We start from the raw sequence: 71,862 nt of genomic DNA, 5'->3' as shown, positions 1-71,862 counted from the left end.
TGAGCGCTTTTCGGGGTCCAATTGAGGCCCTTGTGAACTCTAACACACTAGGTCTAGGTTCTAGTTATTTCCTCAACCTCCAAAACTGTCCATAATACTCTACTTCCCTATCATGTATTGTGTTCTATACCGGTTGTTCCAAGTGGTGCAACACTTGGTGTTGTGGTTCACTAAAAGGGGTTTGGACTTCCCTAGGGCCTGTGATCGTGTGATTCGTTGTTGAAGGCTTAAGTATACTATGTTAGAAGTATTGAAGGCCCAACAAGGATGGGTATTTAGTCATTTTATTTGGGGCTTGCTATAGGCTTGTTTATTGTCATGTAATATTACTACTTTACTTATTAACTTGGGTCTGTAATAATATCTTAGTACAAACAATTGGGGTGCTAGTAAAAGGGAATGTGGTAGATTATAATATTAATATGCAAGGGTAGAAAACATGCTCATAGGATTCATGTGATTTACTTGACTTGATGTATATGTTGTTTAACTTCCACTAGTAGAAACCATATCTTCAGGAAACTCACACACACACACATAAATTGTCCACCATCAAGGCACGGGTGTAAACACTCTATTTATTCTACTGCTATGTGTTACTAGAAAACATGCAGGAAATAAATGCCAATGAAGTTTCCTTGACTAATCAGTCCGGTTTACATTGACAGTCTTGGATAGAATACTCTTGATCTCCTTGTTGGAGACTTCAACATGTCCACTTGCTTGGGGGTAATAAGGGGTTGACACCTTGTGAGTGACACCATACTTGGAGAGTAAAGTGTCGAAAGCTTTATTGCAAGAATGAGAACCCCCATCACTAATGATGGCCCTTGGAGTGTTGAACCTTGTGAATATGTTTTTCTTCAAGAAAGCCACCACACTCCATGCTTCATTGTTGGGCAAAGCCACAGATTCAACCCATTTAGAAACGTAATCCACAGCAAAACGAATATAGGTGTTCCTACATAAACTCACAAATGCACCCATAAAGTCGATGCCCCACACATCAAAAATATCAATCATAAGGATGGTGGTGAGAGGCATCTCATTCTTCTTGGAAATCCCACCGGCCCTTTGGCAATCATCACAACGCTTAATGAGCTCGCTAGCGTCTTTGTACAAGGTAGGCCAATAAAATCCACAATGTAGGACCTTTGTAGCAGTTCTCATCCCACCATGGTGACCACCATAGGGCGAGTAATGACAAGCTTCAAAAATACCCAATTGCTCTTCTACTGGAACACATCTCCAGATAACACCATCAATGCAAATTTTGAAAAGATATGGCTCGTCTCAATAATAATCCAAGCGGTCCCGTTTGAGCTTCTTCCTTTGGTTTGAAGAGAACTCATTCAGGACAATTCTGCTCACAAGATAGTTATCCACATCGGCGAACCAAGGCATCCTGGTCAAAGACACGCAAAGGAATTGTTCATCCGGAAAAGAATCATTAGTAGACCGGATGGAATATCTTGTTGATTCTTTGCCCCAATACCGCTCATACCGCAATATTGCTAGCATCGCACATGAGCTCAAATGGTAAGCTCCAATTTGGTGTGATAATGATGGGAATGGTAGTCAACATATACTTGCGTAGCTCAAATGCCTTCGTACAATCATCATTGAACACAAATTTGGCATCTTTTTTGTCACGACCCAAACAGATGGGCCGCGAGACCGGCACCCGGTACCTTACTCAACCGAGTACCAACATAGCGTATCTTTCTTATTACATCATTATATACACATGACATACGGGCCTAGTAGGCCAATATAATCATTTATAAACTCAAACATAGGCTGACAAGGCCATACAATCTTTCACGTATACGACATATGTCTACAAGCCTCTAAGAATACATATATGTCATAGAGGTCGGGATGGAGTCCCGCCATACTAAACAATACACGTCTAAATCATACTAACCAAACAAGCAACTCCGAAGCAAATGGAGCGCACCAACATCTTCCGCTGAGCTGATAGCCTACTTGGAGGCCTCTCGACCTGTCTATCGGGACCTGTGGGCATGAAAAACAGTGTCCCCAGGCAAAAGGGACATGAGTACGAATAATGTACCGAGTATGTAAGGCACATAAGTAAGTACATCAGAGACATGGAAGAAATATAGAGTACATGACTCAACCTGCAAGTATGAATAACTTTGTAAATCATAAATTACTTTTAGCGTCATGCATGTGCGTTTGAATGTCATGTCGTGCATAGGTACCTGTTTCATAACATCATCAGTCTCTGAGGGCATTCCATTATATCATACCGGCCACTGTGGGCAAAATCATCCTCGTATACCAGTTGATCAGGTGGTGGTGCGTATATAACCCCATAACCTTTCCCATATCCCATATACATATATTTACATATATACGTGTATATAACGCTGTTTGAGTACATACATATATATGCGTATATAATGTCGTTTGAATCATATTTCAGCCACTATGGGCAACATCATCATCATATACCAGATGATCAGGTGGTGATGCGTATATAACGCCGTAACCTTTTCCCATATCCCATATACATATATTTACATATATACACGTATATAACGCCATCTAGTCAAGGGTCAATGCATATGAATGCAGTACATAAAAAGTACGTCAATAAAATCATTCAGAATGTCATAAGACCATTTTGCCTCTGAGTAATATTATAAAGTAAACTCTTTTCAACTTTCGTATTTTTCTGAGACCCATGAACAGATGGTAAGATATTATCACACACGGAAATTCAAGAACACAGATATCTCTAATACTTTTATGAATAGAGTCATTCATGGAATTTGTGCATTTGCACGTTCCGTTTGTATCGTATGGATCATGCCAAAAGAAAGAAGGGATAGCCTTAACATACCTATTCCCGGAATTATTTGAATGAAATGAAATTCTGCTTCTATGAAATATGTTGAACGCAACAGGATGAAGCTCCTAGTTCTTTAATTGTTGAACGAAATTGTGCTTAATTTTGTTGAAGCTTGGACGAGAATTGCTTCTAAGGAGTTGAAATGAAATGTTTCTGCTTTTCTCACGTTATTGGTCTTAAAGAATGGGTTCAAACTCAACTGCTTTCCAACGTTTTGAAGATTGGTGGAAGCTTTCAGAATGGGGTTTTGATCTAAAAAAAAACAAATTCCTTTTTAAACTTCAAGACTTATCTTGTAAGGTCACATTAGCCACCTATACCTATGTTTGATGAGTCACCTTCTTCAATTAGTGGCCTTGTGCCACGTTATTGGGCATAAGTAGTTAAATTTTGTCCGCTTATTAGTTAACTGGGTAATGTTCTGTTACCCGGTAATTAATCAATTACCCGTATAATTTAAAAATTGTCTCAATTTAATTAAATACTACTCTCTTTTAACATGCCTTGAATACCTTACTATCATGGCATTGTAGTACTTTGTATGGCACTAGTCCATAAATATCGGGTATTTTAGCTCGTGTTGTATTTTATCCCAAAATGCCAAACTCTGACCAAATTTGTTTTTTCTTAGACTTGCTCCCCCTTTCACCTTCATGAATATACTAATCACTTGTGAAATAGCATAATCCTTATAATCCCCAAATAATCTTTTCCTTGGACTGATGTCAATTACCTTACGACAAATTCAACGTAAAATACTGGAGGGCGCAACATTGTCATAACTTAATACTACAAAGCATAACATCACCGTAATATAATACTGCAGGACGTAATATCGTCAAAATATACTACTGCATAGGGTAACATCATCGTAATATATTATTGTAGAGCATAACGTCAATGTAATACTGCGGGCATAACATTATTCCCCCCTTTGGGACATTCGTCCTTGAATGTTGACTGATGCACTTATCATTTTTATAACTTATATCTTCCGAATACTTTTAGAACTTCCCTTGCCATCTAGGCGATTGTTCTGTGAATAAGTCCAAAGTCCAGGGCATTCCTCCCTTAGGCCTCCTTCTCACACCACAACTTGTAGTCGAAATCCTTTCAATCTCGTAACTGTTGCTACCTTTCATCATGCAGCCTCTATGATACTGACCTTGTAAGTTTGCCTATGCGACTATCCTCTCATTTTTCCTCCGTCTTTTAGCCAATCACTAGGCGTTACTTTGTAAATATATACATGGCTTAATAGGATGCCTCTCCGGGCATCTATAGGTGTATTGAAGTTCTTCGCTCGATACTTTGTAGAACTTGCGAATATGGCCATATATTATTTCATAGATTCGGTTATCTATTTGTATGGCTTTACTGCATCTACATGGGTCACACTATACCATAATAGTATTTTTTATCAATTTATCGTTATTGAGGTATGCTTACCAAACTCCCAGTTACTTTTGTTGCATATCCCTTAGGTATAAATCTCAGTCCTTTAATGCTCCTTCATTACCGTTCATCTTAAGAAGGATGGCGTAATCTCATGTCATACTTTGTAACTTGTATTTGTCCATTGTTGATTCACCTCAATGTTGATCTACGATTCTCCACTTGAAGATTTGAAGCTTCTTACGTAATATATTGCCGCTAGGGCTTAAATTGCATTAGAATATTTGAAGTGATTTCCATAATCGTATTTCATAGTGTCTCAATGTAATTCCCCTTATGGGAGGTATCCTAATCTCATGCCGTCAGTGAAATATTTTCTCCTTTCTTTTTTTTTCAAAATCATTATTCAAACGAAGGTTCAAATGTCATTCTTTATCTACCACAATTACACCCTCATCTCTTTCAAATGATATTAGTCTTAGACTTCTTTGAGTTCATTCAGGCTATACCGAGCTTTCTATGACTTAGGGAAACCATTAGCTCGGTTGTTTTCATGGGTTTAATCTTGAGGACTTATCCATTCTCGTCACCTTCTCACTTGCCCTCTCTTTTAACATGCCTTGAATACCTTACTATCATGGCATTGTAGTATTTTGTATGGCACTAGTCCATAAATATCGGGTATTTTAGCTCGTGTTGTATTTTATCCCAAAATGTCAAACTCTGACCAAATTTGTTTTTCTTAGAATTGCTCCCCCTTTCACCTTCATGAATATACTAATCACTTGTGAAATAGCATAATCCTTATAATTCTCAAATAATCTTTTCCTTGGACTGATGTCAATTACCTTACGACAAATTCAACGTAAAATACTGGAGGGCGCAACATTGTCATAACTTAATACTGCAAAGCATAACATCACCGTAATATAATACTGCAGGACGTAATATCGTCAAAATATACTACTGCATAGGGTAACATCATCGTAATATATTATTGTAGAGCATAACGTCAACGTAATACTGCGGGGCGTAACATTTTTCTAACAACTTACACAAGGGTTTCACCACTTTTGAGAAATCCTTGATGAAGTGACGGTAAAACCCCACGTGACCTAGAAAGCTCCTCACTCCTTTGACGGAAGTAGGAGGAGGAAGTTTTGATATCATTTCAATTTTTGCTTTATCCACTTCAAAACCATTCTTGGAGATCTTGTGGCCGAGGACAATGCCCTCTTCGACCATAAAGTGGCACTTCTCCCAATTAAGCACCAAGTTGGTCTCTTCACAACGTACCAATACCTTATCAAGATTATCCAAATACGCTTCAAAAGAATCCCCCACAATAGAGAAATCATCCATGAAAACCTCAAGGAAGTCCTCTACCATATCCATGAATATTGTCGTCATATATCGCTGAAAAGTAGTCGGTGCATTACATAAACCAAACAGCATCCTTGAGAATGCAAATGTGCCATACAGACAAGTGAAGGTGGTCTTTTCCTGGTCTTCAGGTGCAATAAGAATTTGGTTATATCCGGAATACCCATCCAATAAGCTATAATAAGCACGTCCGACTAGCCTGTCCAACATCTGATCAAGAAATGGAAGCGGAAAATGCTCTTTCCGAGTCACTTTGTTAAGCTTCCTATAATCCATGCATACTCTCCAACCGGTAACAGTTCTTGTGGGGATCAACTCATTTTTATCATTTGTAATCATAGTCATGCCCCCTTCTTTGGGATACATTGTACCGGTGAAGTCCATGAACTATTAGAAATGGGGTAGACAGCCCCAGCATCCAACCACTTGATGATATCTTTCTTGACTACCTCTTTCATGGACTCATTCAACCTTATTTGATGTTCTACTGAGGGTTTGGCATCCCCCTCCAATATTATTTTGTGCAGAAAAAAGGCGGGGCTTATACCCCGAATATCCGCCAATGTCCAACCCATTGCCTTCTTCCTCCTTTGGAGCACCGCAAGAGTAGAATCTACCTGCACGTTAGTGAAGCACAAGGAAAGAATAGCAGGTAAAGTGGAACAAGGGCCTAAGAACTCATATCTGAAGTGTGAAGGCAAGGGCTTCAACTCTAATATGGGAGGCTCCTTGATTGAGGGCTTTGTTGGTGGAGTCTTCCAGTTTTCAAGGTCCAAGGAAAGTTTTCGGGGCTCATATATATATGATCCTATTCCTTGCAAAGCATTGACACATTCTACCAAGCCTTCCTTCTTATCCTCATCATGATTCAATAACACAGCTTCCAATGGGTCTTCAACATTAATCACAACACTTATGTCATCAACAATTACTTCGGTCACAAGATCCACAAATGAACACATTTGCTATTAGTTTGCCTCATTGACTTACAAATATGGAACACAACTTTTTCATCACCCACCCGGAAGGTGAGCTCCCCAGAGTCCACATCAACTAAGGCCTTCCCTGTAGCTAGGAAAGGTCTCCCTAATATGATTGGCACCTTGTAGTCAACCTCACAGTCAAGTATCACAAAATCTGCGGGAAGTATGAACTTGTCGAACCGAACTATCACATCATCAATTATCCTCAATGGCCTCTTCATTGTCCGGTCTGCCATTTGCAACCTCATGGATATGGGTCTTGGTTTTCCTATCCCCAATGTCTTGAACACAGAATAGGGCATCAAGTTAATGCTTGCCCCCAAGTCACATAAAGCTTTGGCGAAATCGGCACTACCAATAGTGCATGGGATTGTAAAGGCACCGGGGTCTCCTAACTTTGGATCCATAAAGTGCACAATGGCACTCACTTGATGTGTCATTTTGATCGTTTCACAGTTCATTGATCTCTTCTTTGTTACCAAGTCCTTCATGAACTTGGCATATCCCGACATTTGTTCTAAAGCTTCAACCAATGGCATATTTATGGACAAACTTTTCATCATATCAATGAATTTCTTGAATTGATTCTCATTGTTTTGCTTTGCAAGCCTTTGAGAATATGGTGGAGGAGGCCTTGGCAAAGGAGCCTTGGCTTTGGGCACTACCGGATCCAGTATGTCTATTACATGTCCCCTAGACGGGTTCACATCATCTTGTGTCTCCTCCACATTTTTATCAATGTCTATCCTCACTTCATCATTTACTTGAACCTCATTGCTTGGCTCATCATCATCTTGCATCACCACATCATCATTCACAATCTTTCTTAAGTTTGAGGTACTGGCAATTCCACCTTTCCCACTTTTTGTAGTCACCGCCATAGCGTGCCACGTATTGTTCCCACCCTTTAAGTTTACTACCGTATCACTTGGTAGTGCCCCCTTAGGACGAGTATTCAAAGCTTGAGCTGGTCAAGTTGTACTTCCAAGTTGCGGATAGAAGTGTTGTGGGAGGCTAATTGGGCATCAGAGTTGGCATTCTTCTCCATCATTTTCTTGAATATGTTTTCAATCCGTCCCATCTCAATATTGGAAGAACTAGGACCTTGTGACAGATATGGAGGCGGGTTGTTTGGTTGTTGATACATCGTGGGTCTTTGAAAGCCTGATCCCCAATTTCCTTGATTATTGTTGTTCCAAACCCCTTGATTGTTATTGCCTCCCCAATTACTATTATTGTTGCCACCCCAATTGCCTTGATTTCCTAGATTGCCCCAATTTTGATTGTTGTTGTTCCCCTAATTGCCTTGGTTGTGTTGTTGCCACTATTCCAATTTTCTTGTTGACCTTGATTTCCCCAATTTCCTTGGTTTCCCTGTGATCTTCACTGTTGTTGATTCGGAGCATTGCTCTGTTGACCTTGATAATTGTTGACATATTGAACCTCTTCACTTTGATCATCATATGAATCATCTTAATTGTACCCACTACCACTTTGCTCAAATTGATCTGGATTGTTTTGAACTTGTTGACCTCGTTGCCTTCTCTTGTTGACTATCATGTTCACTCCTTCCATGGCATTCACTTGTTTTGGTCCTTGAACTTGTTGAAGCTGAGCTTTGGCCAATTGGTTCATGGTAGTTGTCAACTCGGCTATAGTTTGCCCGTGGTCATGTATCTCCTTGTGTAGGTAAATAACATTAGGGTCACCTTGTGGCACATTGGCTCTGCTTTGCTACACCGAAGAGGTATCCGCCATCTCATCAAGTATTTCACAAGCTTCGGCATATGGCGTGTTCATGAAGTTCCCCTCGGTGAGTTGGTTAACCACACATTGGTTTGTTATGTTGATACCCCTGTACAAGGTCTGTTGGATCATGGCCTCAGTCATATCATTGTTCGGGCACTCTTTGACCATTGTTCGGTATCGCTCCTAAATCTCATGCAAGGATCTCATCTCATAGCGTTGTCATATGACCCGGAGAAAAGAACTTTGCGATGAACTTCTCGGCCAACTCATCCCAAGTGTGTATGGAATGGTTGGGTAACCTCTCTAGCCAATCCAAAGCCTTCCCCCTAGAGAAAATAGGAAAAGCCTTAACCTCAATGCGTCCTCGAAAACATTAGTCTGTTTGCTCCCCCAGCATGTGTCAACAAAATCTTTGAGATGCTTATAGGCATTTTAGTGTGGAGCTCCGGTGAAGAAACCCTTATGTTCCAACAGAGCATGACATTGGTTATTTGAAAGTTGCCCGCCCTAATACGGGGCAGGACTATTGCACTTAATTTTGATCGCGGCCGCACCATGGCTTTTGCGGCCGCACAATATTGGTGTGGTCCGCACTTCAGGCTTCTTTATCCAGTCTTTTGTTCAACATTTGACTCCTTTGTGAGTTGGTTTTGATTCCTTTGGCTCATTTTGAACAATTCCTGCATGCAAGCGCATTTCATTAGTTTCCGAGAATACCTTCAAACCTTTTTGGCCTAAAACACAAGTAAAAGAGAGCATATAATAGGTCTAAATCCCTACTTATCACCAGCGACGTTTGAAGTTGAGGTAACCACACCCTTCATTATGATGGTAGCACCTACTCCATCTTACCAGTCTAAAGTTATACCATGGGATTATGTCGCAGAGGAAAGATGGAAAGGAAAAGCGAAAGTGGAAGAAATAGATGCATCACAAGGCATGACTAGAACCGGTAGGGTTTATACACTAGAGCATTTGGGAGGAACAAGCAAAGAAACTGCATCTAAGCCTCTTGTCATTGAGACTATCCCTGACGACCTTTGGAGGAAGGTGTAAGCAAGAGAATACTCTATGGTCAATCATTTGAATAAAACTCCTACCTAGATATCCATCTTATCACTGCTGCAAAACTCCGAGACACAAAGGAATGCCCTGATGAAGGTACTCAGTGAAGCCTATGTACCCACCAACATCATTAGTGGGGAAATGACCAACATGGTCGGATAGGTGTTAGAAAGCCACAAAATCACTTTTCATGAAGATGAGCTGCCACCGGAAGGACTAAGTCACAACAAGGCACTACATATCACAGTGCAATTTGAGGACAAATTCATCGCCAGGGTCCTGATAGATGGGGGTTCAAGTATCAACATATTTCTGCTGACTACTCTTAGGAAGCTGGCTAAAGGTTTGCATAAGATACAAGCAGGAAGTATGAATGTGAAAGTGTTTGACGGATATCAAAGGGCCACGATCGGAGAAATTAATCTCAGCTTATAAATGGGTCTGACTTGGTTCGATGTTGAGTTCCAAGTGTTGGATATATCCGCTACCTACAATCTACTGTTGGGACGACCTTGGATACATGTTGTAGGGGCCTTAGCCTCTACTTTGCATTAGGCTGTGAAGTTTGAATGGAATCATCAGGAAGTGATCATCCATGGAGACGGGAGTAATCCCATCTATACTAATCAGACTGTTCCAGTCATCAAGAACAGGAGGAAGCTGGGTGGAGAAACATATCATCGCATTGAGTGCGTCAATGCAATTGAAAAGGACAAATGGTGGAGCAACAAGATAGAAAGCACATTGCTATGGACAGGGTATGATCCTAGTAAGGGTCTCGGCAAGAATCTCCAAGGGATCACCAAACCGGTACAGCTGAAGCGTCACGGTACCACTTTCGGGCTTGGGTATGAATACACTTGGCAAGAGTATCAGGATTGGTCGCCACCATGGCGTGATCCTTATTATCCACTGGAATAACCAGTACCACATTTGCACCAGACATTTCAACAAGATGACATGATGTGGGGGTCTGAAAAAGATGAAGCTTTAGCTAGCATAAGGGATCTATTTATGGATGATGAAGACATGGACTGCAGTGTGATAGTTGAGGAGGAGGAGGAGGAAGACCTTACTATTTAGATTATGGAAAAAGAAGTTGTTCTTAAGAACTGGACTGCTGCACCATCCCGGGCCAGTCAAGTTCCTGGGTATCCTGGCAATTAGCGTCAATTATTATTTTTTAAAAGCAATTTTATGAGCAACTAAGACACTTTCAGTAATTGTTTTGAACGTATTCTACTTTGAAATAATTGCTCGAGTCATTGAGTCGTACTTGTTTTGATGTTTTCAAGATTTATTTATGCATTGATATTTTTAGTATTTATTATCCTTTACGTTTTTCTGTAAAATGTTATTATTACTTATCCTGATGAACTTATGACTGTGACATATAATGAGACAATGCAACATAAGGATAGTGATTCAGAGGATCTGTAGGATGATGTAATACCTGAGAAAATTGTCAGAGAAGTGGAAATTTTTGAAAACGAGCCTAAGTCTAATTTGGACGAGACCGAGACGGTTAACTTAGGGGATTCCGAAATAGTCAAGGAAACCCGTATAAGCATTCACCTATCACCATCAGAGAAGGAAGAGTACATCATGTTCCTGAAGGAGTATGAAGACATATTTGCATGGTCTTACGATGATATGACTGGTCTGAGCACATCCATAGTGGCTCACAAGTTACCCACCGATCCTATGCGTCCACCAGTGAAATAGAAGCACAGAAAATTCAAGCCAGATATGAGTTTGAAGATAAAAGAGGAAGTCACTAAGAAAATCAAAGCCAAGGTTCTCAGAGTGGTTGAATATCCGACTTGATTAGCCAACATTGTGTCGGTTCCGAAGAAGGATAGAAAAGTCAGAGTATGTGTCGATTATCGGGATCTAAATAGAGCAAGTCCCAAAGATGATTTCTCGTTGCCCAATATACACATACTAATAGACAATTGTGCCAAGAATGAACTCCAATCTTTTGTGGAATGCTTCGCGGGGTATCATCATATTTGGATGGACGAAGAGGATGCTGAAAAGACAGCCTTTATCACACCATGGGGGATGTATTGCTATAAAATGATGTCGTTTGGCCTAAAGAATGCTGGAGCCACTTACATGAGAGCCATGACAACCATTTTTCACGACATAATACACAAGAAAATAGAGGTGTACGTGGATGAAGTCATCATCAAATCCAGAAGAAGTACGGATCATATAGCAGACTTGAGAAAATTCTTTAATCGGCTTCGAAGGTATAATCTGAAACTGAATCCTGCAAAGTGTGCCTTCAGAGTCCCTACCGAAAAATTGCTAGGTTTCATCGTCAGTCGTCGAGGGATTTAATTGGACCCATCAAAGGTCAAAGCTATCTGACTTTCCCTGCCTGACTTTCCACCTCCAAAGAACAAGAAAGATGTGATGAGTTTCTTAGGGCGTCTCAACTATATCAGCCATTTCATAGCACAATCAACTGTGATCTGTGAACCAATTTTCAGAATGTTGAAGAAAGATGCTACAACATATTGGACAGAAGAAGGCCATAAGGCCTTCGACAAAATCAAGGAGTATTTATCTAAACCACCTGTTCTTGTCCCATCGAAACTAAGGACACATTTGCTGCTTTATTTGTGAGTACTAGATGGGGCTTTTGGTTGTGTTTTGGGACAACACGATGAGACAGGAAGAAAGGGGCATGCCATATATTATCTAAGTAAGAAATTCACACCCTATGAAGCACGGTACTCTTTGCTAGAGTGCACCTGTTACGCTTTGACATGGATAGCTCAAAAGTTGAGGCACTACTTCTGTGCCTATACCACATATCTCATATCAAGAATGGACCCGTTAAAATATATCTTCTAGAAACCCATGCCTACCGGAAAGTTGGTGAAATAGAAAATATTGCTGAGTGAGTTCGACATCATCTATGTAACTCAGAAGGAAGTCAAAGGGCAAGCATTGGCAGATCATTTGGCAGAAAATCATGTAGACGGAGAATACGAAGCATTGAAAACGTATTTTCTCGATGAGGAAGTACCATTTGTGGAGAAGACATCACTGAAGCATACGATGGTTAGAGGATGTTCTTCGACAAAGCCGCGAACTTCAAAGGAGTAGGTATTGGAGTTGTCTTAGTATCAAAAACCGGTCAACACTATCCGGTATCCGCAAACTTTAGGTTCCCATGTACCAACAGTATGACAGAATATAAGGCTTACATCTTGGGACTCAGGTTGGCCATTGACATGAACGTAAGATTCTGATCTTTTGGTACATCAAGTTTGAGGAGAATGGGCTACCAAGAACACCAAGATATTACCATGTCTGTACTATGTGCAAGAGTTGATCAAGAGGTTCATGAAGATAGAATTTAAACATGTTCCGAGGATTCAGAATGAGTTCGCAGACGCATTGGCCACTATATCTTCCATGATATAACACCTAGACAAGAATTTCATCGACCCTATCCCAATAGGAATTCATAAGCAACCAACTTATTGTGCTCATGTTGAAAAACAAAGTGATGGAAATCCATGGTTCCATGACATCAAAGAATACCCGGCAAAAGGAGAATATCCGGAGCATGCAACTCATACTCAGAAACGTATACTCTGAAGGTTAGCCAACCACTTCTTTCAAAGCGGAAGAATTCTATATAGAAGGACTCCTAACCTAGGGTTACTACGGTGTGTTGATGCTAAGGAAGCATCTAGGCTGCTCGAGGATATACATGTCGGAACTTGCGGACCGCACATGAATGACTTTGTTTTAGCCAAGAAAATATTAAGAGCAGGATATTTCTGGATGACCATGGAAACAAATTGCATTAAATATGTCCAAAAGTGTCACCAATGCCAGATACATGCTGATATGATACGAGTACAACCCAATAAACTTAATGCAACAAATGCACCATGGCCTTTCTCCGCTTGGGGAATGTATGTCATCGGCTCAGTCGAACCCGCTGTTTCTAATGGACATAAATTCATTTTGGTAGCCATAGACTATTTCACAAAATGGGTTGAAGCCACATCCTACAAGGCTGTAACAAGGCTGTAACTAAGAAGGTCGTTGTAGATTTTGTTCGGGATCGCATTGTTTGTCGGTTCAGGGTTCTAGAGTCAATCATCACCGGCAAAGATGCCAATCTTAATAGTGATTTAATAAAGGCTATGTGTGAAACTTTCAAGATCAAGCATAAGAATTCCACAGGATATAAGCCGCAAATTAATGGAGCCATAGAAGCCGCCAACAAAAACATCAAGAATATACTGAGGAAAATGGTACATAATTACAAACAATGGCACGAGAAGCTACCATTTTCTCTGCTTGGATATCGTACCACAATTCACACATCGACTGGGGCAACTTCTTATTTATTAGTTTACGGTACTAAATTAGTTATCCTGGCTGAAGTAGAAACCCCTTCTCTAAGAATCATACAAGAAGTTGAGCTCAGCAATGCAGAATGGGCACAAAGTCGCTATGAACAACTGGCCCTCATTGATGGAAAGAGAATGAATGCATTATGTCACGGTCAACTCTATCAAAACAGAATGGCAAGAGATTTCAACAAAAAGGTCAGACCAAGGCAATTCACGCCGGGGCAATTGGTACTAAAACGAATCTTCCTGCATCAAGACAAAGCTAAAGGAAAATTTTCACTCAGTTGGCAAGGTCCCTACATGGTTCATCGGGTACTAATAGGAGGAGCGTTTATACTTGTAGAAATGGACGGAGAAATTTGGAAAAAACCTATCAACTCAGACGCAGTCAAGAGATACTATATTTAGGATTGATTACATTTCTTCGTTTGATGTAACTGAACTACGCTTGACCTGATTCCCGTTTAAGAGGGGACACGTAGGAAGCCCTGTGGGTTCGGTCACATCTTAATAAAATCTTCATTTTGCCATGATCAGAAAACTGGGGCAGAATTTTGGGGTGGACCCTCAAAATTCTAGAGCAAGTTCAGCCGACTTAGTCATATACGGAACAACCAAAGTATTGCATTTAAACTGGGGACCCTCAAAATTCTAAGGCAGGGAGGTTGCAATGTCCCCAAAATGTGTCACCATTATCGGTTCATCTAAATTACGCATACTACTACATTTTAAACAACTATATTTATCAAATGCATGCATATGTTTTGAAAATTGTATTTCTATGGCAGCCAGATGTTACCCAGGTTAACTCAAACAGGATCTCAAGATAAGAGCACAGGTAAAGCAGAGGACGAAAGCGCGAACCAACCTTCCCCCATAGAACTCACAATCTTTCTTTGAATGCGGGCACAATAAGACAACGATACTCGCAGATACATCAAGACACTGCCTTCAAGACAACAAATTATCTAGCGCAAACATCTTCAACTAAGAAATACTTTACTCTCCCATTGTCCCCCTAATTGCATAAGGCTAAGCACTGTCTTTCCTTGCATCGAGATTAAGAACTGTCTCATATTCTTTCAATGAGGCTAAGCATTTCCTGCCTAATTGCATAAGGCTAAGCACTTCCTTTCCTTGCATCCAGATTAAGCACTCTCTCGTATTCTTTACATGAGACTAAGCATTGACCCCCTAATTGTATAAGGCTAAGCACTGCCTTTTCTTGCATCAAGAATAAGCATTGTCTCCTCTTTTTGCATGAGGCTAAGCATTGCCTCCTTAATTGCATAAGGCTAAGCATTGCCTTTCCTTGTATTGAGACTAAGCATTGTCTCCTCTTCTTGCATGAGGCTAAGCATTGCCTCCCTAATTGTATAAGGCTAAGCACTGTCTTTCCTTGCATCGAGACTAGGCATTGTCTCCTCTTCTTGTATGAGGCTAAGCATTGCCTCCCTAATTGCATAAGGTTAAGCACTGCCTTTCCTTACATCGAGACTAGGCACTGTCTCATATTCTTTACATAAAGCTAAGCATTGCCTCCCTAATTGCATAAGGCTAAGCACTGTCTTTCCTTGCATTGAGACTAAGCATCGTCTCCTCTTCTACATGAGACTAAGCACTGCCTCCCCAATTGCATAAGGCTAAGCATTGTCTTTCCTTGCATAAGACCAAATGTTATCTCTATTACGCTATTTAAGACCTAGCACTATCCTCTATTGGCCTAGGACTAAAGCAATGCCCTAATCTTACACAAGACTAAGCTTTGTCTTGTTTTATTTCGCATACGATCAAGCATCATATCTTTGCATCTCATGGGCGGAAACATCGTCATTTTGTCCAAAGGCGTCATAGTTCGAAGGCATCATCCTCATAGCCGGAAGACACCATTCTATGGCCTGAGGATCTCTCAATATTACACATCATTATTCAAAGGCATCATCGTCCGGAGGCACCATCCTCATGGACGGAAGAAATCATTTCATGGCTTGTGAATCCCTTATCGCATGATTCATAGCCCGGGACGTCATGGTCCAAGGACATCATCTTCATCGTTCAAAGACAGCTCTCATGGTCCGAAGGGAATTTGTATCATGTTTAAATTCTTGCAATAATCCATATATATCTGCATGCATCGTGTTTTAAGTTTTGCAGGTGATTCAGGAAGTAACCATTTTCCTAACGGTAGCAATCTTTGCTCCGATTTTTGTTCAACGTTCACATCCTGCAATTATTTCAAACGTAGCCAACCACCATGCGATACCCACTTTTACTCGATAATCGTTCAGATACTCGTCCTGAGATACATCCGTAACATTTCAGACTCACACTCACGATTTTGTATAAACTCATTTGATATTGTCCTACCCAAGAAAACCCTTTCCGAAGCATACAACCATTCCTATAACAACTTCATCGGTTCAGTTCATCATTGGATCTAAAACTACACACGGCCTGATTCCCGTAACACCAGGGATATGTAGGCAACTCAGGAACCAGGGTTCGGCCTCCATTTTTCAAATCACCCATTTGGTCAAAATCGGTCATCATTTTCTTTACCCGACAACTCTTTCATCATTCTCAGGTAAAGAGGGGCAATTGTTGATACCCAATTTTGCCCTTATATATTTTTAAAATAATATATATACCTTTCAAAATATCATTTGGCATTATTATTTAATTTACAAAATTTACATAAGCACTTTTTATCATTTTTCATAATTTTAGAGCTTTTAAATTCATTTTCTTACATTAAATTACATAAAAATTCAGTAATTATCCCTTTAAATTATTTGTAATGACTTAATCATCCAATTTACTATTTTTCATACTCATACATGTTTCATAATATTTTTCACTCTATTTCATATAATTATATTTATATTTTTAAGAAATTTATTTAATTTTGCAATAATAGCCTATAGTCATATACAAAGGCTCCTTATTTATATTATTTGTGTCAAAATAGTATTTTATATTTTTACAATGCTAAATAATTATTTTTAATCATTTTAGCGCATAAAAATATTTTTTATTTATTTACTAGTCATTTTTTATAAATTATATCTTAATAAATTATGTGAACTTAAGAGATGGCCCAATTTTTTAAACCAAGTTTTTGGCCAAATGGCCCAATACCTTAACCTAAAACCCCCAACCCAAAGCCACACGACCCTTTATAAAAACCCGGTCGGTACCCATTTAATTAACCCGCCCCAGTCCCTTTTTAAAATCTTGGTCGTTGATCTCTAAGATCAATGACGCACAATTAACCTACCCTTTTTAATTACCTAACCCCAAACCCTAATTCCCCACTCCCTCTAACCTGCCGCCCTGAAACTCTCTCTTTTTTTCTTCTCTAAACTCTAGCCGCCTTCCTTAATCCCTCTCCTAATGGGATTCAACTACTATTTTCTTGCCATATTCGAATCTTTCTGGTACTGGCTGTCTATTGTGGTGTTACCTAAGTGCTTGCCTAACATGGCAAGCAATAATCTCCAAAATCGAACAAAAAGGGGTTCGAATCTTTGATTTTGAGCACTGATTTGTATAAATACATTCAACGCTGTATTATGTGAGTCCGATTTCGTTTGGATTCCTGTGATTTACACTTTCCCTAAAAAATTAGGGTTTATCGAATTTTTCTCCTAAATTGATTTCGAACTGCTTTTGCATGTTTTCTTTCCTTATTTGTTGTTTGATTTATTTCGTTACCTTATGTGTTTGTTCAATTTTCGACTGCTATATAAACCCCCTCATTTCCCTTCTTGGGACGGTTTTTAATCGACATTTTTCTTCACTAAAACTTGGGGTTTCTGTTATTCTCTTGTCCTGTATTCTCAGCTGGCCACTAAAACCTTGTTATTCAACCCAATCTTGGTGCGAGCATTGCCCAGAGTTCATCAAAGCTCTTGGAAACTTTGACGCATTGAGATTCTGGGATTTTGTGAAAGTTTATTCTTTACTGTTCTTCGCTTAACTAGTAAGTTACTGGACTTCGTAGTTTCATTCCTATGTATCTGTGATTTGCATATGTTTTCACTCCTGAAGTTTGTTAGCTTAATGTGCTTTTCTGGGTTATTTTGTGTGCAATTTTGTTTGCTTTACTTCAATTTATAGGTCTCTTTAACTTTTATCTTCATAATGTTGATAGTTTTAAGCATGCCTAAACCTGATTCTATTAAATTAGATATTTTTCAAGCCCGACTAGCCAATATGTTACGAATTACTATTGTTTGGGACCTTTACACTTGTTAGTATCTTTTGGTGCATAAGTTTACCTTAGGCTATCAATTCTATTATTTGAACATGCTTTACCTACATAATTGCCCTCTCTCTTTCATTAGTTAGTCAATTGTATTCAAAACATGAATATTTACACTCATTGTATGGCACAAGTCTATTTTCCTATTATATTCTGTATTTTTGTGGTGATAGCTTGCCTATATAGTATGTTTTGATCATGTTCTCTATCAGTATGCCCTTTAGCATGTTTTGACTCCCCGATTCACCAGTAGTTGTAATCTGCTTTTTATCATGTCTAAATGTTGTTCTGCTACCAAATTAGTATGGCTGTTTCATAACATTAGGACCTATACTTAGCATAATTGGACCTTTCCCTTTATTATGAATCAATGTATTTTCATCAATCTTGCAAACATGTTCTCCCTTTAACTCTACTAATGAATGATTACTTATGCACTACGTGTTGAACTTGTTTTCTGAATCTCTGCTAAGTTTGTTCTTAAAACCTAAAGCATGTTCGATTATCTGCTCTATGTGCTCAACTTGACTATGTTTGTATCCCTCAGTTTTGTCCCTCAACCTTAGTTTACTTTCCTTCACTTGTTACCTGGGCTCTTTTGAGTTCTCATTCTTATCCGGTTGAAAGCAAAGGCTACCTAGGTTCTATCATTGACCTCCCTAGTGTGAGCACTGCTCGGGGTCTAATTGAGACCCTTGTGAACTCTGAGACGCTAGGACTTGGTCCTTAGTCATTCCCTGAATCTCAAACTACTCTCATTCATCCCATTCTATCTTGTTATCTGTTGTATACCTGAATTGGCTTATTTAAATAGTGCAATACTTGGCATTGTGGTCAAATAAATCGACTTTAGGCTCCTTTATGGATTCTAGGGTCGTGTGTTGAATATGGATCCTTATTAGAGGCCTGAGTATGCTTACTGAAGGCCCAGACAGTGCTGGTTATTTTATTTAGGCATGCAGAAGGCTTATTGTTATCCTTTTGTAAAATACTTTGATTTTATTCATTATTGGGCCTGTAATAACTTTTGTATAAATGATTGGGGTGCTAGTAAAAGGAGAAATGGGTAGAATTTAATATTTGCATGCGAAAAATTGGTAGATGATATGTCTATAGGACTTGATAATTTATTTGCTATATGTGTTGTTCAATTACTATCTACACAATAGAAACCATGCTATTACAGAAAGCGCACACACACATACTGTCTGCTAGCAAACACAAGTAGAAAATGCTGCAATTATGTTTGCTGCTATGTGTTATTAGAAAACCTGCCTATAAGAATTAGTTATCACTAATGTTTCTTGCAAATCGCAACGTTTATTAGAAATCCTGCCTATAGGACTCCAATTATTCTATTTGGCGTTGCTCACCTAGAAAATATACCTATAGGATTAAGATATGACAATAAAATAAGCTCTAAGTACTATTCGTTAGAGATCCTGCCTATAGGGAATGATTATAACTTGTTAATATTAAATTTGCTCAAACACTGTTTCATGTATGCTACTACGAATAATTCTGGGACCTCTACCAGCAGATTTTGTTATACTCAACTGCGTAGATCACCTAGGCATAACACATATACGGTTAATCACTTAAAATATGCGATAACCAGCTAGTGATGCCTGAATAATTTTGTCCATGAGCAATATTCTATGTAGACATGTGATTTTTGACCCTCCCCGAGAATTTTCACATTTTTAGCATAAATATGTAATTTAGGTCTAATATAGCCATTTTGACTATTTTACTTTATTTTGCTGCAAAAAGAAAAATTACAAAAATATATATATAAATTTTTAGTTTATGTATTTCTCATAAACTTGAAAAATACAAAAAAATAGTACCTTATTTTGTACTTTATATAATTTCGAAAATTACCAAAAAAATATAGTCCTATTAATGTTTTGTAGTCATTTTAATTTTTGAAAAAATACAAAAATATTACTTTATATTTTATCTTTATATAAAAACGAAAATTACAAAAAAATAGTTTTGTTAATATTTTTGTAGCTATTTTAATCTCGAAAAAGTATTAAGAAAATAATAATATAGTTTTGTTTTAAATAATTAAGTCTTATTTTAGTAGCTATTTTGCTTACATAATCAGTTGAGCAACGTCGTGTTCCTATTTCTCGGGTCCGGGCAAAAGAATAATATTCAGGTTCAAACTACCCGGTTTTAGGCCTAATTTCGGACCTAGCCCATAATAATCCGAGTCCACCACACATGAGGGACACGCGTGGGGAACACGGACGGAACACCATACACGGGGAACCCCACCGCGCATGGGGGACATGAATCTTGGACCCCTACACACGTGGGGTCCATTGTCTTGGCAAAGACTATACAAATGCACGGACAGGCTTTGAAGAAAGGGGGATTTTTGGAAAACAAGGAGCACTGTTCATGCTTCTTCTTCCTAAAGAAGAAGAAAGAAAACACGTCGGAACCCTATCCAAACCCGAGCCCGTCACCCTCACGTCCGAAATAGCCCAACGCCCCCGTCGCCTTCCTCGCCGGCGAACACCTCCGTTCGACCCTACGTCATGACGCCATAACCATTGTCCTCACCCTCTCGTCACCAAAACCACCATCACCAGGCACCACCAAACTGACCACTACCCAAACACCACCCTAAACCATCGTCAAACCTACCCAAAACCACCACAACCCTTCCACCTCCAGCTGCCTCCCCGTCATCGTCACGGCCCAAGCAGTCCAGCAAACACCACCTCCGTCAACCGCCATAACCATCGCCTTCACCAGCCTCACGCCCAAACAACACCTACTGAAACCAGTCACACCCCCTCGACACTACCCGCTACCAGCAAACCACCCAAACACCACCTCCATCGTCACCTTCCCCATCGCCTACAACCACCGGCAATCACCATTGCTGTTGTTTTCCTCGTCGACCCACCACCACTGCTTCAGTTGTTCTGTCCAAACACGACAACCAATCAGCCCATGTTATCGTTGTTCCTTCACTGCCGTCGTGCAGTCCGTTGAGGTCGTCTTTGGTTCGTCGAGGTCCGGTACGTCAAGGTTGTTGTCCGAGATTTCGTCGCAGGTCCAACGCATCGGACGTTAATCTCAAGTAGGTCATCTTTGTCCGTGTCCTTCATATTTGTTGTTAGTAATATGTATATGTGATGTTTTGAAATACCATCCTAGTTCATGCGGATAGTACGCGAATTGAGCGAGACATATACATATGATGTTTGCTAATTGCTATTTCTTGCTTATTAACTCCGTATGGCATTGAAATTTGGCCGTGAATGTCTTTCCCTTTGTTTCGTTATGTTAAGTAGTTGTTCGGCATCTTGTTTCCTCATGCTTAGATTATTGTTATCCAAATATTTGTTGCGATAAGTGTTTGTACACATTCCGAAAGGTGTTAATTATTTAGTTTGTCTTAATAATTGTTTATACATGTAGTAGTAATGTCAAAACCATAGTAGTAATTTTAATTCCACGGAAAAATACTCGTTTCATCAAATAAGTTCGATCTACAACCCATGACCTTGCAAAGTAGCATAAATGTGGTTATTTTAGCCTTATCCCTTTTTTTTTAAAATAAAAAAAAATAAAATAAAAATGAGACGAGCCTCGTCAAATAAAAGGGACAAATTGCGGGGCCCTCACAAAATATATGTATTAAATACTTAGATTCCGGGACGGGCCGTTTAGCAAATTTCACGGCCCTACCCAAAATAATAATGCGCTAGTTGCTTTAGGCGCGCCTTTAATAATGCTATCTCCCTAAACTCGGGTGCACATTTATGTGACCCAAATCCAAATCTCAACGGAGTCGAAATATGTCTCTAGTCACGGGCACATTGATTGTGGCGTGGCCCGAGATGCATTTCCATGACGTTGTAAATTCCTTTTAATAATAAATGAGACGAGACTCGACAAACAAAAAATGTAGAAGCTACGGGGCCCTCTAAATGTATATATATTAAAATACTTAGAATTCGGGACAGACCGTTTAGCAAATTTTACGGCCTTCCCCAAAATAACAAGACGCTAGTTGCTTTAGGCGCGCCTTTAATAATTTATTTTCCTTAACTCGGGTGCACATTTATGTGACCCAAATCCAAATCTCAACCGAGTCGAGATATGCCAAACAACTACGGGTGCATTGATGTAACGTGGTTCGAGATATGTTTCCACGACGTTGCAATTCTCGTAAAATAATAACAATAAGTAAGAAAGCGGTAAAAAGATAAAATTTTGCACATAAGTTCATATTTGTATAAAATCAGATAATCAAGCCGAATATAACAGTTGAGCGACCGTGCTAGAACCACGGAACTCGGGAATGCCTAACACCTTCTCCCGGGTTAACAGAATTCCTTATCCGGATTTCTGGTGCGCAGACTGTAATATGGAGTCATTCTTTTCCTCGATTCGGGATTAAATTTGGTGACTTGGGACACCCTAAATCTCCCAAGTGGCGACTCTGAAATAAATAAATCAATCCCGTTTCGATCGTCCTTTAATTGGAAAAAACTCCCTTGTACCCCCGCGGGTGCGGAAAAAGGAGGTGTGACAGCTCTGGCGACTCTGCTGGGGACGTAGACCCAGAACCACTGGTTCAGGGTTAGAATTCGAGCTTAGACAAATTGTTATATTCGGTTTTATCTGATTTTTACATGTTGAGCCTAATGTGCTATATACTGCTTTTACCGCTTTGATATTACTTGAACTGTACATATAAACTGTGTTGAAACCTTTCTCTCCTTACCTCCGGGGAGAAGCTCGCTGGACGAGACTCCCTATTCTGTTAGTGTCAATACCTGAAATAAGAAAGAGGTCGGACAAGTTACAAAGCCGGACGATCTCGCGGGTCCCCGGTACGTAGCCCCCTCCTCGGCTCGAGTTGTCCGCTCGGGTACACAGTCTAGAACGTATACCCAGGTTATAAACCCAGTATGACAAAACCGCTGCTGGAAATTAAACCCAGAACCGCTGGTTCAGGGCTCAAGGATTCGAGCTTAGAATAATTGTTATATTTGGCTTTATTATCTGATATATATTACATGTTTTGACATAACATACTAAATGTTGTCTTTTACCGCTTTGATATTATCTGAACTGTATATAAACTGTGCCGAAACCCTTCTCTTCTTACCTCGGGGGATGTGCTTACTGGTTGAGACTCCCTATTTTGTTAGTGTCATACCCTAAATAAAAGAGGCTCGGAAAGTTTCTAAGCCGGCTGGCCTTTTGGTTCCCGGAAAAGAGCTCCTTCCTCAGCTCGAGTTGTCCGCTCGGGTACACTGTCTAGAACACCGACCCAGGTTTTGAACATAGAATAACGTGACCATGCCGGATCCCTAGTAGGAACGTTTATTTGCATCATGTGCATTTGACTTAGGGGACTCAACACAGGGGTTGGGTCCGTCTAGGACAAGCAACCTGAAAATAATAAACCATCTTATGGCATCCTATGTGCTACATGTTGTATTTATTCAAGGGTGAATGGGTCATTTGGCGGACCAATGATATTTGCGGACAAATGACACTCCTTATCATGTTGATCACGTTAAATAAGAAAGTTGCACGATTTTTTTAGATAAGCATGCTATTATATTAATTAAGCACATGGGGAACATTGTGGAATTCAAGAAGCCTTGGTATTCCACATGTCCCCCACACTTCATTTTTGGGAAAAGGCACATGGGGAACATTTGTGGAATCCAAGAAGTCTTGGAATTCCCTATGTCCCCCATGCTTCACATGTTGGGAAAAGCGCATGGGGAACACTTGCGAAATCCAAGATGTCTTGGAAATCCTTATGTTTCCCATGCCACATTTTTTAAAATAATAATAAATATAAAAAATAAAAATACATATAAAAACAAAGCATGAAAATTCAAAAGATTTTGTATGTTTTCATCATTTTCCACGGATTAAAAAAAACGTGAAAAAATAAGAAAATAACAGTGTAGAGATATAACTACTTATTTTTATAAGAAAAAAAAATGAATGTCCGAGTAGTATCGAAACTCTGCCGAAATTTTGAGAAAATAAAAAAATGTCTTATTAGTTTGTTATATTAAAAGCAAAGGAAAAATAGAAAAAAAATCATCATTGTTCTGTCAAAAAATATAGAAAAGAAAATAGTTTGTTTTGCCATGAAAATGAAAATGAAAAAGAGTCTGGTTTTTAAAATGTTTTATTTTATTTTATTTTGTTTGTCTATGAAAATGCCAAAAATAAAATAAAAAGAGTCGGGCGTTGAACGTGATTTTATTATTTGTTCCAAAATAAATATATATATAATCCCAAAAAAAAAATCAAAAATATTTTGATTCTTCTTTAAAAATTCAAGCATTTCTTTTATTAAAGGTAAAAATTTCAAAAAAAAACATTTTCTTTTTCTTTAGAATAGGAAAAACAAATGAAAAAAGAAGGAATGTTTTTTACGTTAGTTAGTTTGTTTGTTATGAATGAAAAATAATAGTTTGTTTGTTTGTTATATATATAAAAAAAAGAATAGAAAATGGAAAAGGGTCTTCTCAAAAATAGTTTATTTGCCCGAACTACGCGGGTTTGATTCTCACCGGATGTGAGATACGTAGGCAACCCTCATCGGGTCCAACCCCACCTTTTGCTAAAAAGCCAAAAACAAATAAATAATAATAAAAGAATAATATGTCAAATTTTAATTTTGTCATAAAGAAGTCGGGTGACGTTGTTTTATCAAGACATAGCCGAATGTTCCCGAGAGGGACGCCGGAAGGCTGACTTTGCATAAACAGCCACCTTTGGGTCATATTTAAGATTTGGTCCAGTTGACCCACACAGCCTTAAAAATCTTCGTCCCCGAGACGTTGAAAGGCCGTAGTTGAATTTTCTATTTTTGAAAAATGATAAAAGAGTCATAAACAAGTCAGGGTGATGTCGTTTTGTCATAAATAGCCGAATATTCCCGAAAGGGACGCCGGAAGGCTGACTTTGCATAAACAGACACCTTTGGGTCATTGTTTTAGATTTGGTCCAATTGACCCACACAGCCTTAAAAAATCTTTGTCCCCGAGGCGCTGAAGGGCCGTGTTTGCAACACTAAGTTTTCATTATAATTTGAAAAAAAAAACAAAGAGTCAGCGGTCAGGTGAATACCGTTTGAATTTTGTCATAATAAGCCGAGCCAGCTTCGGCCGCGTCTTAAACCGTTCTTGCCGAAATAGCCTTAGAGTATCTTTCAGTTGTCGAAAGGTTATTTTCGTAAAAGAATGGACAAGTTTGTAAAGTGTCAAAATAATCCTCCCCGGCCTCAAAATTCATGTGAAATTTGGCAGGGGCCACATTTGCAAAAATAACCGTTTGGTTGCATTTGTCAAACGGAGAAAGGGAGCTGGCCTTTTGTTTTGAGTTTATAATATTTTTAGAGTATGCGGGTTATTTGATTTTCGAGACCGTTTGTTGTCTTTTGTCAAAATCTGTTAGTATTGTTAGTTTTTAAACTTTTGTAATCAAGTTTGTTTTATTATGAAATTGAAAATTCAAAAAAAATGTTTTATTATTATTTATCGTTTATTTGTCCGAACTACGCAAGGTCTGATTCATGCGGGGTCATGATACGTAGGCAATCTCCATAGGATTCGACCACAACAAAAAAAGTATATAAAAAAAATGAAATGAAAAAACGATGAAAAAAAATATGAAAAATCGAAAAAAAATGATGAAAAAATATGTTGATAATAATAAGGACCGACTGAGTCCATTCTAACATGTTCTGTTTTGAATTGTAAAGAAAGTTGAGGTGGTCGGTTTGTGGTAAGCGGCCAACACAAGGTCCAAGGAAAAATGACAACTGACGTCGAAGCTGTTACAAGTGCTCCAGAGACTCAGGGTCGGAGGGTTCAACACGAGTCTACTATGGTTGAGGAAAATAGAATATTGAAACAGCAAATGACCGAAATGTGTCAAGAATGGGCTGGTGGTCAAGGACAGCTTCGTCATGAGTCACAATTTGCGACACAACAAGAGCGGTACCACGCTCCTGAGTACCACTCGTACTCGTTTGATCTTCCTGCAAAGATTGAGAAGCCTGCCCGAAAGATGGTACAGGAAGAAATGGCCCAAAGAGTGAAAAGCTTAGAACAATGGTTGAAAAACATGCAAGGGTTGGCAGGTCAAAAGAGTGTTGCCTTCAAAGATCTATGTATGTTCCCCGATGTCCCCTTGCCGCCTGGTTTCAAGACACCCAAATTTGAAAAGTACGATGGACATGGAGATCCCATAGCCCACCTGAAAAGGTATTGCAATCAACTGAGAGGTGCGGGAAGAAATGAAAAATTGTTGATGGCTTATTTTGTGGAAAGCCTTACGGGAGTAGCCTCCGAATGGTTTATGGATCAAGACACGTCTCGCTGGTATGTCTGGGACGACATGGCACAGGCCTTTGTCAAGCAGTTCCAATACAGCATCGACATTGCTCCAGACCGCATTTCCCTTTCAAACCTGAAGAAGGAACCAAGTGAAAGTTTCAGGGAATCTGCCATTAAATGGAGAGAGCAAGCAGCTCGAGTTACGCCACCTATGGATGACCCCGAGCTAATAACTGTCTTCCTTCAAGCGCAAGAGCCAGACTACTTTCAAAACATGGTGTCCGCAGTTGGCAAATCCTTCTCGGAAGCAATCAAAATGGGAGAAATGGTAGAGAATGGTCTTAAGACAGGCAAAATTATAAGTCAAGCAGCTTTAAAAGCCGCAACTCAGGCTGTCCGGGTTGAGTCTGATAATCTTAGCGACACAAATGAGGAGATTAAAGAAATCATGATGACATCAGGGTCTAGAAGAGGTCCTAGGAGTACATCTCTAAGGTATGAGCAGCATCCTCAGATTTTCCATGGCTCCCCTGAGCAGTATTATCCACCTCAGAACCCTCAATACTTTATCGCTCCACCTCAGTATGTTGTCCAGCCACCAAAATGCCCCAGGAGGCGAGCACGAGCATCACAAAATCTCCAGAAGTCTCCACAAAATTTTCAGGTGCCCTATAACCCACATCCAAGCCAGAGGTATAAAGGGGAACAAAGGTTGAAAGATAATTTTACACCAATAGGAGAGTCCTATAAAAGCTTATTTGAGAAGTTAAAGAATCATGACATGATTACACCTACTCCTCCAAATCGTGTGGACCCACGTGCAAGAAGCTTTGACCCTTCTAAAAGGTGCGAATACCATTCCAATGCCCAGGGGCACAATGTGGAAAGTTGTCGGGATTTGAAAAGAGAAATAGAAAGAATGATCCAAGAAGGGCGAATTGTGATCAATAACAATGACATGGAGCACTCGAGCCCTATCGAGAACTTATTGACAGAGGTTGATGATGTTGAAGCTGGTAATGGTCTTGGCAGTATTGATGCAAAGCTCAGTGGCTAAGATGCCAGTTTTTGATGAAGTGGGAGGCCGCTCCATTCTTTGGTTAGCAAGAGAGACGCTGTTGGTGGCTTATTTTGCTGTCATTTCTGTTGTCCGGATTATTAAGGTTGTAATTTGGATTTTGTCCTGTGTCAAACCTTCTTATCTTTCCATTTTGTCCTAGCAGTTTGTTTAAATTTTGTCCAGTTTGGTTAGGATTTTATTCTGGTTTGTTTTGTTTGTTTTGTTTTCTCAAACCATTTCACCGGTAATCTAATGCAAATTCTGGTCTTCTATTATATCCTGTCATCTTTTGTTTAGTCCTTTTGTCATTTTGTTCAGTACCGATTCTAGTGACATGACATGCGCACACAGTTTGGGCCTAATCTTAAAAGTTAATCATAAAACCCCGGAAAGGCGATCAGACCATTTAAAGAAAATAAGGACGGTTTGAGATTATTCAGAGCTCGAGTCATGTGGAACTGGGGCAAGTTAAGCACAAAGAAAACCGTTAAAAGCAAGATTCGCCAAATTGGCATGAGGGTCGGTCATGATAATGAGAGTGTCGCCCAACGGTGCTTTAGAAATGACAAATGAAAAAGCAAGTGTTTAACATAATTGTCAAGTCCAGCACCATCGGAAGAGACTATAAATCTATGATCAATTGTGTTGTTTGCACTTGGCATGTTTTGAAGACTGGAATGACGAAGGCATTTTGTTCTGCTACCTAAACACTTTATCCTTCGTTACCCCTTTTGAGCCTTATTTATTTTCTTTCATACCCCTCGTTCGAAATCAGTAGCAACAAAAAAAAGAAAGAAAGAAAGAAAGAAAACAACAAAACGAAAAAAAAGAAAAAGGGAAGAGGAAAAGAAAAGAAAATTGATAACAAAGAAAAAAAAGAAAGTCAAATGAAAAAGAGGAATTGGGAACTACGTTTGACCTGATTCCTCAAAGAGGATACGTAGGCGCTTCACGGCTCGGTCATAGTTTTGAAAAAATGAAAAAAAAATTCAATTAAATATCCCCAAGCAAGAAACTGGGGCCAAGGTTGCGTTTGTTGTAAATAAATCTAATTCCGAAGGTTGTAATTAATAACCCAAAATTAATGCATTTTTTGAGCCTTTAATACCCTTTCTTTCCAGCCTATCCAAAACCCACATTACGGTCCAAAGAAAGACCTTCTGATTAGTCTTCAAAAGATGCCAAGTCAGACAAATGGAGAGTCTTACCGGTGAGCATAACATTCTGTTCCACAGCAGAAAGGACTCTAATCCCCAACAGAAAGAGTCGTACCGGCAACACTCCAAATCCCCCAGCTGGAGAGAGATATAAAATGAGAGAGTCTTATTGGTGAAAACCTTCACAGGCACCATAAGGCGATGAAAGCTGAGAAAAGAACAAAAAATGAGAGAGACTTGATAGTGAAAACCCTTCGGGCACTACAAGTCGAATAAGATTGAGAATCAGATGGGGAATCGCCAATTGAAGATCTTGAAATATGATTGACGGTAGAGAATAGGCCACATACGCATGTCATGGCCCTTAAAGTCGGTATCTGCGTTTGATAGATTTTTATTTATAGTTTCTTTTGTAAAAGAGTCATCGTTTCCTTTGTCTTTTATTTTGTTTCTTTTATCTTTCTCCTTTCATAGAAAAATTCCCCAATAGAGTCTGTCTGGCCAGAACAAGTATGAAATGACTTCAAAATATGCCATCAGCTTTCCAAGATGAGATCTGACTAGTACATCCAAATGGTATAGTCAGCGAGGAACAAGCGCGAGGCCAGTGTCAAAAAAGATATCCCCAGCAAAGGGAATTGACAAAAGGATTGACGAGCGTCAAGAGAGATATCCTTGCCAAAACCAAGGTTATAAACCTCAAGGCCAAGGCCCATGAACAGAGCAAGGAGAGCAGTGAGCATGATTTGGCGAAATCCATGATTTGAAACAGGTAAAGGAAATGGCATTGATGCCAGAACTGCATGCCACAAGGGATATTATCAAACTGGGGCAGAAAATTTTCCTTCCATTTAGAAAATTTTCTGGAAGTCAGGTACCCCCAGCTGATAACATTTTACCCCCCAACAGGTAAGTAAATAATTCCCCAACAGTGTTATCCCTAGCAGTTGCGAGGAGTCCAACACAAGGTTGGAAAGTCAGTATCCTCAGCGGTTCCTTTCGGGGAAAGACAAAACGACTCTCAAGGGAGGTAGTCTTCGAAGGAAGAAGCTATGCAAAAACAAAACAAAAAAAAAGAATAAAAAAAGAATAAAAAAAGAATAAAAAAAAAGAATAAAAAGATAATAATGAAAAAAAAGAATAAAAAAAAGAATAAAAAAAAGAATAAAAAAAAAGAATAAAAAAAAGATAATAATGAAAAAAAGGGGGAAAAGTCATCCCCATCTAAATAATCCCCAACAGTTTCGAGGGAAGACAACACAGGTAAGTAAATAATTCAAAAAAAAAGCGAAGGTTTCATTAATAGGAGACGCACTTCCTAGTTTGAAATCATTAGAGTTCTACCCATAGGAGATGCATTTCCTCCTAAGTTTAAGTTTTACCCATAGGAGACGCATTTCCTCCTAAGTTTGTTTTAGTTTCACCCATAGGAGATGCATTTCCTCCTAAGTTTAGTTTTTACCCATAGGAGACGCATTTCCTCCTAAGTTTAGTTTACCCATAGGATATGCATTTCCTCCTAAGTTTATTTTACCCATAGGAGATGCATTTCCTCCTAAGTTGTTGTTAAAAAAAAAAAGACCTAGTCTGATGAACCTTCTCCTAGGATCAAAATCTTAGTTTGACGAATTTTTCTCCTAAGATAGAGACCTAGTCTGACGAACCTTCTCCTAGGATCAAAATCTTAGTCTGATGAATCTTTCTCCTAAGATAACCAAAAAACAAAAAGACCTAGTCTGATGAACCTTCTCCTAGGATCAAAATCTTAGTCCGATGAATTTTTCTCCTAAGATAGAGACCTAGTCTGACGAACCTTCTCCTAGGATCAAAATCTTAGTCTGACGAATTTTTCTCCTAAGATAGAGACCTAGTCTGATGAACCTTCTCCTAGGATCAAAATCTTAGTCAGATGAATTTTTCTCCTAAGATAGAGACCTAGTCTGACGAACCTTCTCCTAGGATCAAAATCTTAGTCTGATGAATCTTTCTCCTAAGATAACCAAAAAACAAAAAGACCTAGTCTGATGAACCTTCTCCTAGGATCAAAATCTTAGTCCGATGAATTTTTCTCCTAAGATAGAGACCTAGTCTGACGAACCTTCTCCTAGGATCAAAATCTTAGTCTGATGAATCTTTCTCCTAAGATACCAAAAAAAACAAGACCTAGTCTGATGAACTTTCTCCTAGGATCAAAATCTTAGTCTGATGAATCTTTCTCCTAAGATACCAAAAAAACAAGACCTAGTCTGATGAACCTTCTCCTAGGATCAAAATCTTAGTCTGATGAATTTTTCTCCTAAGATAGAGACCTAGTCTGATGAACCTTCTCCTAGGATCAAAATCTTAGTCTGACGAATTTTTCTCCTAAGATAGAGACCTAGTCTGACGAACCTTCTCCTAGGATCAAAATCTTAGTCCGATGAATCTTTCTCCTAAGATACCAAAAAAAAACAAGACCTAGTCTGATGAACCTTCTCCTAGGATCAAAATCTTAGTCTGATGAATTTTTCTCCTAAGATAGAGACCTAGTCTGATGAACCTTCTCCTAGGATCCAAATCTTAGTCTGATGAATCTTTCTCCTAAGATACCAAAAAAACAAGACCTAGTCTGATGAACCTTCTCCTAGGATCAAAATCTTGGTCTGACGAATTTTTCTCCTAAGATAGAGACCTAGTCTGACGAACCTTCTCCTAGGATCCAAATCTTAGTCTGACGAATCTTTCTCCTAAGATACCAAAAAAAAAAATCCTAGTCTGACGAATTTTCTCCTAGAATAATTTGAAAAAAAAAGAGTCATTTTTAGTCTGAAAAAAAAAACAACAACGTTTGAATTTGAAAAAAAAAGAAAAAAAAAGGAGTCATTTTTAGTTTTCTTAAGATTATCAATGTTTAGTTTTCTTAAACCCAGGCGCCCACATGTATAACGAGAGGAATACATTTCAGTCTTTTTCATTACAAGTGTTGAAGTTAGGAGCCCGCCCATAGAACAGAGGCATACATTTCAGTCTTTACATTTCAAGCGTTGAAGTTAGGCGCCCACCTGTATAACAAGGGAATACACTCGATGTCTTACCAATAGGAGGCGCGGTTCCTAGCTTGGCTTTTTCAGGTTATATTTTATTTTAGGAGACTCACTTCCTAAATTGAGATTTTACTCGTCGGAGATGCACATCCTAGTCTGGTCTTTAGTTCATTCTCAGCATTATATCAGTAGTATTGGTGGGTTACGATTTTGCTAACGACTCACAAACCTTCCCAGTGCGAACTGGGTTAGGAAATTTCATTTGTGTTGTTTGTTTTGGTTGTCAGGAGCCTGCCTGTAGAGCGGAGGTTGTTATATGTCGAAGATTGAAGAAGTTAGGGGTCCGCCTGTAGAACAGAGGAACATCGTTCAAAGTCAAGCCGTAACCCATTGGAAGGCAGAAGGCTACAACAGAAATACCCAGCATTCAATCCAAGTTAGAAACAACAAGAAGCTCGCCTCAAGAATGCGAGTCAACAGTCTGAGATGGTCAACAAAAGCTGGTCACAAAAACAAGAAAAAAAAACAAGAAAAGAGAAAAAAAACAAACGAACCCAAAGTACGGAAGTGGAGAACAGATGTGGTCTGCTCAAGAACTAGCACCTACAACTAGCAGTATCAAGGTTCAAATCCGAAGTCTGTATGAAGCACCATTCAAGACTCAAGACCAAGTTTCAGAAGACTTACAGATAGGAATCCTTGTAACTAGTAGCTGATAGGCTTAGCTAGTCTTTTTCAGTTTTCATTTTTGATGTAATGACAGGACCACGGACCGGAACCTCAATGGAACGGCACCTCGATCAGCTCTTCACCCCGGTACAATCTACCATCTCTCATTCCCGAACTACACGTGACCTGATTCCTGTATAACCAAGGATATGTAGGCAGCTCAGATACCAGGGCTCGGTCACATCCCCTTCCTTTCCTTAGTGTAGTCCGTCCAAGTAATGGTCGGGTCAAAAACATGTCTAGTCGTTCTTTGTCGGGAAACTCTTCGTGTTTCCAGTCAAAGAGGGGCAGCTGTAGACATGTGATTTTTGACCCTCCCCAAGAATTTTCACATTTTTAGCATAAATATGTAATTTAGGTCTAATATAGCCATTTTGACTATTTTACTTTATTTCGCTGCAAAAAGAAAAATTACAAAAATATATATATAAATTTTTAGTTTATGTATTTCTCATAAACTTGAAAAATACAAAAAAAATAGTACCTTATTTTGTACTTTATATAATTTCGAAAATTACCAAAAAAATATAGTCCTATTAATGTTTTGTAGTCATTTTAATTTTTGAAAAAATACAAAAATATTACTTTATATTTTATCTTTATATAAAAACGAAAATTACAAAAAAATAGTTTTGTTAATATTTTTGTAGCTATTTTAATCTCGAAAAAGTATTAAGAAAATAATAATATAGTTTTGTTTTAAATAATTAAGTCTTATTTTAGTAGCTATTTTGCTTACATAATCAGTTGAGCAACGTCGTGTTCCTATTTCTCGGGTCCGGGCAAAAGAATAATATTCGGGTTCAAACTACCCGGTTTTAGGCCTAATTTCGGACCTAGCCCATAATAATCCGAGTCCACCACACATGAGGGACACGCGTGGGGAACACGGACGGAACACCATACACGGGGAACCCCACCGCGCATGGGGGACATGAATCTTGGACCCCTACACACGTGGGGTCCATTGTCTTGGCAAAGACTATACAAATGCACGGACAGGCTTTGAAGAAAGGGGGATTTTGGGAAAACAAGGAGCACTGTTCATGCTTCTTCTTCCTAAAGAAGAAGAAAGAAAACACGTCGGAACCCTATCCAAACCCGAGCCCGTCACCCTCACGTCCGAAATAGCCCAACGCCCCCGTCGCCTTCCTCGCCGGCGAACACCTCCGTTCGACCCTACGTCCCGACGCCATAACCATTGTCCTCACCCTCCTCGTCGCCAAAACCACCATCACCAGGCACCACCAAACTGACCACTACCCAAACACCACCCTAAACCATCGTCAAACCTACCCAAAACCACCACAACCCTTCCACCTCCAGCTGCCTCCCCGTCATCGTCACGGCCCAAGCAGTCCAGCAAACACCACCTCCGTCAACCGCCATAACCATCGCCTTCACCAGCCTCACGCCAAACAACACCTACTGAAACCAGTCACACCCCCTCGACACTACCCGCTACCAGCAAACCACCCAAACACCACCTCCATCGTCACCTTCCCCATCGCCTACAACCACCGGCAATCACCATTGCTGTTGTTTTCCTTGTCGACCCACCACCACTGCTTCAGCTGTTCTGTCCAAACACGACAACCAATCAGCCCATGTTATCGCTGTTCCTTCACTGCCGTCGTGCAGTCCGTTGAGGTCGTCTTTGGTTTGTCGAGGTCCGGTACGTCAAGGTTGTTGTCCGAGATTTCGTCGCAGGTCCAACGCATCGGACGTTAATCTCAAGTAGGTCATCTCTGTCCGTGTCCTTCATATTTGCTGTTAGTAATATGTATATGTGATGTTTTGAAATACCATCCTAGTTCATGCGGATAGTACGCGAATTGAGCGAGACATATACATATGATGTTTGCTAATTGCTATTTCTTGCTTATTAACTCCGTATGGCATTGAAATTTGGCCGTGAATGTCTTTCCCTTTGTTTCGTTATGTTAAGTAGTTGTTCGGCATCTTGTTTCCTCATGCTCAGATTATTGTTATCCAAATATTTGTTGCGATAAGTGTTTGTACACATTCCGAAAGGTGTTAATTATTTAGTTTGTCTTAATAATTGTTTATACATGTAGTAGTAATGTCAAAACCATAGTAGTAATTTTAATTCCACGAAAAAATACTTGTTTCATCAAATAAGTTCGATCTACAACCCATGACCTTGCAAAGTAGCAGAAATGTGGTTATTTTAGCCTTATCCTTTTTTTTAAAAAAATAAAAAAAATAAAAATAAAAATGAGACGAGCCTCGCCAAATAAAAGGGACAAATTGCGGGGCCCTCACAAAATATATGTATTAAATACTTAGATTCCGGGACGGGCCGTTTAGCAAATTTTACGGCCCTACCCAAAATAATAATGCGCTAGTTGCTTTAGGCGCGTATTTAATAATGTTATCTCCTTAAACTCGGGTGCACATTTATGTGACCCAAATCCAAATCTCAACGAAATCGAAATGTGTCTCTAATCACGGGTACATTGATTGTGACGTGGTCTGAGATGTATTTCCATGACATTGCAAATTCTTTTTAATAATGAATGAGACGAGCCTCGACAAACAAAAAATGCACAAGCTGCGGGGCCCTCTAAATGTATATATTAAAATACTTAGAATTCGAGGACAGGCCGTTTAGCGAATTTTACGGCCTTCCCCAAAATAACAAGACGCTAGTTGCTTTAGGCGCGCCTTTAATAATTTATTTTCCTTAACTCGGGTGCACATTTATGTGACCCAAATCCAAATCTCAACCGAGTCGAGATATGCCAAACAACTACGGGTGCATTGATGTAACGTGGTTCGAGATATGTTTCCACGACGTTGCAATTCTCGTAAAATAATAACAATAAGTAAGAAAGCGGTAAAAAGATAAAATTTTGCACATAAGTTCATATTTGTATAAAATCAGATAATCAAGCCGAATATAACAGTTGAGCGACCGTGCTAGAACCACGGAACTCGGGAATGCCTAACACCTTCTCCCGGGTTAACAGAATTCCTTATCCGGATTTCTGGTACGCAGACTGTAATATGGAGTCATTCTTTTCCTCGATTCGGGATTAAATTTGGTGACTTAGGACACCCTAAATCTCCCAAGTGGCGACTCTGAAATAAATAAACCAATCCCGTTTCGATCGTCCTTTAATTGGAAAAAACTCCCTTGTACCCCCGCGGGTGCGGAAAAAGGAGGTGTGACATTCTGCATCTGAAACTGTCCACCTACTTTGATTCAAAGCCACCTAGAAATCATGTCCATAGGTTTAAGGTTCTGAATTCTGAAAATCTCCTAATTTGCATATGTGTTTGAATGCATTTGTTGTTTAAGTGTAGGGGTCAATGTGAACCCTTAGTTGCTTTTATGTGAAGTCTTTATGTGTTTTGCTTGTCGCCTAGTTTTGCATTTTTTGAGCAGCCCATATAAGGTCTAGACCCATCCAAATAGAGGTCCTAAACCCCCTGGACTATAGGTGTGGGACGGGTAGTGCACACGTAGGGCACGACTTAGAATTGAATTAGAGCGCTTTTAGGTAAACAACTTTAACATAGTAATCGGGTAGCAGGAGATGATAATCTGTGCCTGTTGAATAATATGAGTAACACCCTACCCCAAGGGAGTTACGAAATATTATTTATGTTGCACGGGGTGATCCTTTAGGCTAAAAAATATAGGACCCCTCTCCCCCCTCCCTTTTTTTCTCTCTGGTAGAATTGAAATAGTTGTACCTCTCTATTTAATATCTTTGTAATAAAATTAGATTTTTTGTGCTCTCTTTGTTTATTTGATCACGTAGACTAATTCACATAATTTAAGTTCGGCCGGGACCCACAGTTCTGGACCTTGAGGAGTGCTTAACACCTTCTATTTGAGGTAACTTGAGCCCTTACCCGATCTTTGGTAACATTGACTAGTCAAACAGAGTTATCTGCAAATAGGTGCCCTAATGCACCTTAAAAATCGTTAGGTGGCGAATTTTCTCTTTTAATACTCTTTTTTAAAGAGTTGTCACATATCGAAACCCGTTTTCGCGAGAAAAAAGGCGTACGACACTAATCGTGCTTTGTATCTCTTCTCAACATCATGTTCTTCCTTGACTCTTTACACCCACTTGTTATGCAATGCCTTCTTTCCTTTTGGTAACTCTGTAAGTATCCATGTTTTCTTCTTTTGAAAAGAATTCATTTCTTCTTTCATTGCTAGCTTCCACTTATCAGAGTCTATCACCTGCATTGCTTCACAAAATCTCGAGCATCAGTCAGAAGTAAATAGTGAAGAGAGAGAGTTAACCTATCTGGAGAATTCGTGACTCTTTTAGATCTCCTTAATGTAGGTTCAAGAGTAATTGATCCCGAATTTGATTCAAGTCCTGACTCTAGATTTGGTTCTGCATTTGATTTTATCTCCGGTTCTAGTTCTGGTTCCGATCCAGATTCAGCTTGTGGTTCTTCATCTTCAATTTCAGAATCAATTGTAATCCCTCTAGCCACTTCATTTTCTAAGATTTCTTCTAACTCAACTGTTTCAGATGTCTGTTTGCTGGTGCTAGTTGGTTCTACTTCAAGCATGTTCTTGTACATCATATTTTTATTAAATGTGACATTACTTCAAACTTGTCTTTGTTCAATGAAATCACAAAGTTGAAGTACGATTTAATAAATAAATAAGAAAAGAGGAGAAAACAAAGTTCAAATATAATTTGAATATCTCTATGGGATGTAATATTTTGAACATGTTCTAGTATCAATATATAATAGGAGTATCCAGTTTCTAAAAAAAAAAGGTTCAAAGATAATTAGAGCTATAATTAATTTGGCCCGACTTGAAACAGAAAATTACTTGAGAGCACGTTAAGGTCGGTGTGTAAGTAAATTGGGTTTTATTGGGAAAAGCAAACCTAACAAATGCTCTTCTCCCTTCCAGTTTTCACTTTATTGCGGAGTCACACGCACACCCATTAAAAAATAAATTACTATACTCAGTCACCAGACTGAGTCCCAGCGACGTCGTTCTGTCAATGTTAATCTTTGTCCAAACCACGCTAGCAAAACAATCGACAGGAAACCAATAGGTCGTTGCAGAAACTGGTAACCTCTCAAAATTAGAGACCGCTCAATCCATTGGGTGAGAATACGATGCAGACTGAAGCCAGAGTAGGAGTGGTGGTGGATGGAGGAGGAAGCGCCGGCGGTGGAGGATGTGGCCGCGGAGCAGTGGTTGTGGACGGCGGAGCATCTCGTAAATTGATCACGCAGCAGCGCCGTCAGCAGTCTCAGATCGGGACTGTTCCTCAGCTTCTCGCCGGTGGAGTTGCCGGTGCCGTCAGCAAGACTTGCACTGCTCCCCTTGCTCGGCTTACTATTCTCTTTCAGGTTCAAATTTTTACTTTATGTTTTCCTAATATTTTAAACTGATTATTATAGTTCTAAGTGAAACTTAATTTGTGTTTATAGGTGCAAGGAATGCACGCGGATGCTGGTAGCTTAAAAAAAGCTAGTATATGGCAGGAGGCTTCACGTATTGTACGTGAAGAAGGGTATCGGGCATTTTGGAAGGGGAATTTGGTCACAATTGCTCACCGCCTTCCATATTCCTCTATTAGCTTTTATGCATTTGAACGCTACAAGAATGTTGGTACAAACGTTCTATGAAATTCTGTTTTATTAAAGTGCCAAGTCTATTTTTTTTTTAATTATTAAATGCAAATACAGGTGTTGCAGTTGATTTTGGGGGTTGAAAGCCAAGGAGAGAATATAACTGCAGACCTTTGTATACGACTTGTAGGTGGCGGTTTGTCTGGGATAACTGCTGCTTCTGTTACATACCCGTTGGATCTTGTTAGGACACGTCTTGCAGCTCAGGTGAGTGGAATTCAGCTGGAATTTTGATTTGGTTTTGGAAACATGTTTATTTGCTAATTAATGTATCATTCCCAAAATGCCGTGGAGACAAAGTTCAAAGGGGGAAAAAAAAGGGAACAAAAGACCTACTTTTAATCGGTGTATTAGGAAAAAAGTTTTTGTTCAGTATCTAAAACAGTTATGATCTTGATCACATGAACCAAGTTGTTCGGTGTTGAAAACAATAAAAAGCTCAGGCTAAGTTGTATTATTATTATTTCAATCTTCATGTAGTTTCCTTTTTCATTATGTCCTGATTTGCCTTCATCCAGGTGATTTGTCTAATTACTCATTGGAGTACTCAATATTGGAGAAATCACATGTTGCATCCTTACCACTGAACAAAGCTCCTGGGGACAAATTACATTAGATGGATTTGAATATTTGTTCAGTCTGATGATTTCGGCCTCATCTTCCATTAAGACCAGAATTATTAATCATTTCCTAGATGACTCGGGGTAGGGGAGGGGCTGGAGGTGTCCTGAATGGAATGTGGGTAGTTCGTCATTGAAGGTTAATAATCAATGTTATCAAAGGAGAAAAGCGCTAAGGTCTCTTGGGTTTTTAAGCACAAAACGCAGGTTTTAATGAAGAAAGGCACAAATGGAGAAAAAAATAGAAATATATATAATTCAGGAATAATAATTATACACAAATAAATTATATGAACAAAAATTCACAATAAAGTGGAATATTTATTGTTTAGTTTCGCTCTGTTTAGGATAACACCCATTAGCAATGATACATACGCTTTAGAGCCTTGGTGACTTCACTAAAGTGCCTGCGAAGCGCGGCGAAGCGCTCAGTCTATTTTCCAACTAGTTTCGGGGCTTAGGGCACCCTAGGCGAGTCTATTTACGGATACTAGCTTCAGGAGGCTCTCTTCTTTAATTGTTGACTAGTAAATGAACGGTACATAATCTGGAAAAATGCTAAAGCTGTTTGCTTTTACATTGACACACACACATTACTGTGTTCTGGCTTAGTTATTTTATAAACGGGTTGCTCTATCTTGTAAATGATGTCTTGTATTTTATTCATTTGGTTGAAAGCTCGGAACTATACGCTTTCAGTAATCAGTGCTATTATTCTTACTTTTGGTGAGATTCCAATGTTCCAATTACTAGATTAAGAAACAATAGTCTAGAGCGGCTGCTTGATGCCAGAGTTGTTGGAAAGTCAAAGCCCACAGATTCATTTATACTCTTAGTTAAGATAGTTTTGAAATTTCAGAAATGGTTATGGTTTCTCTTACATATTTCTGTAACAATTTGTTCCTTTTCTGAGACATTAGATCCTTTTTGGTAGGTTTACTCATTTTGAGTTTTGCAGAGAAATGTAATATATTACAGAGGCATTTGGCATGCATTACAAACCATCAGTAGGGAGGAAGGGATAGCCGGCCTTTATAAAGGAATGGGTGCTACTTTATTGGTATCTCGCTTTGTCCTTGGGATTCTATTCCTGCTGAATTGTGCTTTTCCTGTTTTATGCTGAATGAATATCTCAATTTCATGAAGGGGGTTGGCCCAAATTTGGCAATCAGCTTTTCAGTTTATGACACTGTGAGATCTTACTGGCAGTCTCATAGGTAATATTCGATGAGATTTTACTGTCTATTCTCTTTTCATCATTTTTGTTTTCCTCTTGATAACTATCGATGAAATGTGCTGTCATTCACTGGTCAGTTCTCAAGTTTGTCCCTCTACGCATTCATCTCAAGATAGCACTATATTAACACACCTCTTCATATCAGACCAGAAGACTCAACCGTCCTGGTCAGCCTTGCTTGTGGAAGTCTTTCAGGCGTTGCATCATCAACAGGTCAGTGATCTGATGTACATGAAAGGTGGTAGAAATTTTGAGCTTCCAATTTTGGTTTGATGTCCTATACAGGAAATAGCGATGGAGAAAAGTATTGTCTTACCTGTATTCCTTGAATTTTGGCTAATGCCCCCCAACTTGTTGAGTGTTGGCACCACTTTATTTAAGTGTGCTGTTGTCTCTGAATTTTCTGATCTCAACATCTTGTTACTACATGGAGACATATCTACATTGCCAAAACCTTCAACTTCCACATGCTTCCTATTCCATAAATGTGTTCGGGAGGAAAAAGAACCTTGTTATCCTCCTTTTGGCTATTTCTCCTGGCACCTTTGGTGCAGTTTTTTCTTTATGATACCCTGCTTTGATAAATGTGTTCTGTAGCTCTCGATATCAAAACAAACAGAATATCTAACTGTTATTCAATGATTGGAATACTCTTTACAAAATAGATGAACAAATAGAAAGGCTGATGTTGTGTTTAACAAGCTGTTTCTTAACCTCAAAGTTGGTGCGGCACTGACTGAGTTCTAGATATGCAGAGTTAGGCCTTCAACTATTATGATATTAAACAAATCTATGGTATTTGAAAGTAGGTGTTAATGCATGTAGTTATCTCATTGCTTTTGATGCAGAGAAGCAGGTTGAGGTGCTGGCTTCTCACTAAGTTTCTAACTGGACTGACCCTTAGAGCCCGAGCACCTTTATCTGGCATATTGGAATTTAGTAAGGAAGCTCACCCCAACCAAAAAAAAAATTGCTTACTTGTCTTTCTCGCACTAACTTTTTGTTTCTGACTAGAAATGTCAGTCATAATTTTTGTCTCATACTTTAATTGGATGATCTCCAAACATGCAGTTGGCTCCACTATGGTGGATATTTGCACGCGAGCCATTTGTATTTGCAGTTATCAAAATGTGAGAGGCTTCCTCGTTGAGGTATGCTTCTCAATTAGGCTTGAAAGTGTTATGTTACAAAATTGATAGTAGGACCATCAAGAATTAGCTGTTTTATACTGGTCTTTGTATGTAAAATTTGAATAATTCCATCTGCTTCCTAGAAACCCTCAAAAATAAGATAGAGACAGCAGCAAAAGAAGATGCATGCACTGGGGAACTAAAGGAAATGGCAATCTCACCTACTAAAATCTACAGATTAACAAAAAGAAAGGAGAAAACTTATTGGAAGTCCACTAGAATAATGATTAATGGAAGAAGAAACATGCATGAAAAATGAAACTGACCCCTTTCGACTTTCGTAAGAGATTCTCCCTCTTGGCTGCATCTATTCGTTCATCTTTGCAACCTGCTCCTTCTTCATTGCTTGTCTGAAGTCCCTGTTATGCATCTTTTGATATGGGATAGAAGGCTTTGGCATTGCAAAGCATTTTTTTGTTAATGTCTTACAGACTGTATGCATCACCCAGAATTTATTTATGCAATTTCAGTTTCGCTAAAGAGTAGAAATTTGTATATCTTTCTGACATATATTTCAAATTGGGATATAAAAGAAGTTGGAGTAGCCCAGTTGGCTTTATGTATTCCGTACAACTAGCACCAGTGTTTTAAAAGCAAAAAGTGTGATTGGCGAGAAGCAAGACGAAGCACAGCTTCACTGAAGAAAATGTAGAATAATATAGGATATTGACAGCTATCTTATTTTTTTCAACTCACTTTCTTCATATAACGTACATACACATCTAACATGCATTAAACATGTAATGACGACCACTGTCTTTAAAATTATCTTCTGATAATACCATTTAATTCATTCAATTTGATAAATTTCACTTGCCAATTTCTGTGCAGTTCATAGATTTCTAGTTATGACTAAAAATTCCTACTAATAAAGCATAAAATAAAAGTGTCATATCACAAGATGAAGTAGGAAAATAAGAGGATAGCTGTAGAAGAGATACCAGAATAGAAGAAAGGAATAGGAGAGAGCAAAGCAGGGAGGAGGATGAAGGACAAGAAGAAAAGAAAGCAGACTGACAGAAGCTGAGCAATTACAGGATGAGGGAGAAAGAGAAGAAACTAAATCATAAAATAGTGATGATGAATTTTGAATCATCAAGAAAGAAGATAGAGGAACCTTCCTGGAGCAAAGTGAAAGGCCATTTGGGACCTAGTTTTCTCTTCACCTTTTCTTCTAGTGTAGCAGCATACGTAGGTCTACTTCCTCTCCATCTTTTTTTTTTCTTCAGGTAGATATCTAGACTCCTTAATTCTGTATATGGGTTCTTTCTTAAGTACAACAGATCCAGATAGAAGCTCCCTCCGCATGCCTTTATTACTTATACCACTGTAACAAGCACTTCTTTCAAGTCACGTAGTTTGCCCTATGAGGCACCACACCTGCACCTCTCCATGCTTCCCTACTTGATGGTTAATACTAACAGGTGCATGTTTTGGCTTCTAATTTATTTAGATGTTCCGGTGGATGGGCAATCACCTTCATCATTCCCATTTTGATATTCTATATTGTCATAATTGGATCAGTTGCTTTTCAAGTCATCACCACAACCTTGTCAAAGTTTTTAGTTTTTTTGACAAAAGTAGGATAATAAGTTGCATCTCTTTTGCATTATCTAAAGCTGGGCATTGAGAATCCCAAATGTGCTTCTGATGGGAAAAAGTTGATTACATGATGAAATGCTAATTATTTGCAATTCTTTCATCTTTATGTTTATGGATGCTTTTGCAGTAACATTTCCTTTGGATCTTGTGAGGCGACGAATGCAATTGGAAGGAGCAGGTGGCCGGGCTCGTATTTATAAGACTGGTTTGGTTGGTGCATTCAGTCGTATTATCCAGACAGAGGGTCTGCGTGGTTTATATAGAGGAATTTTGCCCGAATATTACAAGGTTGTGCCTAGTATCGGTATTGTCTTTATGACATACGAGAAAATGAAACAGATTCTCTCAGATATTGACTGATGTGTTGGCTTGAGATATCGGAGAATAAACTTACAGGTATAAGGCGCCTCAAGATCATATACCAGAGGTTTGTAATTCTTTCGAAGTTGTCGATGTAAACCCACACCATTCATGTATAGATGGTTAAAAGAAGGCACAATTGCAGTAGCTAAAGTACAATTCAATTTTATGAATTGATATGATTCTTCTTGGTGCCTTTGATAAGCCTACGAGTTGAAGCTTCTTGTTGGAAAAGTGACTTAAAAACAAAATTATTCCTGGAAAATCTAAAATCTGTGTCGATCTTTTGGAAGTGAATGGATTTACTACCTTGTCTTTGTCCTCCCTTCCCCTACGACAGAAAAGAAAGGATAACTTCCCTTTGGTCATTGTTTGAATTGGAAAAAGAATTAGAATTGTAGCCACACCGGACTCTTCTCGCAATACTGCAGAATATGTGTAAATAGATATCATTGGCAGAATTTCAATACAAAACCATCTCTTATCTCTGGAATAAGCCCCTTCTCAAAGTAGTTTAAACTTGATGGCTCGTGTTGTTACAGGGATCTGCTCAGCAGTGTAGACTCGTTTCTATGGCAGTGCTCGTCTATTATTTTGCCAGAGAACTTTCTGCTATAATACTCCCTATCTTCTTCTTTTCCCTTTTTTGAGCTTGTTTTCTCCAAAGATATTTAAAATTACCAGACAATCGTAGTGTTCGTTGGTTGATATATCAAGTAGGAACATTGGCTAAAGAACACAGTTCAGTTCACTTTTTTTTTCGATAACGGTAGTATCCAAGCCACTATGCACACTCATTGAGTAAATCCGTCGGGTACATCACCAACATAGATACAGTGTAACTCTATCAACTCAAGGGTTTAACATATGCGACAAAGTCACCTAGTAACTTTTTGTCTGAACATGAGACCTCATAGTTCTCTACCAATTTCAATGACTACTAAGCTAACACCCTTAGGGTGCCACAATTGGATTCACTCTGCAGTACACTACTCCAAAAGTGATAACTGTAACAGGTACAGCTTAGGTAGGATTTCGTTCAAAACAACATTTGTCCAAGACATTGGATAATGATCCCGACGCATTCAGATGTGAACTTTTTGCAGTCCAAATGCACCAGCCCCCAATTACATTTTCTAGTTAATATTCACTGCCAAATATGCTACTCCCTAATTCTAGGATATTTCAAGTTCTTCCTTATCAGTAACCCAAAGGTTAGTGGGAGCTAATCCAGCTTTGCATGATCGACTCACGTCCTCATGGGAGGATTCAATGACCTCCAGCTTGCCACATAGCAGAGGAAATGATCATCGACAAAACGAAGTAAAAGAGCTATCATGATTGCATCATACAGGAAAACTTCCTGTCAGCCGAATGTGATCCAATGTACGTCGCAAACCATACTTAATTACGGCTGCATTAGCAGCTCTAAATCCTGCACCATACGCTGGAGAAGCATCATGAGCTATCTGGTGCATGAAAAACTCACCCAACTTATTCTCCACACCTGACTTTCCACCTTTCTTGGAATACGACCATGTCGAAGAGGATGACGCAGTGGATGTGGACGGCATAATTCTGGATCCAGGCATTACTTCTGATTCAAGCCACATCTGAGAAAGCACTTGGCAGATGCCCTCCTCCACCTCAGGGCTGAGATTACGGAACCCTGCAAATTTCAGTAAAAACTATGGTCACTGTATATTCACTCAAAACTGAAATCAGGTAGTATTAACCATCACGAAGTGTTGAAGATGAACCATCTAGCAATCTTTCTTTGCTTGATTGCCTGTATTTGTAGAATCCTTGCCCCATACAGGCGCGGTCAAAAGACAGCAATCAAATTACCTTTTAGACGTAACCAGGCATGCATCAGTTCATGAGCAAGAATAGCACCGGTAAGTAATCTGCACATTGAAAGATAATGGTAAGTGTTTCTGGCCTTAACACGCTTTAGAATCCAATAGTAATAGTAATGGACAACTACAAGTACAGCATCATCACTTTGTCACAACCAGTATATACAGAGAGCAGGCAAAGGACAATATGTCTGCTCCATCCACTAAAAATGTAGATCACTGATTCTTTTCATCTGCTTCAAACTTCATTTCACAAAGCACATCCAAGAAAACTGTTTAGTTCATGTAGATGCTCCCTATGCCCTCTTTTTGGTTGCCCCTTAAGAGAAAAAGAGAAAAAGGAAGCTCTTGGTAGAGTGCTCTCAAGCACACCTTTCGAGGCTGTAAAAGACAACACTTTTCCGGCATAATCTAGTTCTCCGACGTCCTTTTCAGAGTCTTTAATTTTAATCATCCTCCCGTGATTAATCTTAAAAATTATTCTAGTTCATTATAGGTGATAATAGGATTTATTTTGCAGTTGGACTCAAATCGTATGACATTACAAGACTCGAATCAAGAGCAGAAACTTGGTTCGAATGGGTGGAAAGGAGTCGTAATCTCGTACGTAGATCAACCTTTAGCTGGAAAACTATGGAATGGTTGTGTTTTGTCCTTCAAGAGGCCTCAAAAGATGCTGGTACGTTTGTAAGGAAATGGCAGCTAAAGGAGCAATATTCATCATTCTACAGTTCCAGGAAATACAACAAGTTTGGAAGATTTATTAGCATTGTTACTGTCCAAGGTGACAACAGAGCAGGAACCATTATTCCAGAAGTTACATTTAATGCGGGATGGAATGAAATCGCATTTAAGATCAGGAACTTCATTAATGAAAATAAAAGGCCATTTATTACAAATGGTCCCAAGAAGGCAGATCCAAAAATTTCCTACGCTTCTGTTAAAGTCAGCAAATGGCAGTCAAGGGAGTGCGATGAAGTTCACGTTACACATGGTCCCAACAACAGAATATTAATCTCCGATGGTGAGGTCAACACAAATGATGGTTTGCTGAGCAGGTGCATTGTTGGAAGTTTTGACGAGGGCTTAGGCGAAAAACCAACCCTTGCCGACATCCGGTGATTGGTCAGTGAACACTTGGAAGAAAGCCTTTAGAGTCGATGTCTACGAAATGGCTGGACCCAATTTTCTTTTTCAATTTCCTAACAAGTACATGGCAGAACACATCCTTAAAGGGGAATGGAGGTGGAAGCGAGCAAAAATTCATCTGGAATGGTGGTCGCCGACGGCCGGCTGCTGCTCAATCAACCAAAAATGAGATTGGACATGGATTAGAGTTATGGGTCTCCCAATGCACTTCTGGACTGAGAAAATCTTCAAAGCTATTGGAGATCTTTGTGGTAGTTGGCTAGAAACTGAGGAAGAAACTTCCTTAAAGAACCATTAAAATTAGAGGTGATGGGGAGAAAGCACCGAAGGAAGTAGTTATAGTTGACAAGGGAATAAACTTTACTATTCCGATCTGGTGTGAATCTCCGACGAGGGTGGCTGCCGGAGAAGATGATGAAGAAGATGATGTTAGAAGAAAGCAGTGTATTGACCGCTTGGCAATGAAACCCTATCATGAAGTACAAAAGGCGTACAGGGGTATTAATGAAAGGGTTGGTCACGTGGGAACATCAAGAAATGTGCCAATTTCAAAATCTGATAAAGTGGAAGGGTCACGTGAAGGGGCCCAAAGGGTTCTGGCCCACAAACCTACCTATCCCTCAAAGCCTAATCTTCAGAAGAAGCCTTTGGACTCTATTATTAGTGAAACAGGGCGATCCCTTATCCCTTTCTTATTCATACTTTTCATGGAAGGGTTAAACAATATGTTAAGAATAGCACAGGGCAATGGATGAATTAAGGGCTTCAATGTGGCAAGGAACCAAACTGACAGGTTGGAGGTTACTCATCTTCAATATGCAGATGATATCCTCATTTTCTGTGATGCTGATCAGATTCAAGTAAAGTATTTAAGAGTGATTCTTATAATTTTCGAAGCCATCAATGGGGTATCTAATATTCAGCTGCTAGCAGGAATTCTGGGAGGTGAAATTGGTTCTATCCCAACCACTTATTTTGGGATGCCTTTGGGAGCTAAGAGCAAGTCCAAGGATATCTGGAATGGAGTCCTGGAAAAATGTGAGAAAAAGCTAGCAAGATGGAAATCAAACTACATTTCATTGGGTGGTAGATTGGTCCTCATTTACTCTGTGCTAGATGCTCTCCCCACATATATGTTGTCCCTATTTCCTATACCTGCCAATGTAGAGAAAAGACTGGACACCTTGAGAACAAACTTCCTCTAGCATGGAAACAAAGAGAAGAAGGGCTTTCATCTAGTCAAATGGAAAACTTTGACCCTCAGCAAAAAGTTGGGAGGTCAGGGTTAGGAACTTGAGAATGTCGAATAAAAGTCTTGATGAAGTGGCTTTGGAGGTTTACTAGGGAGGAACAAGCTTCGTGGAGCAAGGTTATAAAGGCTAAATATGGAAAGGAAGGATTCTGGATGACAGAGCATGTAAACAATGCTTATGGTACCAGCTTGTGCAGAACTATAAGGAATCTGTGGCCAAATTTTGCTGACAAGCTTCAATTCAAAGTAAGGGTAGTAGGAACACTCTTTTTTGGGAAGATAACTAGTTAGGAATTGGTTGTCTTATGAATCTTTTTCCAGACATTTATGCCCTGAATCAACAACATAGAGCTACAGTATATGAACTTCGGAGGGCACAGGCATGGAATCTCACTTTCAGAAGACCTTTACATGATTGGGAGCTGCCCAGAATAACAGACTTCTTTAACACTCTGGAGCTATGCAACGGACTGCAGAAGGGAGAAGATACAGTTAGCTAGAGCCAAAACAGCAGTGGGGTGTACACAGTCAGCTCAGCCTACAAGTATCTAAACCAAGATGTTGGACAAGTCAATCTATGGCCTTGGAAACACATCTGGAGGGTCAAGACACCATACAAAGTGGCATGTTTTTCTTGGCTGGTAGTTAGAGAAGTTTTAACACATGACAACCTGAAGAAAAGGGGAATACCAATCTGCTCGAAGTGTTACTTATGTGGCTAAGAGGTAGAGACAATCAGCCATCTGTTTCTACACTGTAGAGTGACTAGTGTAAGGCCCCGGGAAAACTTCGCTATGTAATTCAAGGTTTTGTGGTATCAAGGTAGGCTAATGCGTTGCATTTTCGGAGTTTGGGGTTCAACAATGCGTTGGGGAGTTGAAATTTTTCATCACTGGTAGACCAAGCTTTAGCCAGGCTGGACCAGGCCTTAAGCTGGCGATGCCTGGATAAAGCCAGGCTAGACCAGGCTTTAAGCTGGCGAGGCCTGGATAAAGCCAGGCTAGACCAGGCTTTAAGCTGGCGACGCCAGGTTTGTAGCCCGGTCCGGAATCTTGGACTATCCATTCTTCAATCTTTATAACCCGACCCAACTTCATTAAATACACGCAATGTGTCATTTTTGAGCAAAAATTTGATGTTATGAAGTGAGAGAGGGAGCCCTAAAGTGAGACAGTGATCTTCATTAAAGCATCCTTCAATTCTTACACAAATCTTTGAAGATTAACAAGGAAAAACATACTAGATTTTCATCCTTGAGGTAAGATTCTACACCCTAACCCTTAATTTCGAATTTTAGCTAAATATGGGTAATTATCAAGAAAGTTAGTGGGTATTGGAGTTATTATCTTGCATGCATGTATGTATGATAAAAGGGTATAGGGAGATTGTGAGCTAAAAATGTTAAAGATTGGGGTGTGAGATGATATAATTTTACACAAAAAAAGTCTTGAAACACAATGCACACATAATGTTTCGTAGAATGCTTTAATGAGCTAGAATTGCACATCATTCTCCTAATTTTGGGTCCCATTTTGTGATATTGCTAAAATAGATTGAAGTTGCTAATTCCGGAAACCCCCCTTTAAAGTATTAAGGAAAGCTCTATTGAGGTATGTATGGCTAAACCCCCTTCTTCTTAGAATCGAACCCCTGACATCCGTGAACTTGGTGTAAGTCCCTAAATTGATCATGCTAGAATCGTTTGCCCTATTGTGTTGTGTTGATAGATTCATGTTCAATGATTGTCTAACTGCTTATCATGTCTGATCTTCCTATGTGAGTATGTTTGACAGTGTAGAATATGTGTGAGGAAGGTTAAGAACTCATGTCAAGAAATTGAATAAAGGTTTTTGTGCCAATTCATATGTGAAGTCTCTGTAGGTTTAGAATTCCCGAGCTTTTCCCTTGCTTGTGAACATGCCTTACATGATAAACCTTATTGTTGCTATGATGATGTTGTTGAACGTGTAAAAAGGGAACTTGAATTGTGAAATGCGGCCAAAGGCCAAGAACGATGTGATATATGAGGTTAGACGTGCCATGTAATGAAAGATTGAAAGGAAATGTGAACTAAGATGAACGATTGAAAGGATGATGTCTCAAGTGAGATTCCCTAGTCGATCGGGCCGCGATCGGACACCATGCCGCACACATGGTGGTAATTGTGCTGAATTGATTGATTGAAATTATGAAAATGGATGATGTCTCAAATGAGATGACTTAGCCGGTCGGGTCGAGATCGGACTCCGTGTAGGAACACGGTGGTATTGTGGATTGTGGCATATGGCACTGAGATTATCAAACGTAAATAAAATGAGAACTTGTCCGGAAATTATGTGATCCTTGCTTGATGTTTTGATATGTGTTGAAGCTCTTATTGTATATCATGACGACCTCCCTTCTTGATTTCTTTTTGTTTCATTGTTCGTTCTATTAAGATTGGTGTTTAGCTCCACATACTAATCCTATTCCACAGTACTAACGCCCCTTTTGTCGGGGGCGCTACATCTTTTAATGGATGTAGGTGGTTCCATAGCCGACAGTGTTGATCGCAGCTAGCGGTGCTTGCCTTCATCTTCCCAGCAGTCTTGGTGAGCCCCATTCCTTCCCGGGGTCATGTAATACATCTTTTGCTTATATGATTGCCACGCTTTAAGGTATAGCCGGGGCCTTGTTGCCGGCACTTTTGTAGTACTTTCTTTTGTATCTACTTAGAGGCTCCGTAGACATTATGTGGGTTGTATATGGGTGTTGGGAAGTCAAAGGATGATGTTGTGTTTGGATTGTTGTTTCACTAAATAGTAGGGTGTGTGTATTTTGACAGCTCAACAACGATGTAATTAATGAAATGGCTTAGTAATGTACTTGTATGATCTCCTATTGTCTAATTAATGAAATCACGTATTCTCTCGAGCATAAGTGAGATGGGTAGGAAGTGTCCAGCAGGCTTGCTCGGCCGGGTTCACTCGGTTGAGTGCCGGTCGCGCCTCCCGAACTTGGGGCGTGACAGCTAGTCAGTTGTGGGATTTATTCATCAACCTCAGGGGCATTAGATGGTCAATGCCAGGAAGAACATCTGAATTCTTGTCAAGCTGGAATGTAGGGGGGAAGTACACTGCTTCAAACAAAGACAGATGGAAAATTGTCCATTTGGTGGACAGTATGGAAGGAGAGGAACTCAAGATGCTTTGAGGATACAATTAGCTCTATTCAGAAAATTAAGATGAATTGAATTCTTCTTTTTTGTTTTTGGTGTAAAGCAGAATATCGTCACGACTTAGAGTCAATTTTACAAGTCCTAGATTCCTTGTAAGAAGCGCAAGGATTGTAATAGGGAGCTTTGTAGGCTTTTGTAAACTCTTTCTTTTGGCTTCCAGCACAACCTTTGTGCTGAAGATTGATTAATACAAATATACATGTTACATTGTCAAAAAACAAAAACAAAAAAACTAATTTTGACACCCTACTGAGCAAACTACCCTAATACGTGTTAAATTGAAATATTGAACTTAATGCTGTAGAAAGTTCTCTTCTTATAATCCCTTATATTTTGTGTCAATACCTTCTCTTTTCTTTTTCTGAGTTTTTTTTTTTTTTTTTTTTGGGGGGGGGGGGGGATGCCACACTTTGGTAATCGTTTTCAACAATGAGGTCGGGAGAATAATTACATATATATATATATAAAATACGTTACCTAGGAAGCCCGTATAAGACTAGGATAGCTGTAACTTCACATTTTCTAGTTAGCTTCTGAGGCTGTGTTCTGATTCCTATTAGTCCACGACCACCCATTCTCGGCCTTTTGAGTATCTGGATTTGTTCAAATAAAATGTCATAGCAGGTATAGGACATTTCACTAGAAAGGATGATTCTAAGTGACTGAAGATCTTACACTGGTCACTGTCTGCTCTTCTGATAGGCATAGACCTCTGGTTTCAGGCATATGATGAAAACCCTAAAAGAAATTCCAGTCATAAATATTTGCAGACTGAAGAACAGAGAAAAAACAAGTAGAGATCATTCGTACATGCTTCTCCCCTTCAATGGCTTCATTAAGGGCTTGTCTTTCAACAAGCAACATAGGAACTTGCTGATCTATTGCCATATTCATGCCTTCATAAAAGTCTCTAATGGCATGGTATAGTTGTTGACAGTCCCCAGTGTCCGCAATGGCCGACTCAGTGCACTCTAAACATAAGCTCCGACCATCTCCAAGTGATATGTATCTTGTATTACATGACTTCGAGAAGATAAAGAAGCAATATAAATAACAAGCATATAAGTTGAATGAGAGGCAACCCAACATTTCCCATTATTTGAAATACCTACCTCGAGACGTTCACAACTACAACATCGTTTGGTGTCATCATTCTCATGTGAAGGACAATATTTCTGGGACCAAAATGGATGGCATCTATACTCTATCAATCCAGCTCCATTTGTTGGGATCTGCAAATATGAGTGTTAGATGATTATTAGATGTATTATCCTGTAAGGAACAATGCTACCTTTGACAATGGTTTGCTAATAGAAATTTACAAATTGATAATTTATCCACATGACTGACAAAAGATAGGATGACACTTTTGCCTTTCCGCACAGACATTAATAATATTGAAGCTGTTTTCTGATAAAAATAAACACATAATAGACAATTTGACTCCAAGGGCCTAAGATGTAAGTGGGAACAAAGGGCAATGCTATTCACTAACTAAACATACAAGAGGGGCCTAAATCCACAGATGACGACCGAACAAAAACCATGAACCAAATTTGGATTGAAATGAGCATCTTCCGGTAACAAAATCACACAGAGAAGCAGTGTATCCTTACAAATTGGTGGCACACTTCGCATTTGGGATGAGTCAGTTCCTTGAAGCATGACTTATGATATGAATTGTTCCCTGACAAAGAAAACTTGAATCAACAAAGAAAACCAATGAGCTAAACATGAGAATGGGTTCAAACACTTTTAGCTTGTACAAGACTTTCAGTTACACGGTTTAATATTTTATTTTCACATTTGGAAGAGGGTTCAAGTGTTGGAAGAAATGATTAACACCAAGGACAATATTGTACCTCGTACTCGGTAATTTGAAGACCACAGGCATGACAAAGAAAGCACTCTGGATGAAAGAAAGTTCCCATGCATCCCAAATAATTGCCAGAGCCAATATCCCCATGGCAGCCACTACATTTTCTGCAAAGTAAACGCATTCTCATAATTTCTTTCATGGTGAAGAAATAGTTATAACATCATATAGTGTTCATCTTCAAGACAAGTGTACATATGTATCAACTTATCTCACCCTGAGATATCTACATGTTTGGCTATGCAGCAGTTTATTACCACAGAGTAAGTAGTTTGGATTTTCAGTACTCCAAAACAAAGATAAAATATACACAGTCGCTTTCTTTGTATAACATATATGTATTTTTTTCTTTATAACCGGGAAATTCCTGATAATGGGCCCACCCCTCTACCCTTCTCTACTTAAGTACCACGCTTTTGACTTATATGCATACACGTACTTTAAAGTACAAACAGATCCAATCATCACCTGAAGTTTGAATTATGTATACAGTATATATCACCAAAAACAAGGAATTGCTTGAATATTTCATGTGATAGCATTTAGCACGTCACAGTCCTCTATTTGAGCAAACATCTGACAGAACATTGATCAACCTTTTCTGATTAATTACTTGGATCTGATGGCAAAAGAATTTACCAAAACAAAGGATGTTCAGCATCTTATGTAATAAATCCACCATAAGTGAAAAAGAAACAATTTTTTCTGTATTTTATCTTATATCTTGCTTCATTATCAGTGGATACAAAAGCTGCTTTGCTTGGTCAGGGACAGATGAATCAACTACAGTATGTTGACGCTCAGCATAAAAAATAGTCAAATTCTATAAAACAATCTTTAAATGAATATAAAGAACTCATATAGCCGACTTTTGGTTTGATGTAAAATTGATTGATTCACATTGTAGAAGATAACTGATAAAGTTAGTAAACCTTACTAACTAATATTGCACAAGCTAATAAATCTCTAACACCACTAGGACTCAGTCCCAAACTGGTTAGGGTTGGCTACATGAGCTCATTGACCATGTTACTCCATTTATATTATCTCATGCCAATTTTATGCAAATATAAATAAAAGGTATTAGGTTGTGATACCAATTGGTGAGTGTAATACCAAGGTGACATAATACCAAAAACTGAGAAGGCGAATATCTATTGAACCGATAGCTAAAGAATTTTCTTTAGAAGGTTTTGCCTAGCCTAGATTAACACGGCACACCTTACCAACAATTTGTCTGGTCTTTATCCAACAAGAATCTTTAAACTATGGTAATCACGCCTATTATGGTTTTCAATATTCTATAATCAATTAAGAATCAATCTCCCATAATTGAAGAAAGAAACAAGAGAGAAAAGTTAGAAAGAAAATACGTTATCTCAGCACACAATATTTTACAAGGATAAGAGAGTTCTGCCTCTCTACAACAAATAAGCCTTATTAGCTGTAGAGAGACAGAATCCTTCTGACACTGATCCAATTTGATTGGACCGACACTAATACATTTTAAAAATGTGAGCTAAAAGCTCAACTGATTTACAACCTAAACGTCAAAAAGCACAACTAATGAGACACTTTAAAATGCACCAACAATAACCACTTATTTTGACATGAACTACTAAAACACTAACCATTAAAGCACTTTACATCGTGGAAAATTTCAGCCCATGAAAGACAAATAAAAACATATGTGTCTTTCATGGCTGAAGTTTTCCACTATGTAAAGCTAGTGGATGTTGGTGGTTGGTGCTTTAGTCCATGTCAAAATCAGTGGTGCCCAAATCTCACTCTCATATAATATTATTGGTCTTATAGATATTTTATAAAACTTATCTTTCACTTTGGTAGGCATCCACATAACACCCTTGTAACACTTCCCCATTTCAACTGTACGACTTTGATTCTATTTATAACATCTTCATCTATCATTTCAGTCTCCTGAAACAACGAGTCTAAATATCTGAACTGTTTGCAGTTAGCATTGCGATCCCCATCGAATTCCACCTATTTCACTCTTCTTTTATTGGCTAAACTTGCAGTGCATATATTCATTCTTACTTCTACTTATAAATCCTCGCTCTCTAAAGTGCTTCTCCACAGTTCAAGATGTTGTTGACACTCTCATTGTTTTCGTCAATTAGCACGATGTCCTCGGCAAATAGCATATAACAGGTGACCTCCTCTTGTATTATATTGTGCTGGTTAGCTTTTCCATAACTAGGATAAACAAGCATGGTCAATGTCGATCCCTGGTGTAATTAATTTCTAACATTTAATGAAATTTCATGAAAGTAATTTTGTTTTAAGTGGCAAGGTAGACCTAAAACCAAATGTAGGGAAATTGTCTCGAAAGATTTACAATCTCTCAAAATTCCGACGGTTTTAGCGAGGAACATAAGACAATGAAGCAAAGATCTATATAGGCGATACCAACTAGTTGGATTAATGCTTAATCATATCGGTACATTTCCATTAAAGCCGGTGTTCGCCAAAACTCCAAAAGTCTTTTTAGTTTGTTTAAAGATTTGTGTCTCCGAGTAAGGATAAATGTGATATATAAAGAACCTTTACTATTAGAGAACCCCTAATTTGTCTTAAACATAAATTATTGAATATCGGAATGAAATGGATCCAAATGAAGGAGAATTAATATAGAGGATTCATATAACCGACTCAACTAGCTTCGGATTCAGGCATAATAGTTGATTTGTGTTTATCATTGCAAGTTACCAAATCAATAATTCCAATAAAATAATATTTACCAATTTTAGGAAAACAATTTGGTTTATAAATTATTAGAAAAAAGATAATAGATTGTGCACTATATTTTGAATTTTAAACGTTTTGAATGAGTAAGTATATGTTGATTTTGATTATAAATTATTAGAAGAAAAAAAAGTGATGGAGTAAATAAAATAAAAATCGAAAATAGGTAAGACATTTTGGGTAATGTTGAAAGGTTATAAAACTAAAAAATATCATGCTTTTATAAGTTTCCAAGTTTCTCATCTCCCAAGATATAATGCAAAAATCAAAATCTCAATCTTGTAAACATAAAACAATTACCTACAACCTCTGGCATTGTAATCCCAAGGGGCATGTGAAGGAGCATGTGGAGGAGGATACGAGGACGAGTTAATGTTATCATGGAGTGATCTTGCTAGGTCTTCATCTTTCCCAGTCCCCTGTCGTCTTTGTCCTATGAAAAAGAGCAACACACTCATAGTGATATATTAAAGTCAACAAACAACTAATCCCTCTAAAAGATTGTTGAAGGAAAAGAATAGAACATGCTCCACAGGATTGCAAAATATAAATAAATACCATTTGGTCTCTTCGAATCTTTGGCTAGAGAGCGTGCAATTGATCGATCTAGTTCCTCTTTCTCTTTACTGGCCCTAGAGTGATCATCCTGTTAACTTTTAAAATGCATTAGCAAACCATTCCATCAAAGAAGATATGCAGTTCAACATAGAATACTCCCCCCCACCCCCCACCCCCCAAAACAAAAATGAAGAAGAAGTTAGTTATGGCTTAATATCAGTTTGATGATACAGTTAATCAATTATCTAAACTTGAGAGTGGAAGAATGTAAAAGCCTTTTCTTTTCTAATTCTAGTTGGAACTATATCTTGAAGAACTTCAAGAACTTGACTAGATATCGCCGGCAATCAATTTGAATTGATACTTAATTTACATATGATCAGTTTTTCAAGTCATCTTGAATGCGGTTAATCGTTGTAATAACAAAATTCATTGGCTAGAAAGGTAAAATGAAGAACACAAGTACATCAAGTAACTATCCATATTCCAGTCTTCCAATGACACAAGCTAGCTAATTATATGGGAAATGTCTTTAGACGTAAATGGAATTATACCACATCAAATCATGGCTACAGAATTTAAATATAAAAAGACCAAAAGCAGCAGATAAAAATATTTAACCAGCATTCTGTTTGACCATTACAATACACATAGGTTCTTTACCAATATATCCAAACTAGTAACTATTTTGATTTTCAAGCGCAAGATTTCTATTCTGAATGAAGAAGAATTTTGCTTTTAGTAATTCTCTACCCGAGAAAAGCTTTTATCTGTAGTAATCCATAATCCAAAACATGAATAAGAAAGTTACCAGTGGTCTGGGTGGAGGGCGCCTAACCATGTTATCCTCCTCTCCAAGAAACTGTGGTCGTCCAGCTGGCACACTCCTATTGGCTGAGCCACCACCCTTGAAAAGCTTACTAAGCCATCTCATAAACCTTGACTTCCTCTCTGCGAATCAAGAAACAACACAGTGATCTTCTAAGACCCACACAAAAAAGCCAACATTTCTTATTATTACTCAAAAAGGATTACACTTTATATAGCTTCGAGCCCAATTAAGAAGTAGTGAAACATTACCAAATGTGAAAGGCTGATTGACACTTGAAGAAGACATGGCATGAAGACAGAAAAATTTGAGTAGTATGTATAGACAAAGATTTTTCTGGGATTTGGAGAAAGTCGTTGAAAAGGACTAAGAGAAAGAGGGAGAGGGGGAGAGAAGAAGAATGGCATCATTGTTGAAAAAGCTAAGAGAGAGGATATGTGAGATTCTTGGCTTGAGGGAAAGAAATGAAAGACTAATCAAATTGGGGAATCTGCTGAGGCGGATTTTAGATGGAAAGGGCAAAAAGTAAACTGGCAGTTCCGATTTTGAACGGCTCGGAGAAGTGGTGGGGGTGCTACTGACTACTGAGTGTAGCTTCAACAAGAGAATATATATATTCTGGAGAATTTCTTCTTCCTGTTTCAGAATTTGGTTTCCGCGGTAAACGATGTCCCTTTTAACCACTGTGCCCTCACCTCCCTTTCTTGTAAAGTAAAATGTCAAAAGAGAGAGAAAGTTACAGTGGTAGTGACACACAATTAGGGTGTGTTTGGTACAGAGGAAAATTTCCTGAAATTTGAAAATAAGTGGTGTTTTTATATATTTTTAGGTGCAGAAAACATTTTTGAATAACAATACTTTCTCCGTTTCAATTTAGATAATGTAGTTTGATTTGACACAAAGGTTAAGAAAGAAAAGAAGACTTTTGAAATATGTGGTCTTAAAAACTTAAGGGGTAACAGCTTTGTGGGATCATAATATTTGTGTAGCGATAAATGCTTCTCATTAAGGCTAAAATGAGTAAATGAAAAGTTCAAAGTTGAATTATTTCTAAATATAGAACTATGTCATTCTTTTTTGGAACGAACTAATAAGAAAAGTGTGTCATCTAAATTGAAACAAAGGGAGTATAATTTAGACAAATACTTGGGAGACAAAATATGTAAGGGTGATAGGTCAGGTTTAGGGGCCAAGGTTGCGGTAGGAGATGGGGGGTGGTGGGTTGTTGGCGGGGAGTGGGGTGGAGGTGGAGAGAGGGGTGGGGGTTTGGGGTATTAGGGCTAGGGGTGGAGGGCGGCTATCTATTTCGAGTACAGAGGAATGTTGATTTGACCATCCAACATAGCAAGTCAAAGCTAGGCCGGCCACAGCTTGAGGCTTGAGGTTCCTATCCTGCCATTCTTTTTATGGATCATTGTCAATATATGAATGGTAGCTTGGTATGTTTGATCCACACTTCAGAAAAGTAAAAACGTATGAATAAAGTATATTTAAAAAAAAGTACTTAAGGAGTGAGAAAGAAAAACTTGATTAAGGAATTAAGTTAGGTCAAATATTTTAGTATAGCAACGTCTAAAAAAGTTCATTGCTATCTAGGCCAAATATATAGATTGCCCCTTAAACTTGTTAGAATTTTTCATTTAAACACTTAAACTAAGTTTTATCTCTATTGAACCCCCTGAATTGTGCCAATTAGACACGTTTTACTGATATGGCAGAGTACGTGTGCAATACTCATTTTGAGCGCGTTAGACCAATATCTTGTAGCAAAATATTTTCTTCTTCCTTACTTTCTTTCCCTCCCACCATCTTCCACCACCATCTGCCACCCTTCGCCTTCCCATCTAGTAGGGGGAAAAGGAACGAATGTAGATCCACAAAAACAAAATAGAAAATTCTCTTTCATTCATTATTTTCTTCTTTTTTTTTGTTGGTGTCAAATCCTTAACAGTTAAGCTTAGAATTTTTTTGTTCATGCTGGAACATCCACCATTTATCTTAATTGCAACTGATAATAGGTGAATTGGACTATAATTAGGCCCTAAAGAACCACCTTCCTGTATAGTTTTTATGGTAAAAAGTGATAACAAAATGCTCTGATTAGTGCTTTTCATGCTTTGCAGGCTATACACAATAAAAGAAGTCTATGGAGTACTTTTGGGATCAATTACGGAGAAAAAGAGGCCAATCTTACAATATCCGCTAAGTGCACCACGCGAAGGCAGCAAAACCAGAACTAGAGATGGACTGCCGCGGTCCCGGCGTAACCGCGGTCGGACCGCGGCAGAAGGCTGTTGCGGATGCTGAGAGGCTAGTTGGCCGCGGTCCTGGCGTAACCGCTGTAGGACCGCGGCAGGAAGCGGAAAATTGAGGGACTGAAGTGCAAAACACGTGATTTTTAGCCTCAAACCCTATATTAAACAATAGAACTCGTCCAAGGGAGGCATGCAATGTTTTAGAAAGTACTTTGGCAAGAAAAACAAGTGTGAGAGATCACCCAAAACATCATATTTTCTTCTTCTTTTTATTTTTCTTGCAATTTTGATCATGAATATTTTCATAATTTATTTACTCATTGTCATGAGTAGCTAAATCCTTTGTCTAGGGTTTTGATGAAACCTATTGAAGGATGAACTTCTTGATTATGTTAATATAGTTTTCCAGTTTAATCTCTATTTGTTCAACTACGTGTTTGTTGTAGTTAATTGACAGGATCCTCAATTAGTTGTGCCTATTTAGTATGCATAACTCGGGAAAGAGTGCATATGTAGGTAATTGTTGAACAACATCACTCCCAAAGTATAAGAGGAATCTATAACTGCGAGTTTAAAGGCGGGATTAGGGATAACGAAGTCTTGGGTGCAATCTAAAGTGAACTGTAATAAACAAAGCCAGCTAGCGTATCTCGAGAGAGTACATCTAGTAAATTATTGTGATTACTCGGGAGAGATTCACGATAATTTGAGTGTTCATGGTTGATAGAGATGTGTTGGTAAATCTATATGAAACATAAACAGAAGGGATTCCATCAATAGGGGAAATCACTACCTTAGAACCTTCTCATTATTGTTCACAACTTAAGCATATTTAGTTTACAACTGTTTATTGACTTTCAATCTTAGTTATTAAATATACCATCAACTGTTATTCACAACGTTTGGGGAAGTTGATTCTAAAGAATTTAGTAAGTCCAACGAAAGTAATTGATAGGTTAATTCTCTGTGGATTCGACTCTGGGCATAAATACTCAGGTTATATTTGCAACGTCCGCATTGTCCTTTTTAAGGCATAGTTGGGCGTGATCAAATTTTGGCGTCGTTGCCAGGAAAATAACGGTGTTATCAATTACAATTGAAAGAAGTACAAAAATTCTTGTTGTAGTCATTTTTTCTCTATACGTTTGTTGACTTGGTTGCACAGGTGCATGCCTAGAAACTCATCGAGATCTGGTGAAGTATTTGAAGCATTATCAGATCCCGAGAAAGTTTTCAAGACCTTGAATGGGGCTAATCGGAAAAACAAACAACAACCAACAACTGCACAATTCGAAACAGTCATGGGGGATCACGAGGAAAACCCAGCGGTACCAATAGTGCCAGAGGTTGCTCTCTATGACTGGGCACAACCCACAACTGAAAATCTGTCCACAGCCATTGTAGTTCCGCATATACAGGTTGAGTCATTCCAAATTACGAATAACATGTTGCACTTGTTGCAGAACAAGGGACTATTTTCGGGGTCGCAAGTCGAAGATCCTCAGCAGCACTTGAAGAACTTCCTCTCTATCTGCAAAACCCAAAGTCAGCCCAACGTAACTCCTGAAGCAATCAAGCTGTTATTGTTTCCATTCTCAGTGACGGGAGCTGCCCAGATTTGGCTAAACTCACTTCCCATAAATTCTATAACAACTTGGGATGAGTTATTCAGGCAATTCCATAACAAGTTCCACCCACCCAATAAGACTGCTCAACAAATTGATGAAATTTTGAGTTTTAAACCGAGACCAATGGAGACACTGCATGAAACATGAGAGTGCTTTAAAGGGATGCTGGTTATATGCCTGCACCATGGTATTCCAGATCTGATGTTGGGGTAGCGGTTTTACATGGGATTGTCAGATAGCATGAAGAACATTATTGATGCTTCAGCTGGTGGAGCATTTTTTAGCAAAACATGGAGAGAAGGCCAGAGTCTGCTTGACAAGATGGCACAAAATTCGGGATGGACAACCAGGAATGCACCTATCACTCCAGTGGTTCACTCAGTGCCCTTAGATCCATCCAACTCTATGGCTGAAAATATGGCCACCTTATTGACACAGATGAGTATACTCACCAAAAAGGTGGAAGAGTCAGGGCAGAAGTAGCAGGTACATATCGTAGATACTACTAATGGGGGCTTGTGCGCATCTTGCATTAGTCAGCCAATCGGTAACCAATGGAATGCAGAATATGATTATCACCACTACCCTGAAGACATGAATTATGTGTCTAATTATGGAGGCCAGAGACAGAGTGGTCAGAATTGGGGCCAGCAAAATCAGCAATACAGGCCAGTCCATCCACAGTTCAACAATGGAAACATGGGAGGTATGAGACCCACTAACAATATGGCACCTTACCCAATGCCACAGGGATATAATAATCAGAATCAGCAGTAGGGGTATCACCCTCCTCAGCAGCAACATGGTGGAAGGCAGGAAGATGGGTTTGCTAGACTTGAGGCAATGATGCAGCAGGTTATTGGGTCTAATGTAAAGATTAATGAGAGAGTGGATGCACATGATGCAACAATCAAGAATATTGAAGTGCAGGTGGGCCAAATTTCTATGTCTCTGAACAATCGTCCTCATGGGACACTACCTGTAGACACCCAGATAAATCCAAAAGATCAAGGCCCAAAGTAGCTGATGGCGGTAAGTCTACGTAATGGCAGAGATCTGGATATAGAGCAAGAGAGGGCTCGAGAAACTAGACAAGTTGAGACACTTATACCAGTGCTTATTGAGCTGGATGAGTCAACGAAACTGACGGAGGTGCTAGTCCAGCCTGCCCAGGAAGAAAATAGCATCCAGAATGCGACCAAGAAAGAAGCTGAGACAGTCCAGGAACCAATAATTGAGGTAGCAGCTGATAAGGATCAATCCCAGTTAGTTGGGAAGAAGAGACCTCCTGCACCTTTCCCTCAGAGGCTGGCTAAGTATCAAAAGGAGGAACAATACAAGAAGTTCTTCGAAATGCTGAAACAAATCCAGGTAAACATACCATTGATTGAAGCTTTGAAGGAGATGCCTAGGTATGCAAAAATGATGAAGGACTTGATGTCCCGAAAGTTTGATTTCCAAGACTTGGCCACAGTTACTCTTACTCAGACATGTAGTGCAGTGGTGACTAGACCAATTGCAGAAAAGTTGTCTGACCTAGGGAGCTTTACAATTCCATGCACTATTGGTAATTTTGCTTTTGCTAAAGCACTGTGTGATCTAGGGGCCAACATCAATCTTATGCCCCTGGCGATTTATAAGAGGCTGGGCATTGGAAGAGCTAGACCCATCTCTATGTTGTTGCAGCTGGCTGGCAGGACAGTGAAACGACCCTCTGGTATACTGGATGATGTGCTAGTTCAGGTAGGGAAATTTGTATTCCCTGCAGATTTTGTGATCTTAGACTGCAGAGTGGATGAAGAGATTCCCATAATTTTGGGAAGACCATTCTTGGCCACAGGGAGAGCGCTCATTGATTGTGAAACCGGGGAGCTCAAGATGAGATTGAACGATGAGGAGATAACATTCAATGTGCAGAAATCTATGAGGCGACCAAGTGAATTCGCCAATTGTTCTCTTATTGATGTCGTGGATGTAATCGTGGAGACTGATGATGAGGTGCTAACCATTGAGGGCCCCTTGCTGCATGTTTAATGAATTTGGATGAGGTGAATGAAGAGGAACTGGCGGAATGGGTGTTGGCATTAGAGGGTAGAGGGTTCTGGGATAGAACTCTAGAATTTGAGCCCTTACACTTGGAAAATCGAGAGACTCCTCCAGCCAAGCCATCTATCGAAGAACCACCAAAGCTGGAGTTAAAGCCATTGCCCAACCATCTCAGGTATGAATTCCTTGGACCTAACTCCACATTACCTGTTATTATCTCATCTAGTTTGTTAGATGTGCAAGCGCAACAACTCTTGCAGGTACTTAAGGAGTGCAAGACTGCCATTGGGTGGACCATGGCAGACATAAAGGGGATCAGCCCCGCCTACTGTATGCACAAAATTCTACTGGAATAGGGACACAAACCTTCCAGGGAACACCAAAGAAGGCTGAACCCCAACATGAAGGAAGTGGTGAAGAAGGAAGTAATAAAGTAGTTAGACGCGGGAATTATCTTCCCAATCTCTGACAGCAGCTGGGTTAGCCCAGTTCAATGTGTACCTAAAAAGGGCTGTATGATGGTAGTTAAGAATGATAACAATGAATTGATCTCTACAAGAATAGTCATGGGCTGGGGAATTTGCATGGATTATAGAAAGCTAAATCTAGCTACCCAGAAAGACCACCTCTCACTTCCCTTTATTGATCAGATGTTAGACAGACTGGCAAGGAGGTCACACTTCTATTTTCTGAATGGGTACTCAGGATACAACCAGATTTCCATTGCACCAGAGGACAGAGAGAAGACCTCTTTCACTTGTCCTTATGGCATTTATGCCTTTCGGAGGATGCCCTTTGGCTTATGCAACGCACCCACCACATTCCAACGGTGCATGATGGCCATATTCACTGACATGGTAGAGGACATAATGGAGGTGTTCATGGATGACATCTCAGTGGTGGGGAATTCATTTGATGAGTGCCTGATAAATCTGATGCGTGTGCTGAAACAGTGTATCGAGACTAACCTGGTTCTGAACTGGGAGAAGTGCCACTTCATGTTACAAGAAGGCATAGTCTTGGGACACCGAGTGTCAAGCAAAGGAATTGAGGTGGATCATGCTAAAGTGGATGTAATAGCAAAGTTACCTCCTCCAACTTCAGTCAAAGCAATCAGAAGCTTCCTTGGGCATGCCGGTTTCTACCAGAGATTCATAAAAGACTTCTCAAAAATTGCCAACCCTCTCTGTAAGTTGTTAGAAAAAGATCATCCTTTCTTGTTCTCTGATGATTACAGGGTAGCATTCGAGGAACTGAAAAAGAGACTGGTCACAGCACCTATCATTGTTGCCCCCAACTGGGAGCAGCCATTCGAACTCATGTGTGATGCCAGTGACTACGCAGTGGGGGCAGTGTTGGGACAACAGAAGGACAAGCTGATGCATCCAATCTACTATGCAAGTAGAACGATGAGTGGAGCCCAACTGAACTATACGGTGACTGAGAAGGAGATGTTGGCTGTGGTGTTTGCTTTCGACAAGTTCAGATCATATCTGATTGGTTCTAAGGTAATTATACACTGATCATGCAGCTATTAGGTATTTGATTGAGAAGAAGGAGTCTAAGCCGCGCCTGATTCGTTGGGTGTTGCTGCTGCAAGAATTCGACCTTTAAATTCGTGACCGTAAGGGCACAGAGAACAAAGTCGTTGATCATCTATCACGACTTGAGGGAGCTGAAAATGCAGTTGAGGTTGAAGATATTCTGGAAACCTTTCCAAATGAGCAGTTGCTCGCAACTAATCTTGAGAAAGTGCCATGGTATGCAGATTTTGCAAATTACCTGGCATGCGGTATAGTTCCCTATGACCTTTCATCTGTACAAAAGAAAAAGTTTTATCGTGACTGCCGCATGTATTATTGGGATGAGCCTTACCTGTTTAGAATTTGTGTTGACAATATGATCCGGAGGTGTGTCCCTGAGATAGAACAATCTTCTGTTTTGCAGGCTTGTCACGCATCGCCTTACGGAGGACATTTTGGAGGGTTCAGGATAGCTGGGAAAGTGCTTGAGGCTGGATTCTTTTGGCCAACAGTGTTTAAAGATACGCACCAATGGGTGAAGGGCTGCAATGAATGTCAGTGGACCGAGAACATTTCCCGTCGCCATGAGATGCCCATGAACCCAATTCAAGAGGTGGAAGTGTTTGATGTTGGGGGATTGACTTCATGGGTCCCTTCGTCAGCTCCTATGGCAATAAGTACATACTTGTTGCTGTGGATTACATGTCCAAATGGGTAGAAACTGCAGCGTTGCCCACTAATGATGCAAGAGTGGTGGTGGGGTTTTTGAAGAAGAACATATTCACCAGATTTGGGACACCAAGAGCGATTATCAGTGACAGAGGCACTCACTTCTGTAATAGAGCTTTCGAGAAGTTGCTTGCAAAGTATAATGTACGCCACAAGGTGGCTACCCCTTATCACCCGCAAACTAGTGGGCAGGTTGAAGTGTCCAACAGAGAGATAAAGAGTGTGCTAACCAAGACTGTGAACGCCACAAGAACTGATTGGGCGAAAAAGTTAGATGATGCACTCTGGGCCTATAGAACTGCTTTTAAAACACCGATTGGTATGTCACCATATAAGTTGGTGTTCGGGAAGGCCTGCCATTTGCCAGTGGAACTTGAACATAGAGCATGGTGGGCACTGAAACAGCTGAATCTTGACATCGAGGCTGCGGGCACAACAAGGATCACAGAATTGCATGAGCTCGACGAGTTCAGACATCTTGCTTTTGAGAGCACAAAGTTGTACAAGGAAAGAATGAAGAGGTTGCACGATAAGAACATTGTGGAGCGAAATTTGAATCCTGGAGATATGGTGTTGCTTTATAACTCACGATTAAGGCTATTTCCGGGTAAACTCAGGTCACGATGGTCTGGACCATTTAGAGTAGTCGAGGTTTTCCCTTCAGGTGCTGTCGAGATTGTCATAGAGAAAGACTCTCGTACATTTAGAGTCAATGGGAAGAGATTGGAACTATATGTGGGCATGAGCGAACCAAAGGAAGTGTCCGAGCTACACCTGACTGAACCACAGAGGTCTAGCGAGCCTTAAATGCGCTCATCTGCGTCGTGCCGCGACGTTAAATCAGGCACTGCGTGGGAGGCAACCCACGAATGTGTTGTAAGTGTAATGCATAACTTCATTAAAAAAAGAGTAGCAGGAACACGCCCAGACCGCGGTCCCAGCGTAACCGCGGTCAAATACCCCCTCTGAAAGAGGTCTACCGCGGTCCCAGCGTAACCGCGGTAGGACCGCGGCAGACCAGAGCGGGCCAGGTAAGTGCAGAATTTTTTATTTTTTTTCTCTTTTTCCTTTCCCCACCCCCTTTTAATAAACCTAACCCCCCACTATTCCTCCATTCCCTTCTTTCTTCTCTTCTCTCTTTCACACTCTCTTATCCCTCAAACCCTCATTGTTGCCCCTCCTTTCTTCTCCATCTCTCTCTTTCCACCACTTATCCCTTCCATTCATCCTCACGGTTAGCTTCTCTATTCTTTTCTCTTTCTTTTACATAACTTAGTGTGGTGTTTTAGTGTAAATTTTTTATTTTATTTTATTTTCTTTCTTTCTTTTCTTTCCTTTTCTTTATTAATTGCTTCTTTTGACCATGCTTGATATTTAAATGGTTGGGTTTTCATTGTGCTTAACTTGGGGGAAATTTTTAGAAGATTTGGAGGCCTAAACAAATTTTTTAGGGTGAAGCTTGGTGGAGGGGTCTAAATGGCCGAAAATTGGGGGTGTGTTGTAAAAGTTTGGAGCACTTTGTGCCCTTCTTAGTTTGTGGTGGTGGTAGAATTTGACATGATTCACTTGTGGGAGATTGTGTGGGGTATTATATGGCGGAATTGTAGAATTAATAGTGCTGTGAGGGCAATAGTGGAGGTTGTCAACTTTGGGCACCTTCGTAATTGGATATACTGGCATTGTTTGACAAAAGGAAATTGTTTGGTGACATCGGGTGGCGAAGTCTGAGTACCCATCCGACTGGCACATGTTAGAATGAATCTAATTGTTACCCTGAATTGTCTGCGGGTAATATGGCCCGAAAAAGGCGAAAGAGCTCGGCAAGCACTTCCCAAATGCCCACATATGATGCCACCAGGTTCCAGTCACAAGAGGTCGAGGACGCGTTTCATGCTAAGGCCACCAAAAGCTTTATCCCTGATATTCCTGTTGACAGGTATGCCCTCCGTATGGAAAAAGTAGACATGTATGAGGAAATCAGATGGAGGGAGATGGAGTTCTTGTTTGATGAACCTGAGACGGCAAACATGACGATAGTCCGGGAGTTCTACGCGAACTGCCCTTAAAAATTTGTGCCGGTCTGTGATTGTGCGGGGCAGGGTGGTGGATGCCTCAATTCTGAAGATTCGCTAGGTCTTGTAGCTGCCCCAATTCACTGGTGACATTGATCATTACCACGACGCCCAAGGGGTCACTTGGGACACTATGATTAAGACAATATGCACAGGGGGTCGACCAATCTGGATACAGGAAAACATTACCCTTCACTCCAAGTCGTTCACACATGAGGCTAAGTGCTGGTTCACCATTATTTGCAGCCGGTTATTGCCCACGTGCAACACAACAGATGTGAACCACCTACGGGCTCTATTGGTGTGGTGCTTCGTCACCAAGAAAGACTTTGATGTGGCGAGAATTATTGGAGATGAAATGATTCTTCGGTCACCTCTGCTATCTTAGGGGTTTTACTTCCCCTCACTTGTGACGAGGTTGTGTCTGCTGGATGGTGTCACCACCAATCCTACAGATGGAGCTTTGCCCGCAAAAGCGGCATTCAGAGCTTCAAAGATCACAGTGGGCAGAGATGCACCCACAACCATTGAGCTTGATGATGAGGATGACGCCCCAGCACCCATGGCACCATCCAGAAGATCTTATGATGGAGCCGGATCCTCTCGGCAACCCCTTACTGGGGCTGGGTTCTCTAGATCACAGTCCAGCCGACCCATGTTACATTCTTTGGAGGAAGAGGTGGCATATCTTCGCTCCTCGGTGGATGACCTGCATGTGCGTATGGATGCCATGTCTCAGCAGCATGCCAGGTCTGAGAGCCGGATGCTAGCTTGGTTACGTGCTTTGGGGAGGGCTTGTCATGTGGATCCTAGCACCGTCTCCGACTTTGAGTGACGCTCAGGGAAGTCTTCTTACCCTTCTGCACTTTATTTGTGTTATGACATGGGGACATGCCATATTCTTTTTGTGTGGGGTGGGAGACTTGCTTTAGTGGTGTATTGTTAGTGTACATATACATTGGTTGTAAAATAAATAAATGTAGGAGACTCTTCCTGAGGACGAACCACTTGGACAGTACTCTTGAGGGAAGTAGTCCATTTAGATTTTTATTTTTATTTTTCTTTTTAGGTAGTGTAGTAATTCCTCCTTAGTTTTTCTTTTGACCACGGTTCTTTTCCAAGGGCTTTTCTTGAACCGGGTTAGGTAGATTTTTCTTTAATATTTTTAGGACCCTTAGGACTCTATTGGACCAAGATGGGTGAAGGCAAGAATGCAACCCGTAATGTACACACATGCAAATAACTAAAACGAACTTGAGGGTGCGACGTCTAGGCTCGTTTGTAGACTAGTAATTTTATGCCTTAATTCTACACACCTTGTCTTTCTTGAACGCTCACGTGAGTGTGTTGACAAACTAATTCGGAATGAGTTACATGCCAAGTGTGTGTGAGATAATACTTGTATTCTGTGCTTGCATGCGATACCTAGAACTTACCCTGTGTGTTTGCAAAGCGAAATAGAAGTTGTTTGGCCTTAGAGATGATTGAGGCATTTCCTTGTGTAGCCTGTATAATTATGAATCCACCTATACATATTGCCATAGTTAACCCCTTCGAGCCTGAAGCCTGTTATTTGATAACCTTACAACAACCTACATCCCTGTGTTTGAATAGTTTGACTGTTTGAACCTGTACCTCCTAGAAGCACTTGAATCGTTAAAGAGCATATAAAAGTAAAAGTGTGGGGTAGTAATGAAGTGGGAAAAAGAAAATCAGGAAAATACTTGAATGGTGCAATGGCTGTAAAAAAAAAGAGGCCAGTTGCACCTAAAGAAAAGTGGGGGTAGCCTATGAAACAAGTGTGGAAGAATGATTGGGTTGAACATGGAAATTGGAATAAAGGGAACGATTGTATTAAAAGTGCTTAGGGAGGTTAGTCACTATATCCAAATATATCCTTCCCATCCCTTAGCCTACATTATAACCAAATAAAGATCTCTTGATCTTGGACTGAACAACTCGATTAGTAGAGTATTACACTAAGGGCAAGCTTATGGTGTATCTGTGTGGCATGTGAATGTTCTTTGCTGAGAGTGAGTGGATTCGTTCTATCTATAGTTCCTTGTTGCTTGATTTTATATGTGTGGAACTTCTCTCAGAAATATGATGTGAGGGCATGTGACTCAGGAAGAAAAAGCGAGTTTTCACCTCTGTTTAGAGTAACTAGAGTAAGCACGAGTGTGACATGGCATTAGAGTCTTCATCTGAGGTGTGGCTGTTGCACTGCTTAGGTTGTTCTTTCATAATGGCGGGTGTGACATAAACTGGGTAATGCATCAAACGATTAGGCCTAGAAGTGTGGTTCAACTTGCTCTAGGGCGAGCAAAGATTTAAGTGTAGGGTGTTGATAATAGGTGAATTGGACTATAATTAGGCCCTAAAGAACCACCTTCCTGTATAATTTTTATGGTAAAAAGTGATAACAAAATGCTCTGATTAGTGATTTTCATGCTTTGCAGGCTATATACAATAAAAGAAGTCTATGGAGTACTTTTGGGATCAATTATGGAGAAAAAGAGGCCAATCTTACAATATCCGCTAAGTGCACCACGCGAAGGCAGCAAAACCAAAACTGGAGATGGACTGTCGCGGTCCCGGCGTAACCGCGGTCGGACCGCGGCAAAAGGCTGTTGCGGATTCTGAGAGGCTAGTTGGCCGCGGTCCTGGCGTAACCGCGGTAGGACCGCGGCAGGAAGCGAAAAATTGAGGGACTGAAGTGCAAAACACGGGATTTTTAGCCCCAAACCCTATATTAAACAATAGAACTCGTCCAAGGGAGGCATGCAATGTTTTAGAAAGTACTTTGGCAAGAAAACAAGTGGGAGAGATCACCCAAAACATCATATTTTCTTCTTCTTTTTATTTTTCTTGCAATTTTGATCATGAATATTTTCATAGTTTATTTACCCATTGTCATGAGTAGCTAAATCCTTTGTCTAGGGTTTTGATGGAACCTATTGAAGGATGAACTTCTTGATTATGTTAATATGGTTTGCCGGTTTAATCTCTATTTGTTCAACTACGTGTTTGTTGTAGTTAATTGACAGGATCCTCAATTAGCTATGCCTATTTAATATGCATAACTCGGGAGAGAGTGCATATGTAGGTAATTGTTGAACAACATCACTCCCAAAGTATAAGAGGGATCTATAACTGCGGGTTTAAAGGCGAGATTAGGGATAACAAAGTTTTAGGTGCAATCTAAAGTGAACTGTAATAAACAAAGTCAGCTAGCGTATCTCGGGAGAGTGCGTCTAGTAAATTTTCGTGATTACTCGGGAGAGATTCACGATAATTTGAGTGTTCATGGTTGATAGAGATGTGTTGGTAAATCTATATGAAATATAAACATAAGGGATTCCATCAATAGGGGAAATCACTACCTTAGAACCTTCTCATTATTGTTCACAACCTAAGCATATTTAGTTTACAACTGTTTATTGGCTTTCAATCTTAGTTATTAAATATACCATCAACTGTTATTCACAACGTTTGGGGAAGTTAATTCTATAGAATTTAGTAAGTCCAACGAAAGTAATTGATAGGTTAATTCTCTGTGGATTCGACTTTGGGCATAAATACTCAGGTTATATTTGCAACATCCGCATTGTCCTTTTGTAAGGCATAGTTGGGCGTGATCAGCAACTCCTGAACAATTATCACTATCCAGTGATTTCTTTCCCAAGTTCACATTCACCATCGAAGAAATTTCTAACATTGTATAGGGTAAAATTAGTCTATAATAAATGGTATTTTACCCTATAATGAATAGTCGAACGATCGTATGACACGTGGAACTGAAGACAGATAAAAAGAGAATCGAGTAACAACCAGTATCGATAATAACAACTACAGTTAACATCGGGTAAACACGAAGGGAGTATGGTCAATGGGAGCAAATCGTGTATGTGCCATCAGATAGCATTCAATGAAGAATATCCTCTAAAATTAAGTGGGCAATCATTGAAGAGAATATTTGCATTCAGAGCTTGTCGTTACATATTCATCAATGACTCCTTTATTATCATTTAAGCCAGGCTTGATCCAAGGATCTTGTTTCCCTAGGTATAGCTATAAATAGCATCAACAGCCATAGTAACATACGAAATTTTTGGCAAAACATATGTTGTATTACATTCTCGTTCTCAATTAAACGACTTTATTTGCTCTTTACGTTGTTCTCATTCGAATTTTTTGGCAAAACATATGTTTTATTCCATTCTCGTTCTCAATTTAACGACTTTATTTGCTTTTTTACGTTGTTCTCATTTCTGTCCTCGGAGATGCTGTTCTCGGAGCCAGGATTGCCGTCTTCTTCAATTTAATCGCTAGATCTTATTTTTAATCTCATTTATTTAAAATTTTTTGGATTAAATCAATTCACTTATCTATAAAACATGTAACAAATTCAACTGTACCGTTTTACGGGTAAACAGTTTGGCGCCCATTGTGGGACTTAGATAATTGCATAATTGCTTTGATTCTCACGTTTGTTACTAACTTATTTGATTTTTTCCTTAGAAATAAATTGAAAATGGCAGCTAATGATATCAGCATCGCACACAATATTGAGGGACATGAAAATCTGCCTCAACATGAGGATTCAATAAGCGACACTCGTAACTAATGGGACAAGTCAACCCCGATTCATGAAGGGCAGTCTCCCGAGCATGTACATGAGCCAACTCCCAATGATGCGGAAGAGGAACATATTGCGGAAACAATAAGAATCCTAAGAGAGCAACAGAAAGCCATCATGGGCCACTTCTCAAGGCAGGATCAGGTGATGATGGAGTTGAAGCAAGCATTGTCAGGCGCTTCCAACAACGCAAATGAAAGAGTCATAGTTCCTCTCAGCGTTCCTACAAATCAAATGGCTCAAAGAGTTGATAACAATACCCCAAGGGGTGATGTCAGTTTTGACGGTGTCGGAGGGATCGGTAGCGGATGTGGTAATGATAACGGGAGTGATCCCTTCAAAACTGAACTCATGAGATTTATTAGGGAAATGAACGAATGG

At 39.5% G+C, this 71,862-nt stretch overlaps 4 protein-coding genes across 7 annotated transcripts; 3 read left to right on the top strand and 1 right to left on the bottom strand.

The window, feature by feature from the left end:
- The first annotated feature begins 11,472 nt into the window (after positions 1–11,472).
- Positions 11,473–14,252, top strand: LOC138887417 (uncharacterized). The gene is made up of 5 exons (XM_070169168.1): positions 11,473–11,711; positions 11,955–12,042; positions 12,397–12,531; positions 13,318–13,514; positions 13,571–14,252. The coding sequence occupies exons 1-5, from the start codon at positions 11,473–11,475 to the stop codon at positions 14,250–14,252; spliced, it is 1,341 nt and encodes a 446-aa protein (XP_070025269.1).
- Positions 14,253–37,348: 23,096 nt separating this feature from the next.
- Positions 37,349–43,281, top strand: LOC104247810 (uncharacterized). 4 transcript variants are annotated; one of them, XM_009803920.2, is made up of 9 exons: positions 37,350–37,792; positions 37,874–38,050; positions 38,132–38,281; positions 39,653–39,754; positions 39,841–39,911; positions 40,009–40,144; positions 40,780–40,870; positions 41,003–41,082; positions 42,851–43,281. In XM_009803920.2, exons 1-9 carry the CDS (start codon positions 37,556–37,558, stop codon positions 42,851–42,853), a joined length of 1,047 nt encoding a protein of 348 aa, XP_009802222.1. In that variant the 5' UTR covers positions 37,350–37,555; the 3' UTR covers positions 42,854–43,281. The 4 variants fall into 4 exon arrangements, 3 of the variants coding, with proteins under 3 accessions (XP_009802227.1, XP_009802222.1, XP_009802224.1); XR_716316.2 differs by having other exon boundaries at positions 37,353–37,792; positions 40,077–40,144; XM_009803925.2 differs by lacking the exons at positions 40,780–40,870; positions 41,003–41,082 and having other exon boundaries at positions 37,349–37,792; positions 42,851–42,952.
- Positions 43,282–43,506: 225 nt separating this feature from the next.
- Positions 43,507–57,522, bottom strand: LOC104247811 (protein DA1-related 2-like). Its single transcript, XM_009803927.2, has 12 exons — positions 56,841–57,522; positions 56,572–56,711; positions 55,761–55,848; positions 55,503–55,635; positions 52,423–52,543; positions 52,177–52,260; positions 51,673–51,792; positions 51,371–51,583; positions 51,236–51,298; positions 51,038–51,153; positions 44,932–44,990; positions 43,507–44,752 (listed from the first exon to the last, which is right to left on the bottom strand). The coding sequence occupies exons 1-12, from the start codon at positions 56,875–56,877 to the stop codon at positions 44,430–44,432; spliced, it is 1,497 nt and encodes a 498-aa protein (XP_009802229.1). The 5' UTR covers positions 56,878–57,522; the 3' UTR covers positions 43,507–44,429.
- A 4,983-nt stretch (positions 57,523–62,505) lies between these two features.
- Positions 62,506–67,677, top strand: LOC138887416 (uncharacterized). Its single transcript, XM_070169167.1, has 7 exons — positions 62,506–62,693; positions 62,991–64,026; positions 64,148–64,336; positions 64,466–64,654; positions 65,107–65,561; positions 66,707–66,791; positions 67,231–67,677. Exons 1-7 carry the CDS (start codon positions 62,506–62,508, stop codon positions 67,675–67,677), a joined length of 2,589 nt encoding a protein of 862 aa, XP_070025268.1.
- The last annotated feature ends 4,185 nt before the right edge of the window (positions 67,678–71,862 follow it).

This window comes from Nicotiana sylvestris, chromosome 3 (assembly GCF_000393655.2).
Source record: "Nicotiana sylvestris chromosome 3, ASM39365v2, whole genome shotgun sequence".
NCBI lineage: Eukaryota > Viridiplantae > Streptophyta > Magnoliopsida > Solanales > Solanaceae > Nicotiana > Nicotiana sylvestris.
This window is presented reverse-complemented; position numbering and strand designations above follow the sequence as displayed.

What these genes read in the sequence shown, in the direction of transcription:
- LOC138887417 (XM_070169168.1), top strand. Translation starts at nt 11,473, where the DNA reads ATGGACGAAGAGGATGCTGAAAAGACAGCCTTTATCACACCATGGGGG. An exon ending in CATCACTGAAGCATACGATG is followed by an intron (nt 12,532 to 13,317) that starts GTTAGAGGATGT and finishes CACCAATGCCAG; the next exon opens with ATACATGCTGATATGATACG. An exon ending in TACAAGGCTGTAACAAGGCT is followed by an intron (nt 13,515 to 13,570) that starts GTAACTAAGAAG and finishes TTGTCGGTTCAG; the next exon opens with GGTTCTAGAGTCAATCATCA.
- LOC104247810 (XM_009803920.2), top strand. Translation starts at nt 37,556, where the DNA reads ATGCAGACTGAAGCCAGAGTAGGAGTGGTGGTGGATGGAGGAGGAAGC. An exon ending in CATTTGAACGCTACAAGAAT is followed by an intron (nt 38,051 to 38,131) that starts GTTGGTACAAAC and finishes ATGCAAATACAG; the next exon opens with GTGTTGCAGTTGATTTTGGG. An exon ending in TCTTACTGGCAGTCTCATAG is followed by an intron (nt 39,912 to 40,008) that starts GTAATATTCGAT and finishes TTCACTGGTCAG; the next exon opens with TTCTCAAGTTTGTCCCTCTA.
- LOC138887416 (XM_070169167.1), top strand. Translation starts at nt 62,506, where the DNA reads ATGAATTTGGATGAGGTGAATGAAGAGGAACTGGCGGAATGGGTGTTG. An exon ending in CCATTGCCCAACCATCTCAG is followed by an intron (nt 62,694 to 62,990) that starts GTATGAATTCCT and finishes AATCTCTGACAG; the next exon opens with CAGCTGGGTTAGCCCAGTTC. An exon ending in CATATCTGATTGGTTCTAAG is followed by an intron (nt 64,027 to 64,147) that starts GTAATTATACAC and finishes CGTGACCGTAAG; the next exon opens with GGCACAGAGAACAAAGTCGT.
- LOC104247811 (XM_009803927.2), bottom strand. Translation starts at nt 56,877, where the DNA reads ATGTCTTCTTCAAGTGTCAATCAGCCTTTCACATTTG. An exon ending in GCCCTCCACCCAGACCACTG is followed by an intron (nt 55,849 to 56,571) that starts GTAACTTTCTTA and finishes AAAAGTTAACAG; the next exon opens with GATGATCACTCTAGGGCCAG. An exon ending in GTAGTTGTGAACGTCTCGAG is followed by an intron (nt 51,584 to 51,672) that starts GTAGGTATTTCA and finishes ATCTTCTCGAAG; the next exon opens with TCATGTAATACAAGATACAT.